At 41.9% G+C, this 71410-nt stretch overlaps 3 protein-coding genes across 4 annotated transcripts; all 3 read left to right on the top strand.

Moving 5' to 3' along the window:
• The first annotated feature begins 24289 nt into the window (after nt 1-24289).
• On the top strand, nt 24290-34855 carry xpc (xeroderma pigmentosum, complementation group C). The gene is made up of 14 exons (XM_080497356.1): nt 24290-24554; nt 26652-26933; nt 27218-27314; nt 27486-27570; nt 27684-27841; nt 27996-28116; nt 28226-28315; nt 29279-30142; nt 30314-30474; nt 31554-31635; nt 32738-32869; nt 32953-33122; nt 33529-33622; nt 33968-34855. The coding sequence occupies exons 1-14, from the start codon at nt 24449-24451 to the stop codon at nt 34298-34300; spliced, it is 2775 nt and encodes a 924-aa protein (XP_080353482.1). The 5' UTR covers nt 24290-24448; the 3' UTR covers nt 34301-34855.
• A 2117-nt stretch (nt 34856-36972) lies between these two features.
• Nucleotides 36973-49739, top strand: arih2 (ariadne homolog 2). The gene is made up of 15 exons (XM_080495991.1): nt 36973-37132; nt 41110-41644; nt 42467-42534; nt 43133-43205; nt 43697-43838; nt 44725-44846; nt 45684-45793; nt 45910-46027; nt 46182-46232; nt 46505-46526; nt 46744-46895; nt 47204-47347; nt 47595-47663; nt 47751-47876; nt 48229-49739. Exons 2-15 carry the CDS (start codon nt 41387-41389, stop codon nt 48298-48300), a joined length of 1527 nt encoding a protein of 508 aa, XP_080352117.1. The 5' UTR covers nt 36973-37132; nt 41110-41386; the 3' UTR covers nt 48301-49739.
• Nucleotides 49740-51553: 1814 nt separating this feature from the next.
• Nucleotides 51554-63733, top strand: impdh2 (IMP (inosine 5'-monophosphate) dehydrogenase 2). Of its 2 annotated transcripts, XM_080495977.1 has the most exons (15): nt 51554-51978; nt 53909-53957; nt 54760-54861; nt 54983-55057; nt 56195-56401; nt 56882-56969; nt 57067-57266; nt 57440-57530; nt 57739-57834; nt 58568-58639; nt 60965-61108; nt 61270-61414; nt 61893-62036; nt 63044-63127; nt 63365-63733. In XM_080495977.1, the coding sequence occupies exons 1-15, from the start codon at nt 51881-51883 to the stop codon at nt 63384-63386; spliced, it is 1617 nt and encodes a 538-aa protein (XP_080352103.1). In that variant the 5' UTR covers nt 51554-51880; the 3' UTR covers nt 63387-63733. The 2 variants fall into 2 exon arrangements, with proteins under 2 accessions (XP_080352103.1, XP_080352104.1); XM_080495978.1 differs by lacking the exon at nt 58568-58639.
• The last annotated feature ends 7677 nt before the right edge of the window (nt 63734-71410 follow it).

The raw sequence follows: 71410 nt of genomic DNA, 5'->3' as shown, positions 1-71410 counted from the left end.
AAATCCACCTATGAAAATGAAATGACGAAATAAAGCTATTTATGTTTACAGGCATCAATTCCTTTCATAGAAACATTTATTAATGTAGTGGATCAAAATGTCGATACTTCATGTAATTTCTCTACAGGGATATTCCCTGTAAATATCTCTGATAGGACTTTTCCACCAAAATGAACCAGGTGTCAGTTCAGGGCCGGTGCCAGGGCCAGTTCTTAAATGAGCACCACCAAAGAACAGGTTGTTTTTCCACCGTTAACGGAGTCAAGTGAGAGCCACATCATTACGTCTCTCCAAAACGTGATACGTCACTGATTTCACAAATTTGGCACTGACAGCGCTCATAGAAGAACAAGGACACAGACTGTATTCATCTGTTTGGACCGGGTCGCTCCATCTAGTTTGTCCTGAATGTCGGATGCAGACCAAAGAGTCAGAAAACATTGAATCTCCACGTAGCTCTATTGTTGTTTTTTCATGTCCGTCTTGTTTCAGTCCGGAGCCGCGGAGTGGCCAGAGAGCTAAAAAAACTGAAAACGTTAATGAACTTGGGACTTATTTTTCAACATTTGGGCATTACATTGTTAATTTCTGCTCCTTTCACTTTATTTCTGGACGTGTCTGAATCCAATGCTTCAGCATCAGGAGGAGTGGAGGTGTAGAATGATAGAACGCAGCTCTATAGCTGTTTATAATGGAAACCTGCGTAATCACACGCTGATTAAAGTTCTCTTTCACATGAAGCCATTAAAAGGCTCATTTTATGGTTCAGAAAAATCTAAGCTTTCATTTACAGTAGTATGTAGTTTGGTTTTTAGTTGCTGATGAACCAAAAGTGTTGCTGCAGCCTGCGGTCATAATGCGAAACAAGACATGGAAGTGAAGTTAGTTAGAATGATGTTACGATGAAAAGCGTGAAAACAATGGAAAACTACTTCTAAACTATATATCTCACGCAGCTGACAGCGCAGTGCAGTGCAGCACAGCGCCGAAGCTCCCTGCGCTCTCGAGAGCCCTGACACCGTTATCATGGAATAAAGTATCTCGTTCCCTCCTATTATTAACTTGAGGGGACGACTTATTATATCGTTCCCTAGCGTTATTTAAAATGTTTTCTCTATGACCACTCCGTGGCTCCATGTTCGCTGGAGTTTTCAGAAAGCCGGTTCCTGTCACTTCCGCCTTGTAAGTAGCGATAACTCCGCCCCCAAATGATGACGCGTCTGGCTCCAATCTGGCCCAACAAAGATGTGGAGGCAGCGTAGCACCGGTTTAGCTCCTGTTAAGCATCGGCTTTGGCAGTGGAAAGACAAAGAACTGGAGCTATCTCTAGCCCTGGCTCCGAACGAGCCCCTGGTTCTTTCCAGTGGAAAAGCCCCCTAAGTGGCCTTGAGCGACACACTGAACCACAAACTGCTCCCAATGGAGGTTGATCATCTTGCATGGAAGCTGCCACTATTGAATTGTGTGTGAATGAGTGAATATGACAGCCTTTAAATCAAGGGTGTTAAACACATTTCAGCTCAGCGGCCAAATACGGCCTAAATTCACATTTAAATGTTTTTCTTTGTTGTGGCGCAGTATACACGTGATAAAAATGCCAACATTTTTGCAAAAGCTATAAAATTACCACTGAAAATGACTTCTGGCACAAATTATGGTGAAGTATCAGAAAAACCTTTCCTAAAGCTTTTCCATTATGCATGTTTGTTTAAACTCACCCCGACAGCATGGTTTGAGGCTAATGCTAGTTTGATGGCAACAAGTTAGTTGTGTTTCATGGCACCGTCACCGATATCTCAGCTCCGGTCTCTGTTGTGTTGTGTCCGCTGTCAATGTTTTCTTTGAAATTGTTACAATTTACTTGGTTTGGCCAGATTGGAACCTCTTGCTGGCCAGTTTTTGACCATGGGCGTTATGTTTGACACCTCCAAGTTTAAATACTGCTCAAGTAAGTAAATGAGAAACAGTGAAGTCTATTTGACATTTACTTTTTGATAAATGTTCTCCTAATGTTAACTGAATGGTAAATATTACATTTAAAAAAAAAAGATATATCACAATGTTCTTCTCCAAAAGCTGAAGCATGATAGCACATCAAGTATAGATCAGCAAACAACGTTTCTTCAGGGAAAATAATTTACTGAACTCTTGTGATTGTTATTGTGTTGGTGACACAATGAATTTTCTGCTTTTGACACAGTTAAATTCTGTACATTCTGTACCTGACAGGATTTTAAAAACATGCTTGGAAGAGACACTCCCTTTCGTCACAGGTAAAAAGATAGTCACACACTATACATAGGTTTAAAGTCACATTTGCAGAGTAACTACTTTCATTCAACTGCAATCATTCTTTATGAAATTGTTTGTGCTTGGCTCCTGATTGGTGTGCAGTTTCGAGAATGACAATTCACTGTGACAAATCTGAAAGTGAGAGACAACCTTGCAAAACTGAAAATGCAATGTGTTAATATAATTTTGTAACGTCACTAATCATCATGTTTAATATTATCAGCTGGTGGGACTTTCTCCTGATGTGACAAAGCAAATCCTTCAATTCTTATGGAGAAGTTTGTACTGAAACAACATTTGTTTAAATGTAAAAGTTAGATCTTAGAGCAAATGAGTCAGACAAGAGTTAAAATGATGAAGGAGGTGTATCAAAGTTGGATCAAACAGAAGACTTTCATAGGTGTCACAGATTGGGAAATCCATCCATCCATCCATCTTAATAAATATTGTATTTAAAAACATTCCAAAACATCTATTTCTACATTAGTGTTGAAAATATTCACATAAGTAACATTATATTTTCATCTTTGATGGTTTGAACACCATACAAATTGATGATTTGGAAACTGTGTCAGGTTAACTCTATGTCTTGTGCAGAAATTTGGAAAACATAATAAATTCCACTTGCTCTGCGATTACACCAATTCTTCCAATAATCATCTATTTTTTTTTTTTTTCTGTGAATGGGGTTACAACCCCAATCACACATGACATGGGACTGCAGGACCTATTGCTGGACTGTTTCATCCCCCCGCCCTCTACTCATCACCGACCACCAATTCATGATACGTCTCTTTCACATCTAAAGGAGAGAGGGCATCCCACCCCCTCTGGAGTCTGCATCCCCTCCTCCAGGCCCTGTGACAGACCACAGAGCAGAGAGACAGGAAATGGAGCAGAGAGACGCGACAGCCCAGCACGAGGCTGGAACCAAACCCACACACATACACACACACACACACACACACACTCACACACACACACACTTCTGCACACACACAACACAACCACCAGGAAGCCCCATTTGTTTTCTAACTTGTCGCCCCCAGAGATGCTTTTCCCTATTACTCACAACATATTATTCCCCAAATGTCTAACATGCTGAGATACAGTTTCAAATAAGCTGAAAAGAATGCTTTGAGCCCCACATCAGAGAAGTTTCTGACCTCTAACTTTACACCCCCCACTTGCTGCAGAACCTCCGCAGCTCATAAATCCCCGGTGCTTTTTTAGCATTTTCCTTCCAGCTTCCTCAAGCTAGTTAGAATTAAAGTGGAAAATTATGGCTTAAAAGTGAATCCAAACAAGGCACTCAAACTGAATTATGTTCATATTTTCAGCCTTAAATTTCCTTCACCCTGCAGTGCATAAATCAAACAACAGTGAGCACTCAGTGCACCGTGAAGCATCCAAAGTTTGACATACAGTGGAACAGCGATTTTTTAAATTTATGCCCAGGATCATCAGCATTAGCAGCTGTATGATTTTGGCTTTCTAACTCCAATAATGGGAGGGTCCATCGATTTCACGCATCAAAGTCGACACATTTCTGATGTACTGCTGCAAAGAAAGTTGATGTAAGCTTGTATCACAAGAGGGACTTGTGCTCCATGTCTACATGTGCTGCATCTACATCCTCCACTGTTGTTATGACTTGAGTCAGCATTACTTGGGTTACGACAAGCATGTGTTGTTTGCGAACATGATGTGCATATGGGTCGTTGAGTTGAATGCTGAAGACTGCAAGGTGGTGTCGTGTTTCCCGCCGCTGTTTTACAGTAGCAGTTTTCCGAGTTCAAGTCCTGACTTTGGGGCATTTCCATGCAGATTTCTATTCACTGTAGGTGTGACTATATATGTGTGTGTGTGTGTGTGCGATTGTTTCTATTTGGCCCCTGAATGGACTTGTTTCAAAAATGATAATATATTAGATTGTCATTTGATTATTTTAAATTGTATTATTCTCGTCTTCACCAAGCTCACTGTCCTCAGCAAAATCATGTACAAACATCCAACACGTGCTGAAGTATCAAAACTCAGCTTCATATAAACAATAGTGCTACTATACAATGGTAATTTGTTGTAGAAACATTGTAGCAGCATGGACCTGAGAGTACCGAGTTGAGATTTTGTATGAAATATGAGAGATTTCCAAATATTTTGTATAAATCACATCCCAATAGAATCTCCAAATGTTTCCCCTATCTCTCTGGTTTTCACATATCCCTTAACCCAGTTAATGGAGTATTCAAAATGTTTGATTTTTATTGGGCTCTTTTCTGCATTATTTTACTACAATATTGAGTGTCTTCAACTGTATGTAATAGAAAGAATGTACATGACCAATCTTTAGTTGTATTATTAGGATAAAACTCTGCTCACTCCTTTTTGGGTAAAATTGCGTTATTTACATAAAGTATTTAGTAATTGTAAGATCATTCATTGATAGGCATTCAAAAATGTTGCATTGAATAAACCTCATATTATTTTCTCTCCACACATTTTCAACATGGCCATTTGCTTTAATTTCATTGATTTAATTTCTTTCGTATGTTTGTGTGAGTGGGTGTGTCCACTTTACAGCAATGTTGTAGAAAATCAGAGATTGTTCACGAGGTCAACAATCTGGGTGAACTCTGGAGGGATATATTAACAGATACACATTTTTACATGATCTCCTTTTGATAAAGAAATGTGTCTATTTTGTTTCCCATCCAGTGAGTCTACTTTGATACTCCATGAGGCATCGCAGTTATCAGTTTGTTTTTAAACTCTACATCAATAGAATTTGGTGCATATCTCAATCTTGAGACGACACCAACCTGCCTGAAAGCGTCCCCTGATATATTTGTTTTGGCCGGGATTTGTGTGACATGCTGTTTTAGAAGCTTCTCCACGATAATCATGTGAGGAGAACCAGTGCTGTGCAGGTAGCGGCAGGATCAACCTGGATTATGAATAAACAAAAATAGCCTGTTCTAAATGCACACAGGCACATTTATGTCTTGTTTGTTGACCAGCAAAAAAAAAAAAAAAATTGTTTCAATGTGGCACTGAAATGCTTGAATCAGCTGCCACAGCCTGGGCACATCACACTGTGCCCAGGTGAAACCCCCTGAAACCTGAATCAGACTGCAGATCTGGATCAGTAACCTCAGTCACTTAGATTATATTATAGCTGGCTGGGGCTGACTGTGCAATGCAACCAGAACAAAGCCGAGAGACAGCGAGAAAAGACAGAGCGGATAAAAGAGCAAGAGAGGAACCCAAAGAGGACGATTTATAAAAAAAAAAAAAAAGCCTGCATCGGCTCTGTGGAGCCGAAATCCCCTCTCTCAGCTCTCTGGCTTGTGAACAAGCAGGGAGCCACAATGGCGAGCAGATTCCCCCGGATTTGGAGCACAAAGGGTGGGCAGGCATCCACCCAGTAACCCTCGGAAGCCCCCCGCCGCCCTGTCGCATGCATCCCTCCTCTCTTCACACTCCATCCACATGACTATCCGATCTGACGGTCAAGAGCCGCTTTAACCTTCTGAATCAGTAGCCAGCCAACTGGCCCTGCATGTCTGTCCGTGTGTGTGTGTGTGTGTGTGTGTGTGTGTGTGTGTGTGTGTGTGTGTGTGTGTGTGTGTGTGTGTGTGTGTGTGTGTGTGTGTGTGTGTGTGTGTGTGTGTGTGTGTGTGTGTGTGTGTGTGTTTTACAGTCACCTAACAAATCCTGCAGATTTCAGCCAGCTGTCAATGTCCACCCAAACAAGAATGTCAAATCTGTTAGTAATTGGAGTTTTGCTTCAGCCACACAGATGCACACACACACACACACACACATGTTTGCCTTGGTGTCAGACTGGGAACAATTACAGCGCCGACATTTTTATGAATCTTAAATAATTGGAAAATCTTTTTTTTTTCTTTAAATACCAACCCTTTAAAATCGGTATGTTTCAGTCATGCACAGCCATAAGTATGTCCACTGACCCTCCACTACGACTCTGAATATGTGTTGTGTATGTGTGCCTCGTCCCAGCCTCATTAAAAGTTAGCCACTCTCCTCACCCACGGACCAGCCAGAGGAGAGCCTGTGACCCATTTCTAGTCCCCACCCTGAGATGAAGAAAACTCCTGGCTTCGGGGTTTTATTGCGGCCAGGTGTTTAGTGCTCTTGAGTTTGGCACAATCATTAGGTTGGTCTCAGACAATTAAACAATGAGACGATTTAGCTCAATTAATGACTAATGTCTAATGTCTTCAGCTCTGTTACGCTCCAGCTTGAAAGGAAGGTACGGAGACGGCAGCAGGTGGCTGAGATGGAGCGTCCACTTAGCCAAGTTACAACTACCAACTGCGTGTATGTGTGTGTGAATGTGTGATAGCGTGCTTATGTGTGCACATGTTCGTGTGTGTGTGTGTGTCAAAACCTAACTCTAATCGCCAGGATGGTGCCTCTTGCGTTTGCCATGACAGTGATAGTAATTGCAGCAGCATTTGGCTTGTCTGCTAATAGAAGTGTGATGAGCAGCCAGGTGGACCCCACAACTGATCACCTCTTCAGAAATGGACTTCAGAGGGTCCTTAATAAGATTTAGTAGTGTGGTTTAGACAGAACGGAGTCGCAAATGGAGCTCTGATGTTTTATTCTTCATCTGTGAAAAAGATGTGAGGGACCACACAGTGTTTCAATGAAAGTGAAGCTATAGTTATGCCTCTCATCCCACAGCGGCTGCATCTGGTCTAAAATTGACGTAATTTAAGGTCAAATCGCAAATTAAGATCTTCATAGGCAAAGGAGAGGACATTTTTATTGTATTGCAGCAACAACAAAAAAAAATATTCAAAGTGCTTCACATCAACTAACATGAAAGTTGGAAAAACACCGAATAAAAAGAATGAAAACCAAGAAAAGATTAAAAAATAAAATAAAACAAAAGCCGAACTAAAAACGATCTGGAAAATAACATGAGCTAAAAATGCAACAAATATTCAGATACAGACAGTCGCAAACACACATTCACAACTACTTGCAATTTAGAGTTATGAATGAACCTAAAACAAACATTTCCATTGAGGAGGGAAGCCAGACTACGTGAAGAAAACATTATCAGTGTGTCATCACCGAAATATGACGGCAGGAGTTAATTCTGCAAACACAAAGCTTGACTCATGTAAATATTTATAGCAACTTCGAGCAAAGCTGACTGATAAATAAAGAAAATAAGCTCCCCAGAACGAAGAGGCCTATGGTCATACAATTGATCCAACATTAGATTTTGATCATTGACACCCACAGAGATCTCAAATTCTAATTTAATTTGTCAAAAAAAAAAAAATCCTGTATAAATATCTTAACCATATTTGCCCCCTCTATGCCAAAACAGTCACTCAAACCACAAAATACTCTTAAGTACTGGACTTTAACATATACTGTACTCATGATATCAATCTACATAGATAAATGGCCTGAAGATATAAAGAATCTACCGTCAGACTGGCAAACAATGACCTGCAATTCTGACACGCAACTCATTCAATATAAACTTCGGCACAGAACACAACTCACACCACACGGGCTTCAGCCAAATCAACAACTTTATTTGCTGCCCCACATTTGTTGGCAATTATTCCCACATTTCTTTTCTTTGCAAAACACACCAATTACTAGGTGATACTTTAACATTACATCTGCTTCATTATTTGAAACCTTTTATTACTACCAGCATTGGGAATGGGCACAATTATTAAAATGGAACGACTGAAGTAAAATACCCACAACTCAATGGTTAAATCTTCTCACCAGTCATTCAAACCTTGAAAAACTAACGGCATCCTCAAATGACATGCTCATCATTTCTACAATCTCTATGCTGAACCCTCTTGACGTCCACATAATCCAAACCATACCGTTTACCTCAGACTTTTAGGTATTGTCTCTTATGTATAACCCCACACTATCCTGTCTTCGGTTCCTTTGTCTGTGTCCCTGTCATCACTGTTACACAAAAAAGGCATGTCAAAAGAAAATTTAGCAACTTGATTCTATTGGGCAAAGAGAAAACTGCACTTAGGATCTCAATCAAGCTGTTATATTTCTGCCTGGACAATATTAGTAAACCACGAGAGAAATATTACTGTCACTGGTTGAGCCATGCAGCTTGCATCCCCCCCCCCCCCCCCCCCCCCCCCCCCCCGAAATAAAAAAGAGACAGCCTTTGTGTTCTGAGTGATGTTTCAAGGACATCTCTCCAAGTTGATGCCATGCAGAGTGTTTAAAGAGGGTTTTCGAGAATTCAGAGTGTGTCTCGTGTCAGTGGGATTAATTCCATGAGCCTCAGGACACCTGATATAACTTTAAATTTTACATATAGGCAGCTTTTTAAAATAGGATTTTGACTTAAGAATGACACAGGTTCAGGATATATTTCCGCCGCTCAGCCTTTCCTCTGAGATTTTATATGCATCATTTTCATGGAGTTTCCTACATTAAATCAGCCCAAACCCTGCAGGTTTAACTCAGAAGTGTCACACATTGTGACATTACTGCTGCATTATCAATGAAGAAGTCAAGAGAGGTGCAAGCTGTTTATAGACATTTTTACAGTCAATCACAACAATTTTTTTTTTTATTATGATTTTTTTTTTATAACTACAGGAAAGAGAGAGAGAGAGAGAGAGATGCACTGGCATCTCATTCTCCGCTGACAAGAGGATCAGCAGCTCAGCCAAACCACAAAAGGTTAAAAAAAAAAAAAAGAGAGATTTTCTGCTCTCTTGTAAATGTAACCAGTGACTCACACCAGACTGCCTTCAAAGCTGGCTCCCACTTCTAAACAGTTTCTGGGCAAATGACCAAGGCTATCAAAGAAAAAAGCTTTGATTCCCATGGCATGTTTATTGATCATAACACTGTCTTTTGATATGTGCTGCGAGAAGGGGAGCTCTCCCCTGAATATCAATGAAGTCCCCCTGACAGGCAGATAGAGTGAGAATATCATCAAGGACCTATTCATATTTCATGTTATTCTATTGCAGCCTATTCTCCTGTGTTGTGTTCAATTCTGCCTCGCTCTATTCATTTTCTGCTTCGTTTTTTTCCCCGCCTCTCCATCATCTATTTCAATCTTTTTATACTTCTTCTCTCCACACTCACCTTCTTCTCCTATAGCAGGTTAATGTTTTGGTTATAATAATAGAGCGCGCCACAGTCGCAGCCGAGGCAGCCAGAGTTTGTAAAGGAACATTTTTTTTCTTTTTTTCGTTTCTTTTAAATCTAATTCTCCCTGATATTTTCACCGGGGATCAAACGCAATGATGAAAAGCCACATCTTTTCTCTTTTTCTCCCTTTGTCTGTTTTTCTTTGCATTATTCTGGTCCTCCACAAACAATCATTTGGTGAGGTCAGATCTGAACATAGTACAAGAATGTGTACAGCCTCACCACCTTATGACTTCTCTTTCCAACTTTATAACCTCATGGATTGAAGGATGACAAAAGAAAATAACAATAATTCTTATAATAAGGCAAACTGACATCCCTGGTTTTTTCCCTCTAAGCTGCATTTTGCAAAATTACTAGAAAAGAAAAGAAAAATACCTTCACTACTCTGTTTTGACACGGAGGAGTTTCGTCCTTGCAGACGCCGACAAATTAAAATTCTCGTCATTTTTCAGATTGACGGCTACGTGTTTGATTACAGCTGTAAAATCTCAGTCATGCTTCATTGCCGCCTGATGCATCATCTTCACATCCATATTCACAGAACCACACAGCCCTCTGAACATTATGGCCTCTTTGCTGCAGTTGCCAGGGCGTATGTTACAAGCTCATAAGTCTTGCTCAGACTCACACGCAGCATGTTCATCAAACTCCAACAGAAACGGTAAAAATTAGAACACCATGCACCTCACCACATATTTAGGACATCTGCTTCCTGAAACACAAATGCCTCTTTTTGTTATTGCATTTGCAACTTTGGAATAAGTTAATATTTATTTAGCTGTCAGCAAAACAGGTGTATTACCATTAGATTTATGTATATTTGGTTTTTATAACGTGTAAAGGATGTACCCACAGCAAGATCTCAACACACACAATCATATAAATATCATTAGTTTAATATGAAATGTTAATAACTTACTTTGGTTAATTTTTGCTTCATATGACAATCGTAGGTTAAGAACAATATCTGAGGTAGTGAAATGCTTTGAGCAAATCGTCAAAGATTAATAGTGTGAAATTCATGATAAGATAAGAAAAGGTTGGATATGCTCTAAGATTAAATAAACAATTTATGAGGGAGGGATTGATCAATTCACAACGAGCAATGTATCATTTGATGAGATGATGTGTCTTGTTGCAGGGTTATCTGCATGTACTTCAAAATCAGGATGATTATTTTAAGGGAAATTTAAGGGTCTGTGAACACATTGGAATGAGAAAAAATGTGTAAGTGGAGAAAAACAAAGAAACAAGCAGGATAACATTGTTTTTCCAAGTTTTCTCTCACAGATTTATGGCCTGAGGAGTGGCACAGTGGTGTTGCACTGCTGTTTCCACTGTTGCCTCACTGTACCGCCATGTCACGTTTAAACCTGCTGGTCGACTCCAACCTTTCTGTGCAGTTTGTTGCGTGTATTTGTTGGGCTTTTTTCAGACACTCTGGCTCTATTTTGCCTTTAAAAGGCAGCACTGTTTCAGTCAAAAGTATTAGATCTAAAAAGTATGCAAACACAAAAGTAAAAAAAATGGGGGGTGATATGCATGTATCAATAAAAGTATATTCATTGTTGCTTTATCTATGTTTGCCACCATGAATGCTTAAGTAGTAGAAGAGGGTAAAAGTATTATTCATTACAATAATGCTGTTTTGGGTAAAACACAAATGTTCTAAGAGCAAGATCAAAGCTATAAAAGGCAAAACTGTGAATGTAACCAATTGTGTGCAAGAAAAAACCCAGAATGACAAATTATTTAAAAGCCTTGATCTTCCATTATAAAATTGCCTTGAATGGCTTGAGATTGTTCAACCCAGTCTTTTTAGTTTTGAAACACATTAAGTTCTTTCATGTTTTTTTTCTTCCATATCCTCATTGTGAGATTTAACCATTTCATTTTGATTTGAGTCATTCATATCAATCTGACATCTCTAAATCACACACCATTAACGCTATCCACTTGAATCCCTCTTTTTTTTCAAGATATTAGCTTTCTGTTGATAATAGTCAAAATGTTTCTCCAACATTAGTATCGCAACTTATATAATAAGATTTCTTTGAAAAGTATAATTTTACACTTTTCAAAACACAACTTTTCTATGTCATCTGAAGCAGACAACAGAACTTACTAATCCCTGTTTTGTTTTTTTTTGTTTTTTTATCCCTTTCCCTTAAAATATATGAACTTTGTCAAAACCTTGGAAGGAAATTCAGATTTGAGTCAATAGACGATGTAGAGGAGGGCGAGACAGTCGAGCAGCAAAGTGAACGGTGAGATGATGTCAACTTTTGAGGAGCTTCAAGAGATAAGACATCACATGTAAGTTAGAACTGCCTGGTCAGCTTTTACTCTGTGTCAAGTTGAATGAAATAATAAAGAATCATCCATTTCTTTGACCTGACACCCAGAAAGTTAGATCCAGTTCAGGTCATGACCAGAAAAGGAGAAACTGCAGTACTGAGACAAGTGACCATGTCAACAAGTATGAAGCAATGCAGTGCAGGACAGATGGACGCAAAGGAAATACAGATCTGTAAATGACATCTAATAAATTTGAATTTTGCAGGTTTAGTACAAAAATGCAGCACAAAGTGCTTCACAGGGTAAAAACAGAATAAAAACAGTGATATCCACCCATAGGCACACCCCCTGCCATTGTAGATACATATAAATAACATTTAAAAAATCCTAAAAGTGAGAAGGGGACATGAGTTGAAAGCCTTATTAAAAAGGAAGGTCTCGAGCCTGCTTTTAAAAACACAAACATTCTCTGCATCCTCAGGTTCTTCGGTAGGCTGATACGGTGCGTCGTGCTGGTAAGCAGCCTCACCATAGGATTTTGTATTAACAGCGGTCATGAGGACCAGAGGGTTCACGATAGTTCATAAAATAAAAGTAAATCTGTGACCATTAAGATCTTTAAAAAACATTTGAAAGAAAAACCTTAAAATTGATCCTAAAAGACAGGGGGAGCCTATGCAATGCCTTTAAAACCAGTGTAATGTGCTCCCGCTTCCTGGTCCTCGTCAGCAGCCGAGTTTTGTAGAAGCTGAAGGTGTAAGACGGTTTTTATGGGAAGATCAGAAAGCAGGGCATTACAGGAATCAATCCAACTTGAGACAAAGGCATGCATCAGCAGCTCTGTGTTGGCCCGAGAGAGACACAGCATGTTTGTGTGTGTTTCAAAGACAAAAAGTGCTTCCTGTTATACAACGACTATTCTGTTTACAAATCCAGCTTCAGCTGAAGCAAACCCAGAATGCTAAATGACTGTATTTATCTAACTATAAAACAAGTTTTGGTTTTTTTCCCGGAAATCTGTCTGTAAAAATGAGCTCATCTTATATTCGAGGGTCAAAAGAAAAAGAGATATCTGCTCTTCTTTGTCTTGTCTTTTGCATGTCACACATAATCTGATACGATTTGTTTTCTTCGAAGAAGTAAAAGTCTCCCAAACATCCAGATAATGGCAGCCTGTGCCTACAAAATTGAGCAATACAGTGATCACCGGGTGGAAAGTAGGTCAAATTGATCATCCACACTCGGGGAGTAATGATGGGAATTTTAATCCGACGGCGATCAATTCAGTTATTAATGCAACTGCCAAGTAAAAACTTGATATCGGGAGTAACCATAAAACGAAAAAGTATTGTTCCTGAAAAGGTATTCATGACCCTCAAGCACAATAATACGTTTTGTTCTTCATTATTTCCCATTACTGGATGCTAGCATAGTTTGTTTCTCAAGATGATTGGTGACTTTTGTAGCCCAGTATCATCAAAAAAGGCCATTTCCAATAAATAAAACTAAACAAATGGTATTGCTATGCAGCCACACACACACACACACACGCACACACACACACACACACACACACACACACACACACACACACACACACACACACACACACACACACACACACACACACACACACACACACACACACACACCACACACACACACACAGTCCTGAATTAGTGACACATCAATCAGCTGATGTCTGTTATCCCTCTATAAACCGTGTGTTTGATAGTACAAATAAATGATAACAAACTGCTGTAGTGACTGAAATCTTCTGTCTGCCAAGTATCTTCTATTTGAACTTGATCTATGAAGGGCACCTGAGCTATTTGTTGTGATGAATCCAGGCAAAGGGCACTCCAACGTGTCCATTACTGCTGTGAAGAGGCATTTGAGATGTGAAAGAAATGGAATCTGTCTGCTGCCTTTCACTCATATAAAATTGCACTCTCGATGCTGAATGTATAAATATTTCTGCTTGCAACCGAGAAACTGCCCAATATTCCAGAAGACAAAAAATAAAACTGTTTGGCATGACAAAATATGTCTGAATAGATTGTGTGTTAAATTTGAGCTTTGTGTTATGTGTGTATTTCATGCCGCTAAGTTTTCATTATCCGCCGGTGACTTCTAGTGTGTAATTTTCCTTCACCCATTGAATCCAACACCGTCGCAATCCTCAATTGGATGAAGCGATATATAAAAGAAAGATATATAATACATGTTCAAACCACTTTCAAACTCTCCTCTTCAGCCAAACATCCTCTTTATCATCTCAGATGAATGTCAATGAGTCCAATCTCGATCCTCGTGATAAAATGTGTGGAAAAGACCGGTTTCAGTATTGACCTTCAGAACAGAGACGAGTTGATCTTTAACCTCAGTTCCTCTCACAGGTAATCCATTCTCATCTCCTCTCTTCACACACACACACACACACACACGGATCAATAAATACCATTTGCAATAATCCTGTTTGCTGGAACCATTCATGGTGTACGAGACAGGCGGTTCACTATTTTCCATGAGAGAGAGGCACGCTGCATTCATACATCTTGAATTTTCTTCTGTCCATTAAAGGTAATGCATCACCCAAACTTAGATGAACTATTATCATTATTCTCATTGATATCAAAGATCTTTGACCCGACCAAGAGACGAACAAGCGCGTCACTCCTTATTAAATAATATGAGCTGAAAAACACTTAATGTGTTACATGCAGACAACCTGGTCTTCTTCCCATTGGTTGGAGACTGTTTCGTCAATATGCTTGTTTCGGTGGAACGTCTTCCATCAACACATGGTTGGTCTGTTACAATCTTCTAATTTGTGTGTTTCACTGCAAGCTGTGTTGATTTCCAAACGCCGACGGGTCGACTTGACTTTTGGCCTCGTTTGATTTGATGAGCGAAGCTGTCATGTTTTCTTGTGGGTTTTTTTTTTTTTTTTTTTCACACTGGCATTCAGCAACATGCATGCAATCCTCGGAGAAGCAGAACACTACACAGACGACGTTATTATTCTCAACGCTCATGCCCAATGACATGCGTTGTGATCTTAGAAGCACGTGTTTCAAAAGGTAAAATCATGTTGCATCAAACTCAAAAGAAGGAGGCGCTCAAATGCCGTGAACAGTCATGAAGTGAGAGACGCACACTTTGCCTCAGGTTCAAACACATTAATGTCTTAGCTTCTTACACGTCCGCATGCGTGCGTGTGTTATTATCTGTGATGTTTTATTCTATATCGAGCAAAAAACTGTATTTCAGAAATTGACAAGAAAAAAAAATTATGTACATAAACATACTGTCCTTCAAAAATGACTCATGCAAAGACTTCTGCAAAGGAAATTGTCCGAAAAGTCTCAACTTGTCTGACATTATGATGTTAGCTAACTCAGGTCAATGCAAAATATTGGTTTTTTATCATGTCTTCCAGATCAGGGGAAACAACAGGGAGCCATTTTATCATGCTAATGATGTACAGAGTGCAATGTCTGAATTGTTTAGCATATCTATTTTTAACATCCTTGAAAAGAAGATTAAAATTGATTCCGCCTTTGGTCGGTATGCTGTTGTTCTCGTAGTGAGGGGCATTTCCTCTGATGACTTTGATTTGCAGACTTTATTATAACATTTGTTCTGTGTTGTTCTCCTTCACTACCTCCATGGTGAACCTCTTCTGACACCCTTCTCCTACTGTTTTCACTTTGCAACACCAATCATCAACCATATTGCTTATTTTGTGCTTGTGGAGGGATTTTCAGTGGGAATGCACAGGAGTTAACAGAGAAACAAGTGGAAATAGATGGGGGGTTTTTTTTGTGTAAACATGGAAAACTCTCATTTGGATACTTCTTCCAGCGTGATGTATCACTCGTGGTTTCGTCACCCACAAGATGCACCCGAACCAAACCAATATCTTTACGCGAGCATTCAGTTGATCACATTTTACACAGGAGCTTATTAAATCAAGTCGTTCATGTTTATGTCATGTCAAAACACGACAGAACCTTGGAGTGGTGGACCCGGTGGATACTCCCACCAGGTCACCTAACCAGGCATCCTATGATTCTGCTATTGGTGACAGTCATGTGCACATCTCGATAACCTATCAAACCTATTGATCGCTGTGAGCTGCTGTCTTTAATTGAACGCTTCACCGCAAATACACTATGTTTAAGTGACAATTACTGCAGCTCAAGTCAGATGAAACTGAATGTCTTTCCGATGACAGAGTCCCTCAGATCAGACAGCTTTATGATCATCTGTTCAGACGAGCCTCGGGAATGTCGGTGTCACTCTTGATTCAGCGACGTCTGCAGAAAGGCTCTTCCGGTAATTGATTACAAATTGCTTCTTTCACCTGGAGAACATTGCAAAACTTGCAGCTGTGGTGTCAAAGTTTCAATCAGTAATAGGCGTGCATGCTGTTATTTCTACTCATTTAGAGTATCCTAACAGCTTTTTTTTTTTTTTTTTTTTTACTTGTCTGAACAAGATGCAGCGACACGACTTTCAACTCGTACCTGTGAAAGACTACTTAGTCCAGTTGTCACACCACTCCCTATCTGTGAAAGATGCCGTATTGATCAAATGTGTTGGCATACATCTTGCGCAATCTGTTTGGAACGTTGGGCTGAAATTCCATGTGAAATTCTTCACGGTTTCTTCTCTGTAATCCCACTGAGGAGTTGAGTCATGACATTTTGGCAAGTCATACATGTGGTGCACAATCTACTGTGACGACCCCTGGTGTGACCAGACAGAAGGCGGTCAACAACTGTTCTAATACTCTTAATACTAATGTGTGTGTGTGTGAGAGAGAACTATTTAATTACATGTCTTTTAATAATAATATTTAAGTGTATTATGTGGCCCAACTCAATCAGTCCGTTCTCCATGAAACCCTCAATGCTTCAGTGAAACTATTTAGACGTGGTGTCAAAGTGACGTGATCACTTCGGAGGCAATGTAGCGCTTTTGAACAGCATTGCATTATACAAAGAAATGTTTCTATTATTTAGTCCAGCCTCAACGATATTGAAGAGTGGATAAAATATTTAAATTCACTGAGCAGCCAGAAACACTCCAAACGAATGATAATGATGCTCCTTACGAGCAAAGAACCGATGAAATGTTGTTTGCTGCCATATTGACTTTAAAACGTGAAATATCAATGTTGTTGACGGTGTTCTTGAAGGTGGTTCCTGGAGTCCAATGATCCCGGGACACGACGGTGCTTAGTCTTTTTCTCCTCCGATGTTATCAAAGCGAGATTTGCAAATGTCTACGAATAACTTAAAAGATTTTATAGACTCTAGATTAGGACAAACCTGCGATACTTCCCCAAGGTTGTGATCTGCTGCTTCAGAAGATGACGTTCTTTTCTTTCTTCTGTTGCATGTTGCCTGTTTGGGTTAAAAATGTATTCAAATATAACAATGCGTGAACATTTATTAATTAGGAGTTTCAATCCATTGGAGGACGAACCTGACAGTGATGCCTCAACTTTTTTTTCGTTTAGATGTCAAAAACAGATTGGTTTTCCCTTCGATCATTGGTTGAAGGTTGTTTTTACTGGCTCGATGCCCACATTTGATAGTGCAAGCCTTTCAAAATAAACTTTCCCCTCCTTTACTTCAGCCGCTGTCACCTCTCAGTCTCCTTTATGCGTCTGTCCTGTCCTCTCGGGTTTTTTTTTTTGTTTGGTTTTTTTTTTTCAGTTCATTAAACCGAGCAGGTCAGAACAAACCCATCTGACATTAACGGCCTCAGGAGAAAGCAAATGATCCTTAACAGAGATTTCCTGCTAATTTCATAATGTGGAAGGAGGACCCAGGGAGAGCGGGGAGGAGAAACCAGACCTACACTTTTTCCCACGTCTCCTCTCCGGTCCACCTCTCCCTGATGATGTTTTCTTCCCACATGAGCCCACTCCTCTTTATTCACCTCTCTCTCTCTCTCTCTCTCTCTCCCTTTCTTCTCTTTTCTTCCATGTCTCAGCCTCATTTCCCATCCTCTTCCTTTCTTCCACCCTTCATGTCTTCTGGCGCCTCCTTCGCCTTCTCGGACTTTGCCCCTCTTCCCCCTGCTACCCTGAAACCCTCTCTTCATTACCTCTCCTTATTTCCTCCGTGTGCTGCTTTCCTCTCACCTCTTCACCGCTCCGTTACATCATTTCTCCCACATTTTTTTCCCTCTCATCTTTCCTCACCTCTGCCACCCCCTGCCACCGTCTTACCCATTTTCTCATCCATCTTGTCTTCCACTCCCCCCGAGGCTTCTACCTTCACCTCCTCCTCCTCCTCCTCCTCCTCCTCCTCCTCCTCCTCTTCTCCCCCCTCCTCCTCCTCCCCTGCCCGGCATGACGTGGGACCAGATCAAGGAACTGTGTTGCCAGGAGTAACGGGGATTGAGAGCGACGCGTTGGAATGCAACTCCAACCGAGCTCCTGAGAACAGAAAGAGGAGGAGGAAAAGGAGGAGGTGGAGGAAGGGGAGGTCGAGAGCAAGTATTTCCACTTTTTCCCTGTTCAGTGGTTCCCTACAGCTTTCTTTCTTGTCCTTTTCGCCCTCTTTTTGTTTACACGTTCATCTTGTCTGGGGTCTCCTTTTCATTTCTCATCCCCGAGTGTATCGGACTGTTATTCTGTCCCTCTCCTCCACTGCTCCTCCTTGCTCACCTGTCTCCCCACCTTATCTTTCACATACTTCTTAGTCAAGACTTCATTAGATGTATTTTCTTCTCTCGTGTTTCCTTTTCTCCGGTGTCTTTTCTGACTTTGGGCATTTTGTTTATCAGGCATCCGTCAGGCTGCACACCCATTTGTGTGCTTGTCTGGGTCTGGGTGTATGCAGTGTAAATGCCACTGAAAGAGCCAGGGAGGGGGGCTTCTGAGGGAGGGGAGAGAGAGAGAGACAGAGGGGGGGAGCACATGGAGATGCAGATGGACACACACACACACACACACACACACACACACACACACACACACACACACACACACACACACACACACACACACACATGCCCTTGCTCCAACGTGCCACCATACACACTCGCTCTCTTTACTTTATCAGCAGAATGAAAGTGCTTTCTGGCGTATTTGAATGAGACAGAAAAGAGCCCTATTCAGCCCCTCTGCCCAGCTTTTATTAACACTGTGTGTCACTGAGGCGACATAAGCCCCCCCCCCCCCTTCTCTGTCGTCCCACACACACACACACACACACACACACACACACACACACAACAGAGGGAGGTCTCCTGTTCAGGTATGGTGATGCCCCCTTTTTGCTCTCTTACACCCCCCCACCCCCCCCCCCCCCCCCCACCCCCACCCGCTCCTCCTTACTCATAGGCTTTTGTACCTCCCCCCCCTCCTCCTTTCCCCCTGTCCTTTTCCACCTCCCGCCCTCCCTCCCCTCACTTTCTCTCCCTCTCCGTCTGCTCGCCTCTGCCGCTGAATGGAAATACGCACAGATGCGTAAAGGGGCGGTCAAACTCCACATATCCACCGGTGGCGGCGGCCGCATCGCGGACCCCCCGAATATTTCTGGGCTCGAGGACCGAGCAGGAGGGAACAAACGATTCTGCTTTTGGGACATTTCCTCTTGCGTGGCGTGGAAGCCCGGGAGCAAGTGTGGAGCCCACCTGTTTGAAGCCGGAGCTTGTTTGCTGGCATCACCCGGTGTGCGCAACAGTCGCGGAGGACGCACGGGGACACGGGCGCGTGTCTGGAGGTTGACCCGGCTCTCTGACTCATGGACGAAAACCTTTTCTTTTTTTTCCTCTCTTTCTTCTTTCTTCTTCTTCTTCTTCTTCTTCTTCTTCTTCTTCTTCTTCCTCTTCTTCTAATTCTTCCATCACCTACTGTTGCTTGTGGCTTCTAGAAATAGCAGCAGCTCGTCTGGAGGCTGTGAAGAAGCGTCTGAGACCACATTTAACCCATTTGCTGGCAGTTCTGTTTCCAGCGACGAAATTGTCCGTTTTGTGTGATTCTTTTTTTTTTGGTCATGTTTCCTGTTCTCTCTCTCTCTCTCCTTTTCTGTCGTTGCCTCTATTCTCCGTTTCCAGGCTTTGATGCCACTCAGTCTGCCGGAGTCGCACTAATTAGCGACCTGATTGACAGCTCAGTAATTGGATTTATTTCATATCCGCTCCTTGAAGTTGTGAAGCCTCTTAAGGCGCGACGGGGAATGCTTTCCCAAGCGTCATTTCTTTAGAAAACAATAATAACGCACCACCTATACACTTGTGAGTATTTATTTGGGGGAGGGAACGGTGGTGGAAGGGGATTCTAATTTTAATATTTAATTCGCAATCCTCTTATAAATCCTTTCTGACGTTTGTGGAGCCCAAGAATCCAAGACTTTTTTTATGGAAAATCCTCACAGAATTCAAATATAACCCGTTTTGCCACGATGTGTTTGTTTTACAGTCTGTAATTAGTCTTAATTACCATGAAATGTCCTTTGTTTGTGGATAATTACCATGTACCTTCATCACTGTGGGAAGAAAACAGAAAATTGTAACTCCTGAAGGCAAATTTGTGCTCCACTGGTTTCAGATCGAGTTTGGGCATATGTTGCAGCCTGGGTTTCCTATCCAAAATGATGACAGGTGCCTTTGGAGGAAAATAATCCTCACTTCTTTATTAAAAAAAAAAAAAACTACTGGAAAGGGTAAAAAAAAAAAAAAAAACCATTCCAATAGTTGGGAGTGTTCCTGACAGAAATTGCCTCATCTAATTGTCTTTTGTGTATTTTCTTTTCATATTCTGCATCTCATTTTGAATTTATACATTTCAACAAGCAGATGAGAATACGTGCAAAAAGTTTAGGTGGGTACTTTACATTTCAAAACCAGTACAAAGCAGACGATCTGTGATGTCTGTTTTAGTGAATCTCAAAGAATACTCCTATCAGATTATTTTTCTTATCCGTGCTATATATCAATAGATTTTTATTTTTTTTATAAGGGTTTGACATGATGGGAGTAAACATGTGACGTAAATGACAATGACTGTGATTGTTCACTAACTTTTAGCTCTGAGAAAAGATGGAAGATACATGATTAAATAGAAAACCATGTATCCATGTCTGTCAACACTTTATCAGAAAGGCACTTCTTTATAACTGTGCCATCTAAGACATGACAGTGTGTAAAAGATTAAAGGTCAAGAGTCTTTACAGAGTGTTTGGCGTACATCGTGTCCAATGGGGTAGAGCAGTCTAATCATTGTGAACAAAGAGCTGCACAGCAGGAGATCCATTTGCCTTTCAGACAACCGCCGTGAGGATCAAAAGCATCTCTTTCTGTGCTTTGTGGTTGTTAAACTTGTTACGACACCTCAACACCAACAAACATCACTTGTCCTTGATGAGGACCTCATCTCACTTGCATATTTTCTGTGTCCTCACCTCTTGATCCAGCATGATGCTGTATCTCCAGTTTATCTACGTGCAGGGTGAAATGTCACCCTGCTCTCCGGGTGTGTGTGTCCTTCACCTTCTGTTTTCCAGTTTTGCTGGCCTCAAGGGGGTTTCTTGCTATTATATGACTTATGTGTGTGTGTTGTATTTTTTTCTGTGTGTATGTTTGTGTGAGAGTGTGTTCGACCTCGCTCTCAGAATCCAGTCTCCTCAATGCCCACTGCACTGTATGGCTTTTTATTCCTATCTGACTGGACTGATGGTTCATATAGGGATGGAAGCCATGCACTGCGTTGGAAGCGCCACACACTGGACCGTGGACTTATGCCCAGTCACCACACACACACGCACACACACACACACACACACACACCCTGTACTATACGTATCAGCACGCTATTAAGAGCCCACATATTCACAGGAGCCAACAAATGCACACACACGTCCGTGAAGCGAAAAGCCTGTCACAAACCCTCCTGGATATATGTATGCGCATGCACTCCACACATAAGAGGCATACATACATTTATGCGTTTGCATGGAGGAGTTATACATATGTATGGTGCTTGCATCAGACCCCCACTCATGATGAAAACGCCCACCCCACCCCACCCCCGGTGCCATCAGGCCCAAAATACTCCAGTGAGTCAGTCTGAAGCTGTCTCACTGTATCGGCTGACAGACGGCTCTCTGAAGGGAAACATGCATCTGCCACAGCATCCCAACAAGATCAATACTGATTGCAACAGCGCTGAATGAGAATTAAATTGAACTAAAAATTAACTGAATTGATTCAGAGTGGAGAAGAGGAGCTCGTTTCATGGGAGTCAGACAGACTCTTGGCAAAATATCAAGATGAAGAAGTCATTCGGTCATCATATTTTACCTATTTAAGTCTCATTCAGAGCAGTGGGGTGACGAAAGGGAACCCATCTTTCTTTTTAAGTGAGTTGATATGCACATTTTTTTTTATAATGGGACATTGTGAAGTGGGAGAGAGAATGTGGACACAAATAGAATTTTATCCAATGTGAGAAATAACAACAATTCTGTGTATTTTGCAAGGCATGGGTTTGAAGTCTTCATCCTCAGGTCACATAAAAAGACAGATTTACATCACCATCATGGCTGCCTGACATGACTTCAAGTCAACATTTTGCTTGTTATTATTTGTCTTCTGTCTCCTGCCCCACAGACCAGATGATTCTCACAGACAATTGATCAGGGTTGTTTAGTCTTCTTGTCCTTGTAGACATTGTTACATCAGTTCAACCATGATCAAAGTAAAACTTACCTGAAATCATGAGTGAAATTCTTCTCTATTTTTTGTTTGTAGTTTCATGTCAAGACTTTGTATTGTATGCAATGACTTTGTATATGAAAATAAATAAATATTCATATCACAAAAGACAGATTTGTTTGGTAAGCCTGTCTGCTTAACTGCTGGGATTCACACACGAAATTCACAATAAACCTTAAATGAAACATCCAATAAACCAAGTCATTATGTATTTCAAAGATGGTATTCTGGTTCCATGTGTTTACCCTGGTTCCATTCACAATAATATAATGAATATTGTTATTATTGTGTATCAATAAACATGAATTCACAGATTGAGTCCAGTCATTTTTAACATCTTCATTCATATTGAACAAGAGTAGGTATTATACTATTTATTAGCACCTAAATCATTTTAAGCAAACTCAAGAAAATTGCTCAGGACTTCACCTTCTAACTGCATGTTTGCCTCTGCTGAACAAACATCCCTGATGTACTTGAATGAAAAGCCTTTCCCTCACGACTAAGAAGGTTTGTACTACATCTGTAAATAGTCAAAGCAGCAAGAGGGATTCCCGCTGGTGGGAGATTACGTTCTTGAATTGGTTGATAGCAGTGGCATATTTAATTACTAGCAAGTCACACAACACATGCTTTAAAAACTGGTGGGGTCTTCATAACCTGCTGTCTTCAAACTGACATGAAACTGAAATTCTACTCTTAATTAGATCTGCCTCAAGCGAAACAATTCAAATGTAAAAAAAAAAAAAAGAAAAAAGAAATGAACAGAGCTGTTGTGACCAGATGGCTGCACACATCTTCTCATGTAGTTCTTCATATGTCAGCTGTCAAGATGATGTTTATTGTCAGTATCCTGAGAAGCTGGAAAGTAAAACTGCACCCCGTATTTGTTGGGCTCTTTATTCCTGCGCTAATTTAGTACTTTAGAAATCCTGACATATAGCATTCGACTGCCATCTTATCTTATTATTGGTCGCATTGTCACAAAAATAGATTATAAAAGGTTCAATGGTGTGAAGGAAGCAAAAGAATCATTCTGATTGGTTGCTGCAGTATGATTCTTCATGACCTCCCAGGACACCTCCTACAGGTCTACTTCCTATTATTATATTTTTTTCTTTTTTTTTTTTATATTAGGACCTCTGGCGCAAAATCTTAGAAAGTTGCAATCATACCATGGTGGCTGTGGCTCAGTTTGTCAAGCAGGTTGTCTTCGTCCTTCATGACTTACTTCCACCTGTCCTGGCATCCCTCCACTGTGAGAATTTGATCGATTCTTTGCAGAGGTAAATCTGCAAGTATTTCTTTTTCATATGTTCCTGTTGATTTGATTTCATTAAATGTAATCTTGTACTCCAGAATAATTTGAGATATTTTTTCCCCTACATTTTTAAAATTATTTTGGTGTGTTTTCATGGTTTTATATATTTCTGTGAATCTTTAAATTTTTTGCACAGGCCTCGCATCTCCTCGCTATGTGAATTATAATACAATACCCCCCTCACGCGTCTTCAAGCAGTATTGCAGCTGTGAAAAACACAATGTCAGCCGAACAAGTTGGCGTCCTTTACTTAAAATAAAAAAATACATTTAAGAGAATAAATGTATTAATTCTAATGATTTTTAAGGGTGTTACGGTCAGGTTTAAACAACGATATTTACACGTCCACATGAATAATAGACCCCGCGAAGACCGGATGTGACGTCAGAGCCCGACCTCCAAAACAAGTGGTGCGGCGATGGTTCCTCTTGTTATGAAAACTCATTCAGGTCGTTGGGTAACTGCAGTCCGGTCCTTACACAACGCCATGTGTACTGCTGAGCGGCGTTAGCGTCCTCCTGCCAGCTCTGTGTGAAAGCAAGAAAGAAAGTAGATTTTGAGTGAGAGGAGACGACGGGAGGCGGAATGGCGAAGCGCAGAGACAGTGCAGAGACGGAGGCCAATACAAAGAAGCTGAAGCACGTCATGAAGGCGACCAGCAGCTCTGCACGGTCCAAGAAGAAATGTGCAGGTGGGGAGAGAGTTTCTGTCTATAACAACTGTCATCCGACTTGGCTCTGTTGGGGTCGCCTCAATAAGTGATGTGTCCACCTGCATTGAGTGCATGCAAATTTTAATTTTCTGTACTCAGTAATATCTATCCATTCATCTGATGTCACAGTTTATGCACCAAAACGGCTGCAAGATTGGGTACAAGCAAGGAAAAGACGTGTCCAATCCATTGGAGGACAAACACTGAAAGAAAGTAGAACACATTTACATCCATCCATCTTCTGGAGCACTTTATTCTATTCAGGGTCTCCGGAGACAATCCCAGCTTACTATGGGCAGGATACACCCTGGACAGTTCACTGGTCCATCACCGGGCAATAACAGAGAGACAGACAAACACACACACTCTCATTCATACCGAGAGGCAGTTTAGGGTCAACCTGAGGGAAGAAACTGGAGAACATGTAAAATCCACACAAAAAGGTCCCAGTCGGTATTTGAACTCTCACCTTCTTGGTGTGAGATGGCTGCTGAGCACTATGCCACTCTATGGTCACGTATAACATACAAACTAAAAACATGACATGTCATTAAGGGTAACATATTTCAATTTATGTGTAATGACTAAAACCGACCTGCAACGATAAATTCCAATATAGTGATCCAAGAAAAAAATGTCTATTTTTACCACATTTGACCTGAATATTCAATTATCTACACTGTATTATAGTTTTAAATGCATTTCAAGGAGTAAAGTAATAAATTCGAATGCATTTCGGTTCACTAATCTCTTATTTTGGAGCCATTCAATTCCCTCTTTACTCTGTTTATTATTCATTTGTATTTATTGGACTTAAAAAAAAAAGATATCTTACATTTTGTATCTCTGGTGAAGAGAATTTTTATGGAACACACGATAATCAAAGTTACCCTTTACCGGGTCAAATTGAATGACTGATATTTCATAATCTATGTTTAAAACTCTTCCAGAAACATGTTTTGCATTGATAATATAACAAATTTTACTCCACAATATCAGTGTTGCACATATAAACTAATAATCATTGGTTTTCTGAACATAAGCCTCCCATTCAGTTAAATTTAGCTGAAAAAAAACACCCAGAAATTGTCACTGTCGTTTCACTCGTATTCACACATCTGTATTTGTTTTTGCTCTGTGTTGCTTTATGAGCGTCCTGGTTGCAGGTGCAGGAATGGATGTTGTGCATGGTTGCTGGAGTGGATCCGCTGGCCCAGATACACATCTGAGCTCCACTTCATCAAAACAAGCGCCGTATCTTTGTGAAATCACTCGAGTTGCTGTGGCTCTTGTTGGATTTGCACCATTGTCAGTTGTCATTTACATGTACAAATATGTGTGCTGGTCACTTATGTCCCTCTTTTTGTACTTTTGCCTTGAGTAACACATTTATTTTGTCATAATGAGACCAGTTTTGCTGAATGTTCACGACCTTATTGAGAAGCTCCCAATAGAACAGCTCCTCCTCTACTGTGAGAGGAGCCAGGAGGCAGTTCAGACCTTCGATTATAATGCCCTCTGGTCAGCTCCGTTATTGAGGTGTACCGGGGTCAGCCCGGACTCCGCTGCAGGGATTATTTCTCCCGGTTGTGGCTCAGGGTCCCCTCAGGTTTCCTGTCCATATTACCACTGCATGTGGACGTAGCGGGAAAAGAGGACTGGATGAATAGTTTAAATGATTGGTAGTCTATTTCTGATGCCTCATGAAAAATTGATTAAAGCAATTTGAACTTCTGATGTGGGATAAACACTCTTTGTCAGTGTTGCAGTTCATAGGAAGGGGAGACGAGCTGCTGTGGAGACTCAAAAGATGAAATTAATCTGTATTCGTGTCAGGATAATAATCTCTCATTCTTTTTTTTTTTTTAACTCAAAAGTCTTAAAGATTGTGGATCACTTTTATTTTAAGTTTTTTTTCTTTTTCTTTTTTCTTTATGAACTTTTTTTCTTTTTTAAATGGGTTATGAATTCAAGACAGTGCTGTGATCAACGTGAGTGGTGTTTCGAAGCTGGGTATCTGGAACTGCCGGCACGTGCCGCGTCTTTAACGGAAGTCGTTCGTGTTTGTCTTTCCAGGTGATGAAGTCGCAGAGGAAGAGGAAAAGCTTGTGCGAAAAGTCACGCCCCGACCACGGCTGTCCGCGAACAAATCGCCCGCCTCCAAGTCCAGCAGCAGCTCTGCGGGCAAAGCCAGTAAATACTTCCAGTCACCCGTCAAAGAAGAGCGTGACAGTGAGGAGGACTTTGACATGGTGACCTCGCCTCCGCCTCCTGTGCTTAAAGTGGAGGTCAAGAAACACGAGGACGAGGAAGAGGAGGACAGTGAGGATGATGAGGACGATTGGGAGGAAGTGGAAGGCAAGTGAGATGGCCAGGTTGCAATGTCACTCCTGTAATGTTTTTTTTTTGTTTTATTTTTTCCGACCTTTTAAAATGTGGCTGTGGCTCAGTTGGTGTAGAATATGGTCCTTTTTCTTTTCCAAAGTTGGTGGTTTGATTCCCCGATGTGTTAAAGTGTCCTTTAGCAAAAACTCTCTCCCTGCAGTGTGATAAGCACCTTGCATGGCAGCAGTTAACTTTAGTGATCGTCCTGAAGCACAGAACGGTGGAAAACAAAAAGGAAATCTTTGTGTGTTGATCAGAGCTGGAGGGGCCGCTGGGTCCAGTTGAACCTCCGGAGCCTGTCCTGCCCACTGAGCCTGTGGAGATCGAGATCGAAACCCCAGAAGTCAGAAAGAAGTAAGTGAAGTTGTGTTTTGGATGTCAATCGAGTGCAGTAGTTTCTGGTTGGAGCTTTTATTTCACAAAGCCCATGCAGAAAATGTCATGTTTTTGATGCAAACCGCTTGAGGGTTGAAACGGCTGTCTTGTGCCTTTGTTTACAACTCCTTGTTCTTTGTGCTCGTCCAGGAAGAAGAGGCAGGCAGAGTTTGAGAACTATTTAAAGCGCATGGTGAACCGATTGAAAAAGGATCTGCTGATAGACACGCACAAGGTGAAAAGACCGTTTTTCTGCGTGTCATTGCTTCTCAATTCCATGGAAATTCATTAAAAAAAAAAAAAAAAAAAACCTGATTTGAGTGTTTCTGACCTCTGATGGTCCCTCAGGTCCACCTCATGTGCCTGATAGCCAGCGGGATGCACCGCAACAGGGTGTGCTGTGAACTAGACCTGCTGGCCATCACGCTTTCTCTGCTGCCCGCTCACTTTGGTAACGTGGCCAAGGAGCGCATCGACCAGAACTTCATTTCTGGACTCCTTAAGTGGTGTGTGCTGGTATAAAATGATATCGCTGTCGTGATGCTTATTTAGTGCGAGAGTGTGCTGGACATTGAACGGACAATTGGAAAATGAATTCGGCCCACAACTGACCTGATCTTTTCTTCTATACTTGTGTCTGTCCTCTGTTCATCCTTTAAGGTTCAGAGCTACGTTCACCCTCAATCCCTGCCTTCCCTGTGAGGAGCGTCAGGAACCCCGGGCTCTCCTGGAGCGGCGGCTGGCCAGTGTTTCAGCCAGGAACCACCAGGAAATGACTCATGTTGGTAGTTCAGTGCAAGACCCAGTCCATGTGTTGCAGCGCAGCCTCCAACTATCTGTTTTAAGGAGTTAAAATGATGACAATAATGTGTGTTTCGTGTTCCTTGCAGCTTTTCCTATTGGTCTTGAGGTCTCTACAGCTCTTCTCTCGATTAGTTCTTTCATTGCAGCCGATTCCCCTTAAAGCGCCTTCAGCCAAGGTAATGGAAGAAACCGATATTTGTTCCTTTTGAAGACGCTGTTGGAATTACAACAACACTGTTTGGTTGATTATGGCTTTTTAATACAGATGGAATCGACACAAGTCATAGTCGGTACTGTTTTAGTCTCAATATAAGTGGCCGCCTCATCTCACCTCACCTCACACACACTGACACACAGAGGGATTTTTCTGAACTTCTCTGATGTTTTCTGCTTGCATACATGTAATTTAGACCCCAGATAGAAGATCGCCCACTTCCCCATACCGTTACCAGTTGTCCTGCCTGCTCAACCAGTAGTCTTAAATATCTGAGCCTTATTTACCCAGTTAACACAGGAGACATCGTTTCTACATGGTGCATAAATATAACAGCTGCACTTTATTCCAATACAGCTTTTACATGTTGCTAAGCATCATGCTTGGTTTTAATTGGGTGCATATATTCAGTTACTGGTCGTCGTACAACGTGTATTGCTGCACTATAATCAACGACAATCTGTACTCAACAACGTTGTTTGAATATTGCTTGTCGTTTAAGAGGAATTACAAGAGTGGATTCTGAGTGAATAAGAAGCTAACTCATTGCGGGGGGGGGGGGGGGGGGTTACTCGATTGGATCAATGATACAGGGAAACATAAACATATAATGTTAACATAAAATGTTTCTTATTGGCTCTTTTTTTGGAACCTGTGGTCTTGTGGTTGCAATTATTGATACAAAGTCGACTTTGGATATATGTAACATCATTTAAAAAAAAATTTCATGGCACCACATAGGTAATAAATTAAATATCAGATCAACAACTTTATCTGCTGGTAAATGCAAGCAGGAAAGAAAAGAGCATTTTTTTTGTACTATTTATTTTGCACTTTCTCAGCAACAATGTAAAGTTTGCAGAGGAAGAAGCTCATTCGTTCCTTGGCGTACTGCTCAAACTTCTATTTTTGTCTTTTTTTCAAGGGCAAAGGGGGCAGAACATCCACCGGTGCCACGAGCCCAGACATCTCCAAGACCAACTCTCCCGAGCCAAAAGTCTCTCCGGGCACCAAAAGACCAGCTGCAGGAGGGAAGATCAAAGGAGAACGAGGAGGAAAGAAAGCGAAGAAGAAAGAAAAAAATGGTGGCGATGAAGCGGAAGAGGAGCCGGCTGCACCGTCGGGAGGGCAGAGACCAAAGAACACAAAACGCCGCAGTGTGGCTTCAAAGGTCAGCTACAAGGAGGAGAGCAACAGCGAGGGGGAAAAGGAAGAGGAGGGGGGGCTGAGTGATGAAGAGTTTCAGGCAGCCAGTGAGGAGGACAGCGAGGATTCAGCGGGCAGGTCGAAAGCTACAAAGGGGAAGAAGGCGAAAGGAAAGGGCAAGTCTAAAGACGGCAGTGTAGCATCAAAGAGGGAGAGCAGCGGAGGGAAAAAACAGAAAAGGGAAGAAGACTGGGAGGAGGAAGAGCAGGAGGAGGAGGAAGAAGAAGAAGTAGAAACAACAGGAAATGGAGGAGTGGGAAAGAGGAAGAGCGGAAAGAGGAAGAAAGGCCCTGGAGCAGATGAGTGGTTGGAGGTGTATCTGGAGAAGACCTCCTGCTGGGTGTGTGTCGACGTAGAGCGCGGCGTCGGGGTGCCTCACCTCTGCTCCCAGAATGCAACGGCGCCGGTGACCTACGTGGTGTCGGTGGACGACGACGGGTTCGTGAAGGACCTGGGAAAGAAGTACGACCCCACCTGGATGACGCTGTCGAGGAAGAGGCGGGTGGATGAAGAGTGGTGGGAGGAGACACTGCAGCCGTTTTTGGGACCCGAAGATGAGAAAGACAAAAAGGAGGACAAGGAGGTGAGCCGGTCGAATAAACTTACTAAACTTACAGGTAGTTTAGTTTGGTTGTGCGAGTATTTACTGGTAGTGCTGAACAGACCACATCGACATGTGGTTGGTATTCCTGTTTTCAGAATTGAATTATTTTCTAATTCTCTGTGTCACCCCCCCCACCCCCCACCCCCCCAGCTTGAGCGTCGGCTTATAAACAAACCTATGCCGATTTCAATAACCGAGTACAAGAACCACCCGCTGTACGCCTTAAAGAGACACCTGCTGAAGTATGAAGGCATCTATCCTGCGTCTGCCACTGTGCTGGGATACTGCAGAGGGGAGCCTGTGTACTCCAGGTACAAATTCTCTGCCACGCTTTGACTGTGTTTTGCAATATTACCTTCCAGTTTTTAGAGTTGATTGTCAAACTGAAGGGAGGATAACATTCAACCAGCTGGAATTGATGAAACCAAAGTTTTCCAATATGAACAAGTTTTTTTTTGTTTTTTTTTACCAAACAAGGCAAGCAAAGCAAGGAACTGATTTTACCATTAAAAGAGAATTTTCAGTGCATCACAAAACTTTTAAAGACAACATTTTCACGCAAATCCCCAAATTCCTGTATAAACCTTTAAATTTCTTGAGTAAATCACTGATAATGACAACAAAATACTTCAAAAAGTCCCAACAACAAGGTGCACAACGCAAGGCCACATATTGTCAAAGTTGTTGTTTGGGTAGAGATGCATGTTACTGGTCTTTTTTTATCTTGTATAATAATAATGCACTAACATCTTGATCAATGAATCCTGATGGTCAGGATTAAGTATTTCCTATGTTCATGGAAAACCATATTATACACTACAGTTTGTTAACAATTAATATATTAGTAGTAATAATAATATATAATTATTTATTAGTAAAAGTTTTGACTTAAGGGGATCAGACTAGATAAGTATGAACTTTATTCTATTTGGGCATGTGGAAACAGAGATTTCAGATTTCATTTTCTGTGTTGTTTTTGGGGGTTTTCCCTTCTCTTTAGTATCTAAAAATAAAAAATGGAGTTTGTTGGGGGTTTTTTTTGCAGAGGTTTAGATGTGAGAGTACACAACATTTAATTTATAGTAAAAACGGCAGCATGTTTACCTTCACAATCTCATCATTGAATATTAAGCCTTGTGCTGCCATTTGTGAAGCTATACATTTTGTTCAGGTGGTGTCATGTATTATTGTTTAGAGGCGTCAATGTTGACAATCCGAATCTGTTGTCGTGAGAGTCGGTCTCCACTTGGCGGAGCTGCCATTCACATTAAGACGTGGCTGTAGAAAGTTGAATCTCATAGTTGGAAAAATAGAAATCATTTTAAGTGTTGTGTACGTCTGCAAATGCATTTATTGCTATAATTGGTCATGTTTTAATTTCCTCCCGTAGGGATTGTGTGCACACACTTCACTCCAAAGACACGTGGCTGAAGGAAGCTCGAACTGTGCGACTGGGAGAGGAACCTTACAAGGTGAGAGCAATACCTTTCTGAAGTTTCTTTAGTTCCTTCCTCTCTCATAAATCTGTGCTATTATCTGGCTTTTGCATGTTTTATTTACTTGAAATAAACCTCACAGCCAGTTTTTGTTGTTGGACTGTTGTTTCCGGAAATAGAGTCACTTCAGGGAAGAGCTCCCCTAAAAGAAAAAAAATGGAAACACGGCCGAGGCCTTCTTGCGCAATCAGTCAATAAAAACCAGCGAGGGAGCACAATGAACCATTATTCTTCCACGAAAAATGGAAAGTTCAAGAAGCTTCAAATTGGAGGTCAGACAAGAGGAACTACTTACTGTGATATTCGCTCTCAGGAAGAAACATGCTTGTTCTTACAGTTTTGCTGCCTCATGGCCAATTGCAGCAATATTTTCCTCTTGTGGAGACTCTAAATCGGCCTCTCAGACATCCGGTACTGAAGCATGTTGCTGCTGTGGTTCGTGCTCTTTCTTCTCACAGCAAGACAATCTCTGGTTCGAATGTGGTCAGAGCCTGTCTGGGCGCAAAATGTTCTCTATTTTCTCCCATGATCTAAAAAAGTATTTGACTTTAACTGGTCCCTCTAAAATGGCAGTCGGTGTGAATTTGAGTGTGCGACTGTCCGTCTCTCTCTGTGTGTGTGTCCTGTGATGGACTGGGATGCTCCCTTCAGCCATCGTCAGCAAGGATCAGCTCCAGCCTCCAGAACAAGGAGAGATCCTCTCTTCTGATTGCATTACTTCTGTATCGTACACTTGTGCCTTAAAAACAGTGTGACGTTGTGCTCAGCAATTCACTAATTAATTTAGTTTGTGTTTTCATGTCAGCTGTAACATAAATTACGTCTGATTAATTGGGAAAACTGTTTCTACGACGGCTACGTTTTGCTGAGAGTCGATGTATTGTGCACTTGAGGGACTTATGATGCTGTTAAAAATTGACTTAATTGGGTCAATGAACTGAAGGCGACGCCCATAGCTGACCTACAGGTAAAGTGGCCCCTACAATCATGAATCTGTGAGGAGAAAAGCAACCACCGGCAGCATTATGGAGTGAATTCTGGGTCTGTGTGAGCACGCCATGGTGTCTGTCCCTGTTAGATGGTGCGAGGCTTCTCCAATCGGTCCCGTAAGGCCCGGATGATGTCGGAGACGAAGGAGGACAACGACCTGCCTTTGTTTGGAGAGTGGCAGACCGAGGAGTACCAGCCTCCGATAGCCGTGGACGGGAAGGTATCCGTCTGAAGTGTGTGGACGACCACGAAGGCGGAAAAGTCAACTGTAACACAAACCCCTTGTTTCCGCCCTCCCTGCAGGTCCCTCGCAACGACTACGGCAACGTCTACCTGTTTAAGCCCTGCATGTTGCCGGTGGGCTGCGTTCACGTCAGGCTGCCCAACCTGCACCGCGTGGCCAGGAAACTGGATGTTGACGCTGCGCCCGCAGTCACGGGCTTTGACTTTCACGGAGGATACTCGCACGCTGTGTAAGTTAACACTGAGGAAGCTCCATCAAGGGCGCGATCTGTTGTACGAGGTCAAGTTGATGAATGTGATCAACTTTAGTCCAAATCTGAAGTTGAGCATCTGCGGGTTGTAGCGAAGATTTACATTTTGGTGTTTTTGACATTAATGTAGACAAAAATACCAAAATATTGGTCCAAACAAACGCGTGTTTTTGGACCCAACGCACGAGTAACGGGAAAGAAAGAGTGCTAATTTCTACACCGCCCTTGTATCGCTCAGCATTTGTTCTGATTTGTAAAGTTTGAATAAGCTGTAAAACCTCACATGACAATAATTCTTCTCCTAAAAATGTTGGAGAATCAACTGAGTTGTTACAGAAGGGATTTAAATGTTAAATAGGAATGTATTTTGTGTGTCTCTTCCAAGGACTGATGGGTACATTGTGTGTGAGGAGCACGAGGAGATTCTCAGAGCGGCCTGGGTGGAGGAGCAGGAGATTCAGAAACAGAAGGAGAATGAGGTGTGTGGTGTTTGTTTCAAAATGGAGGGTTAATCCTGAACTGAATGTGTTGGTTTGAAGCCAACCGCCTTGATCTCGTGGTCAAGCATGTCTGCTTTCCGCCAGGAAGGAGGCTTTTTTTTAATTTGTTTTACATGCTTGCGGAGCACAAACTGAATTGATTTCCAATCTCAAGGTTGACAGTTTAATCCCTTTTCCCCCCAAGTGTGTGACTGAAAATGAACGTTTAAAAGCACGTCGAGCCAGCTGAAGCAATAAAATGTGCTATATGAGTGGCTGATTTATCCATTAAAATCTCCATTGCAGCACTACACATCCGTGATTTTCTTTTCTGTCATTTTATAGAAAAGAGAAAAGAGAGCAGTGTCCAACTGGACCCTGCTGGTAAAGGGACTCCTGATCAGAGAGAGACTCAAACAGCGCTACAGCCAGAAGAGCCAGGCACTGCGGGGTCTCGCTCACGGGGACGATGCCGGCGGATTTTCCTCCGATGAGGAGAAGTTGGAGGGTGGGGAGCCTGAAGCTAAGACGGCTTCTGAAACTCTGGCGATGTCGTGGCCCCAAAACAGGCAGGCAGAGGAGGACGGAGGAAACACCAGCGGACTGAAGAAGACGAGGGCCACGAAGCGAGAGAAAAAGGGCCAACAGCAACATTTGTTCCCGTTCGAGAAGGTGTGACGAGCCGACGGGAAACGAGGAACACGCTTTACCTTTGGAAGGTGCTCACATGCCTCCACAGCTGGATGAGCCGTCCTCGCGTGCAAACGCAACAGAGCGGAAGTCATTTCAGCAAAACCGTTGGAGCTGGAAGCTTTGGCATCAACAGTACAAGGAGGATATTAATATATGACTGTATGAACCATCCCTGTACATGATCCTCGCAGCTCATTTACTTAATTGCGAGCTTTTTTAATCAAAGGAACATGAGAATGTTCTTCATATGAAACTGGAAGTACACATAGATCAAGGAGGACTATGTTGCCTTAGTACCTCAATGTGAACTGAGCCACCGCTGCTCTCAGTTTATCCAGTCAAGTGTTCTGTCACAACTAACTGTTCTGATTCGTCCACTGTGACGTTTGGAGTTGACTTGTGTGGTTTTCGTCTGGCAGCGACAACGCACGCAGATAAACATCACACTTCTCGTGAAGTTTCACTTCTTTTTCTCTCGGGTTATTTGTTAGATTAGATGATTTCATGAGGTTTAGGTGTTCCTGCTGTTTTCTGTATCATTCGTTACGGTCCTCCATCTTTATGTTAATTTTTTTTGTCATCGTTTCTCAGTATGTCCGTATATTTTCTTACACAAATGGTGGGACTGAATTTATTACTGTTTTTGTATGAAAAGTATTTTTTCTAAGAAATTTTCAAATGTAAATTAAAAACAAACAAACTAAAAACAGCCATTGTAGTGGTTTGTGGTTATTTTGCCAAAGCACAAGGGCAGTTCTGTTGTCATCTACAGGCATTAGACGATGTGCAGATCAGGCGTCATACTGCAAAGAGATAACCTGGTTGAACACTCAGAACAATATTCAAAGATGCGCATAAGGCCAACACAATTTTTCGTTCACTGCTTTAATAGTAAACCCCATCTTGAGGTCACAATCAAACTGTTTCCTCCAGCAGTTTTTTTTTTTTTTAACTGAATGTTTACGGAGTGGATATCAGTCTGACTTGACCTGCAAGGATGTAAAATTCTTTCTTTAGTAAACATCACATTAAAACTTCATGCTAGTGAATTGGAATTGATTGTTTTTACAAGGTTTAAAGGTATTCCCAAACATTGCAAAGCAAAGCTTCAAGTGAAAATGTAGAAAAGCAGCTCTCAAGTGAAGGTTTTAGAAGTGTTGGCGTATCATTCTGCAGCAGGACCAGGTCTACATCAGCTCTATTACATGCTGATCCATGTTTCCTCAGCAATTACCAGTGCATCTACCCCAGGGGATCCCCCCCATGCTCCTCCCAGGCACTGCTAAGAAGTACAGTGGATGGTAATGCATTGTTTATTAGGCCATCAGGCTGATACCTTCATAGCTGAAGTGCATCAAGTATAGTGTTTCCATATAGAGCTGCAATACTTGCAGTTACTTTCCACCCTGGGACATTTACAGGCAAGAAAAGCCACAGCGGAAGCACCTCAGACCCGTGGAGTTTATGATAGTAATCTGTCGGATAGTAATGGCAAAGACAAACATTTGCCATTACTATGAACACGACGGTTCTCACATCATTAAGTGGCATCTGTTGACTTTTAATCTTTTACTGTACTCTGAAATGTGTTGGGGCATGATGGTGCTGTAAGTATTTTGAAATGTTAGAAATGAGTTGTACGCTGTTCAGCACCATTCCTAACAAACAAAACATTGTATGTTCAATTTCATGGTCTTTCTGTGTGGCGTTTGCATATTTACCCTGTGCAACTTCCTTTTGGGTTCTCTAGCTTCCTTGCACAAACCACAATAATTGTTCACTGCAACATGATGGCGGCGTAAAATACAAAACTGATTAACAAACCGAGTTCTACTATTATCTAACCTCAAGATGACTAGGTAAATACAACAGTTATTTCAAGGAAATATGTTTGAGTTGAGGTGCCACAGTGGTGAAGTCGTTGGCACTCTTGTGAGACTATCTTCAGTTTGATTCCAGGTGGAGGAGAGTTTCGACACTGAAATTGCTCAATCCACTTGGGAAAATGTGGGCTTTCTCTGGGGTCTTCAGCCTCCTCTTGCAGCCAAATATATGCATACAAAGTCATTAAGGAAAGCTCTATCTGACTATGTAGTTGAGAATCGTAGAAGATGAATGGACGATGGTCTGGATGCACCATTCAGAAAAATATAAATTAGAACAAGTTGTTTGAAGTTCAACTATTTCATAAACCTTTCTGATTAGGTTTACATTAGTCCAGGCCACTAACATATCAAGAAGCCTTAATTTAGCCCATGACTTTAACTCATTTAACTCATAGCTTCAGGCAAGTTGAGTCAGTTACTAACATTTTTTCTTTCTTTGATGGATCAATTACTTCAATCCGTGACAATTAAATCAAATGTCATGTTTCCATGTCCACGGGGTATCTGACACTGATTAAACTTATATTTTATGATACAATTATGTGGCACATGTAACCTCATTTAACAGGGTTAAATCTCTCTGGAATTTGAGGCACCAACACCTGAAATATGTGAAGCAAATATACATGCATCCGAATCCAGTGCAGAGTTCAGTATATGGGAAAGTTCTCCATCAGAATGCGATGGTGTTTCTGGAGTAGTGTTGGGGTTGAGGCTGCAGGAGGTGAGTCTGCGGGCGGTGAGGCTGCAGCCTGTGAGCTGTGAGAGGAGGCAGGCTCTCGGACTCGGACGTGATGTCATTGATAAGTACTGAGCCGACCACCTTCCGCCTACCAAGCCAGGCTAAAGAGTGTAAAACGCTCTTTGAATTTCTCCGCACCGAGCCGTCCTCCGTTTGTCACCGCGGACCAAGTCGACTCTGCTCCGAGAGGTAAACAAGCCGGGCTTTAAACTGCGGCGATCTGAATGTGTCCGTATCCCGGGAGCTCCGGAGCGGCCTTGTTTACATCTCAATCCCCGGACTCGAGTGAGCGAGAGGCGCAGTCACAGCGGGAGGGTGTGGGGGAAGGAAGGGAGGAGGCTGCCGGGGCTCGCTCCCGTGGTGGGATTTTATGTTAGAAGACCCCGATGTAAGCGACTCCTGGAAACATTTGAAAGTGTGTTGTTGGACTACCCAGCGACTAATCCCATGTGAGTCTGACATGCCGTTACTTCACTATTGAACGCAGCAGCCAGCACGCTAGCCAGGGAGCTAATCCGGCTAACTGCGTTAGCCAGCGGCTCTGTGGATTTCCAGAGTATTTAACCCCTAATCTGAACGCCGATGTCCAGCTACCACCGAGTTGGGCAATGTTTTATGTAGGTCGCTTAATCTCGCCCCGAACACCCCACTCCCCTTCTCCCTGTGAGCTGTTATCAAACCCCGTGCTGAGTCGCTGTAATGCATTAGCCGAGCGGGATGTGTGTCACCCAGTTTGCTGCCTATTTTTAACTCGGACCGGGCGGAATGTCTCCGGGCTGGCACCGGGGCCGGCTGACACGCCTTTCGCCGACTAACCTTGTTTCGTGTCCAGGTGAATATTTGCGAAGTCACATCTGATCCCAAAGACTTTGATCCAGTGTTTGTTTGGCAACAGTGGGTCCCAGTCACATGCCAGGACGAGGCTCCCCGGGGCCTCTGTGGTGTCACCGCTCTTATCTTTGTCTCCCATTGTAAAGTCAACAAATTACTTAACCGGGCGGCGTCGTCATGTTTTAGCTTTGGCCGCACTTCCACATTTAGAAGATATTTACTTGCACATGCTCTTTCCAACTGGCACCAAGCTGATGATGCAAAATATTACATTTCTAATATTTAAAGGGATTTCAATGGGGGGTGTACCCGGAGAGATTGGATGTAGCTTTTCTGGAAACCATCTTGTCTTGTTGTAACACACAAGTTTAATGTTGTTTCCCTTTTTTAATCATTATTAATATCCTTGTGGATTTGAGGAGTAGAAATACGACAGCTAAATGGTTTGCGTGTGTAAACAAAAGCCAAATATGCAGATCAGTTCTGTTATGAATCCAGCTGTCTGGTTTTCAGTCATTTTCACCAATGGCTAATATTAAATTGTGCCTATATTGCAAACATAAGAGATACACCTTTAAAACCTACTTGTACTCACTAAGCTTTCAACCCAGTATAAGACGTTAAACAGATTTTTTTTTCAGTCTTTAGATGTATTTTATAGATGCTGTGGTATTTGGGTTGGCATGAGTGAAATATTTTAGTCATACGTAGCATTACGGTAAAGTCAACATGTGACTGGGACAACCATGTTTAACTTCTGAAATGAGAGAGAGAGAAAAAAATCTTTCGACTTAATCCCATCACGATCATGACCCGCTTGTGCCCTAAACTCCAGAGAAAAATAAGTTGGTGGTCATCAAGCTATACTGTGTAAATGAAGCACACTCTGAAGCAAGGGCCCTGCACACAACTTGGTATCAGCATGCGACATGGTTGATAGGATCACAAGCAGACAGCTCCCAAGTACGTCAATTCGCACCTGGTGTTGGAATGCTCCACATTCGTCCTGAGAGGACACTTGATGGTGGAACTTATTGCCGTGATGTTGACGTGAAAGAGCTATTGTAATGTTTCTGTGGGTGTTCTTCCATTTATTCCACACAGATTCGTCAGAAGCGTCTAGTTCTCTAGATTAAACTCTCGATACTTTCTTCCAGTCCTGTATGGGTTCAAAACCATAGTTGGCTCTATAGAGAGGGATCAGGTTTGTGAGGAGGCGTTATGACCCACACTGACCTCCTGTTAAGTACAATAATCAGGATGACTAATCTGGCTTTTTTTTCTCTCTCTCTCTCTCTCTCTCTCTCTCTCTAAAACTCATGGTGCACGCTGGTATTCATCCACATGTCGTGGGAGAAAATGACAAATAAAATTCACCAGCTACTGAACTGAACCGCAGTCAAAGGGTTTTTATTCACTTAATCACGTTTCCAGTGGATTAGATTTGCTATTTTCTTTTATCTAATTACTATAATCAAATTAAAATCTAACTTTTACAAAGGTGGATACTTTATAAATAACGAAATGTTGATGTGAAATTCTCCCCAATCATCGGGGTGAATTTTTCATTTCATTTCATTTTATTTATTCTTTTTTCAAGGTAATGCAACCTAAAATAAAGCAACAATCCAACAAAAAACAAACAAACAATACATTCCATGAAAAGAAGAACAGGAGTTGGATGAAGAAAAAAATCTTATAAACTCCAACCCCATTCTTGAAGAAAAACGTACAAACTAGATGGCCTAACCGATGTAAAAAACAGCAACAACAAAAAAACAACAATTACATATACACATACATACACATACACATATACACACATATACATACATTCACCACCGTCATCATCATCATTATTGTTGTAAATTTTAACGTTTTTCACATTCGTCTCTGTACAAGTTAAGTGTCCTCTGTTTATACTTATATTTAAATTGAAGAATATTTGAACAACATTTTAGATCATTTTCTAGAGAGTTCCACTGTATCACACCAGATACTGAAACACACATTTGTTTAAGGGTTTTTCCTTAAACAAATGCCTGTTTTAAATTCTAAAAAGTTTTTGAATATTTCCATTCAATTAAGTGTCAGTTTACAGGCTCGAGCTGAAGATTAGTTATTTTTTTAGGTCTTTTTGTTGCCTCGACTGACTGCATTCAACCTGTTTGTCTTCAAAAAGTAGTGGAAGATCTCATTAGCAGTGTCAAATGCTGTTTCAAGGCCCCGTGTTTGTGTTTTAAAGATTAGATTTTCCACTCAGAATCACTTTGTGACTCGGTGATTAGTTCAATGCTTTGAGTGTGAGTCCCCCCCTGATATTGCTCCTCTTTAACTCTTGGAGCACATGTTTTGTTTGATGCCTAGTTATAATTTTTTATTTGAATGCTGGACTCACACTTCCTGATGCGTTTCACTTTATTAGACGTATTTGTTAACAGATGCGGAATAAAAATCTCTTTCTGCAAGTTCAATGTGTTTAATTAGTCTTTGTGCGAGTTTGCAAGCTTTGTAACTTAATCATAAGATTTTGCACTTCAAAGTGTGTCTATGAATAAGATAAATTAGAATATTACCCTTTACTAATTTCTTTTCGTCTTATTTTTTTCTTGAAATGAAAAGAGAGAAAAAATATGCCATTAAAAAGACACAAGTCCAGATTATCCCCCCCCCCCCCGACCTATTGAGACTTAACATACAATGGCGACGTTTGATTGCTGTAGACAGTCCACCTTTCCCTATCTTGATTCCATCGCTATTATCTCCAGATCTGCTGTTGTCATTGTGAAGTACTTCTCGTGAAATGGCTTCACTGTCGCAACAATCAGCTGCAGTTCATAGTTCAAATCATATATATCCACATGATTCCCAAAGAATTTTTTTTTTAATATGAAAGTTTGTTGTTCTTTTTTGCTTTCTGTGATAATGAACTCAAAAGCTTTGGTAATAATGAATGTACCAAACAACTCATGTCAATAAGTGAGGAACAATAAAAAAAAAAGTTGGGGTGTTTTGACCAAATGTCAGTTGAAAGCAGTGGCTGCAGTAGTTAATCCTAAAATGAAAACTTAATTGCAGTCTTTCTGTTGCGCTTTGCTGAACCTGAGCCGTGTTTCAAGATACCAAGCTCCCACATAAATTGAGCATTACATTTACGTTTGTGCAACAGAAAATATGTGCAAAACATTTCCCCATGTCAGTCTGATCTGATTGTCATGGAAGTTATTATAAAACAATCTGTATTGATGCCCCCCCCCCCATCTTTCTCATTCTACTTCTTTTATCTCTGTCCCTTTCAATTCTCAATCCCCCCCCCGCTATTCTTCCATCTCCAGTCTTTTTCATTCTCTTTCCCGCAGATTGTTTCTGTAGCCAGCTTTCCAAATGAGTGACGGGGAGTGCGACTTCTTCTGTTTCTTCCGCTGCTGCTGAGAGCGCTCTCCAAGCGCCTCAGACAGGAAGGCAGCGTGTCTCCAAACAGTGACTCCCGCAGGTGGAAAGGTGGAGGGGAGGGCGGAGCTTCAGCCAAACCATCACAGCGAATCGGACCAGTGGGGATCCGACAGGTAGGCGAGCCGTCTACCTGTGCGGGTGATTGAGTCAGTCGACTGGATGTCCGTGGACATGAACAGCCAGGCGTCGGACAGCAACGAGGAGGACTTCGAGGTCAACTCTGAAGAGGAGGAGGATGAGGACGACGGGGGGGAGGAGGTGGACATCGCGGCCTACTACGAGGGAGTGGCCAGCGACGTGGAGCAGCAGGGCGCCGACTCCTTCGACCCGGAGGAGTACCTGTTCACCTGCCTGACCTACAAGGAGAGTCAGCGGGTGCTGACGGAGGAGGTTAACACTGTGGCTGCTGCGTTGAAGGTGAGGGGAATCTGGTGCGACTTTGTTGTGACAAAATGCCGTATACAGTGATTCCCAACCATTTTCTCGAGGGACCCACATTTAGATTACAATAACCGAACTGGTGCGGCCTCCGCTCGCAGTTTCAAACTTTCTCTCACCAGCCTTTCATCACAAATAGTGCATTCAGCTCTAATTCTTTACATTTCCTCTGCAACTCTCTTGGTACACTCTTTTCCTTTATGACTGATTCATCTTGCCGCCATTTTTTTTTTTTTTAATCCTGCTGCTTACACCTTTAATGTAACTTAGTAGTTTTGTCACATAACTGAATTAAATGCTGACTCACCTGCTTTTAACACGTAAAAAGATGTTTGAAAATGCTGCATCTCAATACTTTGGGTAGCAGCCAGTGACGTTTTAAGGAAAGAAGGCAGCCGCACCTGAGTGTGAGAGAGATTATGAGTGGAGCAAAACCAGCGAAGCAGGAGATTCGTACCAGCAACCGATCCAGAACACCGGCTGCATGTTGCCAGGAAACACTTGGCAAAGTTGCACCATCAAGCGTAAAGTTTAAAGATGTTTAAAAACAGAGCAGATATTTATAATTGATTCGTATTTTCATAATCTGTGTTGTCATATATTGGGACCGATATGTCACCCAACCATTGTCCTCTGTTCGAAGAAACTTTGTGTAATATGTGTTTTATTCATCAGCCATTGTGGAAGCTTGTGTTATTACAGAGACGCGTACGCCACACTAGCTTTCAGTCATCCTGGAATATAACTGAAGCTGCATCTCAGTCCTTCATCTCTCCTCTTTCTCTTTCCTTTTTCTCTCAGGTTTCACCATCGGTAGCAAAATTGATCCTGGTGCATTTTCACTGGCACGTTTCACAAATACTGGACAGGTACGTCTCTCCTGCCTCTCTAAACCTTCTTGGTCATACCAGCAGTCGACTTTTTTACTGTCTTTTGTTATTTTGTTAAATTTTTCCCCTCTCCTTCTGCAGTTTATATTCTGCCCTTTTTACCTTTATTGTTTTTCAGTGGTTACTTTTGCACAATTTCCTCTTCAACCACATTGTTGTTTTTCTTGTCGTTTGCACAATAATAGTTATTTTGTAATACCCATAACAATTTAATGAAAACTTGCCGAGTTTTTTTGTTTTGATTTTTGTGGAAAGTATTGGTATTCTCGGAGTCCCTGAGAATCTCTTTTTATAACCCACAGACAAGAAAAGTCTTAATGTTTACTGGCCTTTACTTTGCCAAATAAACAAATCCTTTTTGACCAGCTTCTTTGACTGCTAACTTTCTTATGATTGGCCCACCGTCAGCCACTGTGTAGCATTGTGTGCTTGTAATTTGACACCAGACTATGCTATAATGAGACAACCATGTTAAGACATCAATGACAAACTGATTTGGTGCATCGACAAGTGACTTATTTGTTCATCTGTTGTGTGTTCTTCACTTTGGTCTGTCCCTGTCCATGTCCGCTTGCAGATATAAGTCCAACTCCTCTCTGCTTCTGTCGGACGCCCTGGTCCAGCCCAGCAGCGCCTGCAGATCAGTCACTGTGAGTTTGGGAAGAGTCTTGTATTAGCCACGTGCACCAGTACTCACCTTAACATTTGAACCCTGTAATGGAGCTGCACAATATTATGTGATCATACTATGTAACCTCAGTCTGTCAAATCTCCGTAGGTGACAGGCACACATGTTTCAATTCTGAGGCTCTATGAAAGACTATATAAACAACTTACTGATTCCATATTGTTTTGGTTAAGCTGTATTTATGTCGCCCTATACTCTAACACATGTCATCTAAATGATATTGCATACCGATTGTAGAGTGAGATGCCAATTTAATGTGTTCAAATATGTTTACCAACAGAGAAAAGTCACAAATTTAAGAATCAAAGATTCCAAATATTGTTTAAATGGTTATAGCAAAAATTAATTTGAACACGATCATCTGTTGGCTTTCAGTCTCAGTCCCCTGAATGAGTCACAAGACCACAAAGACGCTTTTCGAGGATTCCTGATTTCAGTGCTTGTGACTTTCAGGCCCCTCAGTCCCTCCAGTGTGGCGTTTGTCTCCAGATTGTACGGAGAGACGCCCTGCAGGCTCTGCCCTGCCAGCACTCCTTCTGCAAAGCATGCTGGGAGCAGCACTGCACCGTACTGGTCAAAGACGGTTTGGGAGTAGGTGAGTGCAACGTGCCGGTGTCCGTGTCTGCGGCCATCAAAGCAAATGCTGGCATGCCAGTCGCTCGGTGTTTGTCTTGCTCTCCCGTAGCTCCGATCAGGCCTTCGTCACAGTCTCGGCCTCTGATCCTCAGTGAAAATGGATCTCATCTTAATGCCAGACGGACGGGGTTTGCTGAGTGATGTTTGATTTAAGCCACTCAGTGAAAGCGATTAACTGGCAGAAGGCTGCAGATCTGCTGTTTGTTCTCAGGTCTCCATTTGTTTGTGTTTCAGCGAGTGTGCGTAAAATCCAAGAATGTGTTGGGCTTGTGACGATGAAGAGGGTGTAATATGAGGTTTTGATGACTCCCATCTGGTGTAAAGTTTACCAGGCTGGCATTGTCCATAATGATCAGTGTGTGTCTGTTGCAGAGTGTGCTTATGTCAGCAGGACAGCAGATGGGCGTGTGGGTGATTACTGTGGAGCGTTTGAGATTTTAGTGGCATTAAAGTGTGCACGGCTTTGCCAGACTGGCTGCATTCTATAGTTGTCGGCGTGTGGGATCCTGAGTGCTTTCCCTATTGAGATGTGTGAAGATGCTCGCCTGCAGCTGGAGGCCCCTGTGCTACATTGAACAGACTTTGCGATAATGCAAGTGTCCTTAACCAAGTCCTTCTGAGTCTGACACTAAAGTCTTTATCAGCTGCGTGAAGGACACGTGATGAAAGACGATCCCCCAGAGCGGTCCCTGGGTCGCTGTGACACGAGAAACCAAGCTGCGCGCGCACACAACCTAACTGCATATCTAACATGGGAATTTCAATTAGGTTGGGTTTTATTTTTGGTGACGTTGCTTCTTTCTTGGTCAACGGTTTGTAATTCTTTCTGATGAATTTGTGTCCAGGTGTCTCGTGCATGGCTCAGGAGTGTTCCCTGCAGATGCCAGAAGACTTCGTCCTGCCTCTGCTGCCAGGAGAGGAGCTTAAGGACAAATACAGACGCTACCTCTTCAGAGACTATGTCGAGGTCCGTCACTTTCTCCATGTTTCCACTAAAACCATTACACTATACAGCCTGCCTGTATAGTTTCCCCCCTGCTGTCTCATACAGTACAAGCTGCGATGTATATTCTGATGGCTTCCACATAAATTCTGCTGCAGTTGAGCCTGAGTAGTGCGTCTATTTGGTTTGGACCAGACAGACGAGTTTTTGCTTCCTGCCTGCATGAATGAACCTTCGCTACCAGTGTTCTTTCCTTGAACCGCTTTTGACAGATCAGGACACCCAGCTATCTAGTCAAACTCACTCAAATCTTTTTGCTGGTCTATATAAGTAGAATAGAATATTATGACATAATAAACAACCGGTCGGAGGTCTCGGGGCAGAACTAGAACTGGAGGAAGTGTCTGGGGCGAGAGAAGTCTGGGCATCCCTGCTTGGACTGCTGCCTCCGTGACCCGGCCCTGGATAAGCAGTACATGATGGATGGATGGATTTATAAAAGCAGTTGGAAAGAGAACTTTACTCTTGTGGGTTGGGAATCTGTGCGTCTTGTACACACAGCATTTCATCCTTCACATTCTCATATTCACCCCTTCCCCATCTGTCTGAAGCATTAAATGATTACCGTACTTACATTTGAATGGAATTACCAGACTTAAAAGTCTTCTATAAGGAGGTAAATGGTCATGCATATCATGAAACTCTGCAAGTAGCACTACGACGGGTTGAACGCCCCTTCAGGCAGTGTTTTGTGGAGTGTGTGTCCTCACACCGGATTAAACAGACTGTCCGGTGAAGGCTTTTCTTTCTTTTTCTTCTTTCATGTGTTGACATCTTTACCATTTTGTGTCTGTTTTCCAGAGTCACTTCCAGTTACAGTTGTGTCCGGGTGCAGACTGTCCCATTGTCATCAAGGTGCAGGAGCCTCGGGCACGCAGGGTTCAGTGTAGCCGCTGCAGTGAAGTCTTCTGGTAGGATGCACTAACGTGGATGTGTGTAGAAAGATGATGTCCATTTCTAACTGGGCGCTCTGTCATGTCTTCTTGAAGAGTCCACATATTAATGTTGTTTGCCGTCTCTTCCTCAGCTTTAAGTGCAGACAGATGTACCACGCTCCCACAGACTGTGCAACAATTCGGAAATGGCTGACCAAATGTGCTGACGACTCGGAGACTGCAAACTACATCAGTGCACACACTAAAGATGTAAGATGCATCCTTTGTATACATATAGATGACCTAACGGCAGTTAAATTGTGAGAAATCTGCGCCGTTTTCAGGAACAACGTGATAACTGATGGTTTGCTTACTGTAAAATGGAGGGGAACCGGATGTGACAAGTTGTTTTTCTCTCTTCTAGTGTCCTAAGTGCAATATCTGCATTGAGAAGAACGGAGGGTGCAATCACATGGTGAGTCAGAGCTGACAAATCACACTTTCTCAGAACACAGAAAATGCTAAAAATACATTCCCGATTTGGAGAGCCGAGATCCTCCTCCAACAGACTGATGGTTTGATGTCGCTCAAGAAGACATGTCTCATTACTGTTAGAATTGTTTATATTTGTCAGCTGCATGTGAATCTCAATTGAGTTATTTTAACCACACTGATGGTTTATGACTGACGCATAAATTCGAGTTTCTCATTCACTCATTCTTTGTCCTTTTTGTTTCTGTGTTACAGCAATGTTCCAAGTGTAAACACGGTAAGTTGTTTGTCTGTGTAATTCTGTATCGTCCATGAGGCTCCACCTCGTAACTTAAACACCAAACAAGTAATAATGATTGCTGGGTAAAGTAATAAACAAATTGGGTGCTGTTACTTGATTGTCAGGATTCTAAATCCAAATCAAACCTAAGACTGTTTTGGAGTGTTTATTAATCGTGCAAGTCCTTTAATGTTGATTGTTTGCCCTCTGACAGATTTCTGCTGGATGTGTCTCGGAGACTGGAAGACTCACGGCAGTGAATACTATGAGTGCAGTCGCTACAAAGAGAACCCTGACATAGTCAACCAGAGCCAGCAGGCTCAGGCCAGAGAGGCCCTCAAGAAATACCTCTTCTACTTTGAGAGGGTGAGTGTTGCTCGTGCTTACAGGTTAAAAACCAAACAAACGGTCGCAGAAACTTTTCTCTTTTTTTTTTTTTCAAATTTTCTTTGAATGGGTGATGGAACCTTGTATCTGTAATGGAAAGCAGAGAATCATTCTAGTGGATATTGAAAATGCATTAGCTGAGTTTTCTTTACCAGGGAGATTTGACTGTTTGTCGAAGTTTGTCTTCAGCACTTCTTTTGTGCAGTATTCTTTAAAGGCCCAGACATGAAAAAGATGATGCTTTCAGCCTTTTGATATTGTATTTCTTGATCCTTTTTTCCGATCAGTGGGAGAATCACAACAAGTCTCTGCAGCTGGAGGCTCAGACGTACCAGAGGATCCAGGAGAAGATCCAGGAGAGAGTAATGAACAATCTGGGGACCTGGATCGACTGGCAGTACCTCCATAACGCTGCAAAGCTACTGGCCAAGGTACTGTGGAAACTGGATGAGTTTTAAACTTTTTAATTCATGCTGACACTTTCATACGTGACAAAAATGTTACACATGAAGAATTTATCAACACTCTATGAAGCTGCAACAGTGAACTAGTCAGCAGAATCGCAGTAGTGTGATCATAAGCAATGACATTTACCCTTAAAGCTGAAGTCGTACAAAACTGCAAAGGTGCATCCATTCTTTGTATTTGTCTGATCTGGATCCTGCTCTTTACCCCCAGTGTCGCTACACACTGCAGTACACTTACCCTTACGCCTATTACATGGAGTCCGGCCCACGCAAGAAACTGGTGAGAAACTGACCCGTGTCCTGGATGAACAACGATCACGATCAGTCCTCTTTACAAGTGAACAATGGAACCATCTTCCCTCTGTAGTTTGAGTACCAGCAGGCCCAGCTGGAAGCGGAGATCGAGAACCTGTCGTGGAAAGTGGAGCGAGCCGACACCTATGAGAGAGGCGTGGTGGGAGGCGAGGGGGAGCTCAGCGCCAGCGACAGAGGGGTGAGAGCATGTGCTAAACAATGGCAGGGAATGGAGGCACATATCTGCAAAGGGCAGACTATTTAGAGACGGCATCATGGGAACAAATGGGAATTTGCTGCATTGGCTAAATTAAAGGTTTAATGACAAAAGCACACTGATCACAAGTAGAATGTAAAACCAGCAAGCTACTTTTTTTTTTTGGTTCCCTCCTTTTGTAATTGTCCTTCAATTTGTCATTGTTCATATTATCTGCACCCAAACAAATAGAAAAGAAGAAATATACTTGCAAGCACACACATACTTGTATACCCATTAACAGTAGCACACTTCAATTGACTGTATGATATTAATGTTTGTTTGGGTTTTGCAGGATTTGGAAAATCAGATGCACATTGCTGAGCAGAGGCGACGCACGCTGCTGAAGGATTTCCACGATACCTGAAGCTCCATCGCGACTGCAAAGCACCAGCATCTCCCTCCACCTTTTCTTCCTTCCTTCCTTCCTTCCTTTCTTCCTACCTACCTACCAGCCTTTGCATCCTTCCCTCAGTGCAGTCATATAAACCCCTTTTTTGCATCTGGACACTCGCTCATTTGCTTCACCCCCTTTCCTTTTCACTCGTCATGCTGCAGGTTCACAGAATGGGATCACCCCTTCTTTTTCAATACACTGAGCTCATTTACACATATTGGCTTTAGAGCAACACTTTCACTTTGATTACACTTGTTTCCACTTATCCGGGCTGATGGATTTGATAGGGACAGAAATTCAAAAAAAAAAAGAAAAAGTTCTATTTTGGTAATTTTACATCAATTCTATTGATTTGTAGGCACATCCTGGAAGCTATAAATCGTAGACTAATCTAGAATTGTTTTTTTGGGTTTTTTTTACCCATTTGTCCACTGTATCAAGACGTATCGTATCAAGAGTGCACAGTGATCTGGCTTTTCAACCAACTTTCACCAGATGTGTTGCACTGTGACATGAACAAAGAAGAACTATCAGTAGCGGATTATGAAGACTTTATGTTACTCTGACACAGAATCTGGTGAATATGAAGATGGTGTGAGAAGGTTCTCCTCTCACGCCCCACACAACCTTAGGAACAGTTGGAAATTTAAAGCATATGCGATATTTTCCTGCATCTGATGCATGTTCATGTATTCTATTGCGTATTATGTTCTTTGTCGTAGTCCTCAGTGCTCCAAATGAAATCCTCCGATCTTTTGAGTGTTTTCCATATCTGGATGGGCTCCAGTCACCACTGCCAGTAAAAGTCATTAAGGTTGGAGTAAAATTACTGAATCGGACTCGTTCCTGTCTCCTCACATTCTGACACTGATGTAAACTCCTTACTTTCATCAGAATTTGGGTATTTGCACCTAAATTTGGTAAATGAGATGATAAAAGTTCGACTGAAGAAACAAGTGTAACCTCAGACATGCACACTACAGCAACCCCTGCTGACATGGACTACACACACACGCACACACGCACGCTGCAGAAGATAAATGCTATCCGTTCGTGTATCCCTTGTTCCCACATTGTGCTTGCTCTCTCTGTCTTCCCCCCTCATCCCACCTGGGCTTTATTTTGATCTTTGTTTTCTCTTTTCTTCCTGCTCACATTGTTCATGTTTCCTCTGGAAAAATGGCTGTTGATAGGTAGATGGATCATTTAAAAAAAATTAAAAAGAAGAAAAAAAAAATACCCCCCAAAAATTGCTGTAATTTTCAACGGTTGTACATTAATACAGAAATAGAGTTACTGAGAGAGTTTTTAAAACCGGACCCTGTCTCTTGTGTGTTGATTACATGCCTATAAACACATACACAAGCACTTCCTGCACTCCACAAAAGAAAATACAAAATCAGAAGTAAGTTCACTCACTGCTATGTGTTTTACCACCCAGTGTCTTTTTTTTTATGCATAAAATTCATTCTTTGAACAGAAAATTGTAGCTGAAATCTTTAAACGCTTTCCATTTATCTGACACAATTAACAGTTACATAAGGCCAGGGGGACAGGTGGGGCTCAGACCTTAGCGTCCCTTCAAACATGACTTCTGAAATTTTGAGGGGGGGGGTTCTCTAAAATATTTGTAAAATGCTGTTTTTTTTCCCCTTATGTGTTTCCTTTTTGCTTTGGTTTGTTTTCAGTTTCATCATAATCATGTGTGAAATTAGGCTATATTTATTTTTATTTGTGTGAATCATCACACTTTCAATTTAATGAAGTCGCCTGCCTGCAGGCAATTCTTGTCCTCGCTATTGAAGTGTGGGGACGCGAGTCTTAAACGTCACTTTACATCATACAACAGCTCAATTTCAATCAGGGAAACCTTGTAAATTTCGTATTTCCTAAGAAAAATAAGCCGGGGAACTTGGGGAGTAAAAACGGAAGCTGATCCAGGTCTGTGGTGGCTTTTGTCCAAATGTAATGTCGATTAACTGTATTATTAGTACAGTGGTGGGCCTGGCTGGTTATCCACCCTGGTGATCGGAGCATGGCCCTCTCCTATAACTGAGCCTCAACCTGCTCTCAAAAAGACAGATATGCCTCATGAGCTTCATTTATCTGCTTCAGATCTCCCAATTCGCCAATGTACCTTCACATTAGTGTAAATCTACAGAATGGATGATTAATCTAATCATTTCCTACAAAGCGTGATGCTGTGAATGTTCAAATATGAAACATGTTCCACATTAGTCACTGTAGTGTCGACACATGTTGGGGAAACTCAGGCCGCCCTGTGACATTCTCAGATCAGCACCCTGCTCCGTGACAGCCCGGGTGGTGAGTCTGCTGTGGCCTTATATAGTGAAGGGTGAAAGTTTGCCAGGAGGGTATTAACTGCCCCACTGCTCCTTTTTGACCTTGTGTGTGATAAGGTTTCATATTCATGGTAAGTGTGATGAGGGGCATAGCGCCCTCATGTGTTTATTCCACAGCAGGACAGGCATGGTCTTCCGGTTACTCTCGCTACAAAACTCCTCAGTGGGTCTGCAGGGTAGTTTAGAGATACTTATTTGAGCTTTTATGATGATGTTTTTTACTTCAAGAAATCAAATACACCAATTTCATGTGTTCTACAATACATCTTTTGGAGATGTGTATTTTTAGCCTCAAATGGAGATAATGTTGAGCTCAGAGTTGCAGTTATAGCCGCCATGAAAAATAACTTAAACGAACAAATGAAATATCAATGACATTTTATTATGTTTTTGGTTAGTCTTTAACGTCTCAGCATAATTTGTATATTGTTAAATGTGATTTATTTGGATTTACATGTAGACCAGTCAAACTTGGTATTTACCAGTAAGCCCATAAAATATTTATAGTTCTGACTTTTATATTAAAATGTAAATTGCCCGAATACAGTAAAATATAAAAAAAAATTATAGATATGAAATACGTCCCCTGCTTTAACATTTATGCCATACAAATACGTATTCATGTGAAAGTGGCAAAATAGAGCAAGTGTAATGTATGAGATGATTAGGGTTGTGTACAGTGCGGCTCATTCTAGTATTCTGAGTATAAATTCATATTCCACGTCAACTGAGCTCCTTCAGATTTAGAAAGAAAAAAAATCTGTGCCTCTGTACCATAATGTAAGTTCCCACCACAGCGGAGTAAAGCGCGGGGGGGCGGGTCCTTCCTGCCGGAAATGACGCTACTGTAGGAAGCGCTGTCAAAGGTAAACGATGCACGTGTCTGCTGCGGTTAGAGTGAGACCCGCAACATCAGCAGTGGGCTCGTGCGGTGTGTGTGAGGCCTGATAAAACACACATTATACCCACACACACGAACCGTACCTCCTCGGTTTGCGCCAGTTAACGGACACCCGGTAAACAGGACGTCGCTCGGGGGGGGGCGCGAGGCGGTAAGACTGTTACCTGACCGGTGGAGCAACTCTAAAGCGCAAGGACAGAAAGTTCTCGGTGTACGGTCCCGGGCCAGTGTGTGCGTGCGAGTGTGTTGCGGTCGACCCGGTGGTTTTCACGGAGGACTGGAAGTCATGGCGGACTACCTGATCAGCGGGCAGACCGGCTACGTCCCTGAAGACGGGCTGACGGGACAGCAGCTGTTCAACGGAGGAGACGGACTCACGTACAAGTAATAACGCGGACACCTTTTCACCCGTAACACCACCAGTCCAACTCTGAGCGGCCTCTGCATGCTAACTCTTACCCTGTTAACTATTAAAACCACAACTTACTACGGGGCAGTGTTGCTAGTAAAGCGTCCATTAGCGACAACAAAATTCCCCAAACGATTAGTTATTCGGATTTGTCTTCAACAAAACTGATACTGTACACTTATTGCACATTTAGTGCCCAGGTCAGGACTATATTACCCACAATGCACTTAGCAGCATTTATCAACAGTATTGTTAATGAAACATAAAGCTACTTTACAGCCATGTGGCATTAACACGCTAAACTGCTTTTTCCCCCTTCTTTACATATTTTGAACACTTTTTAGCTGTTCTAATATACTTCAGAATACCGGAAACCTTAACCTATATGGTTAAATCCCTGTTCTGTCATTGGTTGGATAGATTCTCTCTCTCTCTCTCTCTCTCTCTCTCTCTCTCTCTCTCTCTCTCTCTCTCTCTCTCTCTCTCTCTCTCTCTCTCTCTCTCTCTCTCTCTCTCTCTCTCTCTCTCTCTCTCTCTCTCTCTCTCTCTCTCTCTCTCTCTCTCTCTCTCTCTCTCTCTCTCTCTCTCTCTCTCTCTCTCTCTCTCTCTCTCTCTCTCTCTCTCTCTCTCTCTCTCTCTCTCTCTCTCTCTCTCTCTCTCTCTCTCTCTCTCTCTCTCTCTCTCTCTCTCTCTCTCTCTCTCTCTCTCTCTCTCTCTCTCTCTCTCTCTCTCTCTCTCTTCCACAGTATCAACACAGGATAGGTAAAGGGAATATAATTTAAAAATAGACTCCCTTGTTTACATGGACTGGTTTTGGCAATAATGGTCTTGTCAGGTTTTCAGCATCTATTTTTTTCAGGATCTGTAAACGTTTGTGTGTCAGAGATGGTCATTGATACATATCAAGAGAAAAATAAAATGCTGATCTAATCTCAGTGAAGACTTGGGGACTCCACATGCAGCCCCCCCTCCTAAATTTAGGTCCTGGATTACGCAGTCTACCTTGTTATGTTGGACTGTGTGTGAGGGGGCTAAATTTAGGAGCATCTGCTGGGTTGTTTTCTGTATGCTAAAGTTCAGTTGGTTCATTCTGCTCTTCCCAGATAGAAAATGACCGACTGTAGTTGGACACTAAAGCCAGACGACCCTTCAATCATTTTACAACTTAAGTCATTGATTCTCGTAAGCAAGAGGAAGAAGTCCAGCAAATACGATTTAAAAAGTATAAATGTTAGACTATAAATGAAAAGAAATCCTTCACATTGTGCAGGTGTAGCTGGCTCTTGTTCAGAGCTGATCTGACGGCATTTGGTTGTATCAAATTGTAATTCAAATTGTAATGTACAACTTTTGTGCAGAAGTTTTTACTACTACTAAAATGGTGCCAATAAGTTGTATTCTAATGACATGTTTGGTCCAAATAACCCCGCACAACTATTCTTTTAATACATGTAACAAGGTAGAATGTGACCTGTTACATCACAGATCTATATGAGCCTGGGAGTAGCAGTAATGGCGTACACTCTGCAGTGTCATTTAAAGCACACGTGTAAACATGTCGTCTTCCTCTGCCGCTATTTGATCTCATGAGGTCTCGCTGTTTTCTACAGAGGCTGCGTGTTCTTTTGAAACGTGAAGCCTTCTGAGCAGTACACAGAAAGAATTCAGCGTAGATCCTCTCACTTCACATTTAGTTTCAACACTATTCATCCGGTAAATATTAACACGGATATGCTTACTCTTCAGACTTGAACTGAACAAACTGCAGTCTTGTGTATCATTCGATAAATATTAAATCCAGTGTATACAGTTGGGATCCTTGGGGCCATGGAGGTTGTGACACTACATGCAGACATGGTGTAAAACCTCCTGTTTGTTTAATCGCTTTTCCTTTGTCTCTTTCAGTGACTTCCTAGTTCTCCCCGGCTACATTAACTTCACATCTGAACAAGTGGTGAGTTGAAATGCACTAATATTAACTAATGCATCAAATCGGATTAAAGCTGATGTTGTGGAATTGGAATAATCTGATTGCAGCATGATGATGTCCGGGGTGAGAGCACATGAGGTGAGAGGGATTATCAGCCATTCAAGTATCGTCTGAATTATACTCGCATAGAACCATGGCATCGACTGTATTTGTCATTTTGAATTACAAATGTTTTGCTTTTGCAGAGAGTTGCCACCGTCGGTGCTCGTCTCACATTATATATTATCAAATCTCTCAGATCTATCATGCCGAAAATCAAGTTCATCGGAGGTTTAATAATTAGACATTGAATACATTCTGTGCATTAGGGTTTCCAGAATCACAGTTAAGACAAACTAAACCTGGATTTACACTCGTCTTTTTGCAAAAAAAAAAAAAAAAAAAGCAGTTTATTTCAGAGCTACCTTCCTACAAAACTATCTACACCAGCCGTGTTTTACTAGTCTTACTAGTTTCAGTATACAGGCTGGCACAGGTTACCGGACAGCCTGGTTCATGAGTTATTGTTCCGAGTTCTTTAATACGAAACAAAAGTTTCTTCCTTGCCTTGAAAACACAAAATAAACAACACTGCAAACAGAGAGAGGCACACAACCACACATTGTGCATTCATGTCTGAGGGCAATTTGAAAGCTTGCAAAATAAAGCTTAAAGGCTCCTGAAATGAATGTGTTCTTAAAATGTTGCAGCTTCCTTAACTGAGGTAGCTTGATATCAAAATATGTCGTGTAATAATAAAGTTTTTCAATGCATCTCTCTTTCCAAGGATCTGACATCAGCTCTATCCAAACAAATCACCATGAAAACACCGTTTGTCTCCTCTCCTATGGACACGGTCACCGAGGCCAACATGGCCATTGCCATGGCAGTGAGTATGACACACAAACAGAAGGCGTCTTGGATCATTGGACGTTTTTTTGTTTTTCTTGTCATTGTTCCCTTTTCATGTGACGCTCCTGCACTAACACTGATCTCTTGTGTCCTTCCAGTTAACAGGAGGCATCGGCTTCATCCACCACAATTGTACGCCGGAGTTCCAGGCCAACGAAGTCCGCAAAGTCAAGGTAGCGATGAATGACAGGAATAATGCATGTATATGTATATATATATATATATATAATATAAACACACACGCATACAGAGAAGAACCTCTGAGGAGTGGCCCCGTTAAGAGTGACACCCTTTACTGGGGGAACATGTCACTTTCGATGTAAATATATTTAACTGTTAAAACACTGTAATTGGCAGCAACCTGCCGATTGACGACAATGGACAGGTTTTCCTGGCAACTTTTAAGCTGAGCTGACACTGAAATGGCCAAAATACTTGGGCTGGACCCGATTATTAGAATATTCAGGCCGAGGGTGCTACACGATTGCATCCATACTACACTCCTGGTTCACTTCTATGTGCGTTCCATAACGTAACGATCACAAACATATCTCCACTTCTGGTCCCACCAAGCAAGGAGGTTATAGAGGATTTATACAAGTTTCCTTTTGACGTTTCATTGTATTTTGCACCAAAATGTTTCATTAAAATTGACATTATGTTGAGATTGTAATCATTTCCAGTACTAATCGTTTGTTGTGAAAATATACACAATTTCATTACATACACTGTGACCACAACAAAGAAAAACTTTGAAGTGTAAATTTATAGGTTATTATAACAATATTTTACCAGTCTGGTCCACACAAGATGAAACTGGACTGTATCTGGTCTCGGAAGTAAATTAAATCTTACTTAATAATTATTTTGTATACATCTTGTATAGATGTGCATATATGTACATATATTGTATATATATATATATATATCTTTGTCTTGGTTCAGGTATTTGCTTTTAAATAATCATAACATATTTGATGTTTGGTTCGTTCAATAGCAACTGGTCCTACAATTTGTCCTTGTGACCCGTCCCTCCAAAGAGAGGACACCTGTCTTCAGGGGACACTTGCCCTTGCATTATATGGCATCCCTATATCAGAGGTTTTACTGTATGTGTGTGTGTATAAAGTTCTTTTCTTTTCAGCATGTTTTTATTCCCATTTTTACATTCTGTGTGTTTACAGTCTGATCCAATAGAAACGCACTTTCTCTTCACCCCTTATGCCACTTGAGTAAAGAGTAGTTGTGACGTCTTTTAATTCCCATCACTTGTCGGTCTTCTCCCCCCCCCCCCCCCCCCCCCCCCCCAGCGCTACGAGCAGGGCTTCATCACAGACCCTGTGGTGATGAGCCCCAACGAGCGAGTACGGGACGTCTTCCAGGCCAAAGCGCGTCACGGTTTCTGTGGCATCCCCATCACAGACAACGGAAAAATGGGGGGGAAACTGGTTGGCATCATCTCTTCTCGAGACATTGATTTCCTCAAGGAGGAGGAACATAATCTGCTACTGAGTGAGGTGGGTGAAAATCTTTGATTCTTTGATTCTTTTATTATTGTCTTGCTTCTGCCTTTGAGATAAATGATTGAACTACAGATTTAGAGTTTCCCTGGCATGTTTGTTTTATAATAGAAAATGACTAACAGTTTTATGTGAACTGTTCTACTGAAAAACAATTTGGCTTGCAACATAAGTGACAAAAACTACATTATAAGAGTCCTTGATTTGTTTGACAATGGAGAAGCATCGTCGTAGCAGTAAGTGGACGATGAGTAGCAAAATAATACAAATAATAATCATAAATATTAAAAAACAATAACGGTAACAAGATAATGACGGACAATATTTTATTTTCTTCAGGCATGATAATGTTGGTAGTGATTGGTATTGTACCAGAGATTGTTACTGCACAGAATAAATGAATGATGTTTTTAAGTCTTCCTAATGGAAAACACTGGCGCTGAACATGTGTTTAGAAAAATGATTTCATTGCTAAAGGTGATGACAAAGCGAGAGGATCTGGTGGTCGCTCCTGCTGGAGTCACACTAAAAGAAGCAAATGAAATACTCCAGAGGAGTAAGAAAGGTGAGAGGCATTGCTTACAGTCGATTTCATTTTTAAAACATTTTGTTAGGGTTCTATACAGCAAGTCCGTCCTGATTCTCTCTGGTTCTGCCTGCAGGTAAATTACCAATAGTGAACGAAGAAGGCTCTCTGGTGTCCATCATCGCTCGCACAGATTTGAAGAAGAACAGAGACTTCCCTCTGGCCTCCAAAGATTCCCGCAAACAGCTGCTGTGCGGCGCCGCCATCGGCACGCACAATGACGACAAGTACCGGCTGGACCTGCTGGTGCAGAGCGGGGTGGATGTGGTCGTGCTGGTGAGCAGCTTTTACAACCGTGAACTTGTTATAAACCTATATTCCAAGTTTTGTCCAGGACTGCATAAACACAACTTGCCGCCATTGAGCGTGTTGATGAGTGATGATTCTTTTTTTTTTTTTCCTTGTGGAATGAATTAATCTCTCGACTGGTGGCGTTCTTGTACTTTCAGGACTCTTCTCAGGGCAACTCGATCTACCAGATCAGCATGATTAAATACATTAAAGAGAAGTACCCTTCCCTGCAGGTTATTGGAGGCAATGGTAAGATTTGTCATCTTTTATGCATCTTTGAACTCCGGTTTTCCCGCTTCGTGAAAATATTGAACTCCAGAAGAGACGCACTCTACATCATTACTCTAATCGGAATAAATGTCCTTTGACATCACTGCTGTGACTTGGTGATCCAGTTTCCTGTAACATTGCCTCAACTGGCTCTCATGGCGTATTTGTCTCCTCCTGTCTGTGGCAGTGGTGACTGCAGCTCAGGCCAAGAACTTGATTGACGCAGGAGTGGATGGACTGAGAGTGGGAATGGGCAGCGGCTCCATCTGCATCACACAGGAAGGTGAGCGACTGACGGCACGACTCGACAAACGCCACCCACCTCACTGCCTGCTTCAACCGGAAAGCTGCTCTGAGCCAATCAGGCGAGCGTCTGAGGCGACTGAAGCCGTTTTTACATGGTTTACAAGCTCAGTGCTTGTTTTCTCTCTGTACCTCGTTAGTGAAAGATCCAACTTCTGCAGTCATGACTTCATTTACCGTTTCCATTCTTGTTGGGACTCTTTAGGTTGCTGATGTTATACAGTTGTGATCCAGGATGTCTGCTCTCTTTTGGATGTGGGTTAGTTCAGTGTGTGTTTTGAGGCTCAGTGTTGTTTCTCTCAGGACTGAAGAGCTCTCATCTGACAGTGTGACCATCCTTGAGAACAAACCGTGTTGTCGTTCTCTTGACGTTGTTCAGTCACCGCGTTGTTTGGCTTGTGAAGAGCAGTGTTGGCTGCAGGAAACAGTCCTGTTAGGAGCTGAATTGTTGTGGCGTAGTGAAGATGTCCGTCTGTCTCTGAGTCTCCATCATTACCACAGTTCTCCTTAAACTATCAGCAATTCCTGTCCTTAATTTATTTTGCTTTTTTTTTTCTTCATTTTTGTCTTGTCTTTTTCATCCGTTTGTCTTCCCTTGTCCTCTGCCTCCATCTTTTGTCTCTTATCTTTTTTTTCCCCCTCTGAAACTCTCCTTACTGCCTCTCCCCCCCCTCCCCGGTGTTGTTTGTGTGAGTGTGTCTGTGTATGTCCAGCGCCCCTCAGTGTCCCACCAGCTATAAAGCTCCACAGCCCCAAAACCCCAACCACTGTTACGGGATACTGCAGTAAGTTCCCTCCTCGCTGGCTTGTGCTGGGCTCCCATTGGCTCCGTAGTCACAGTGCCTGTCACCTTCCCCCCCTCACTGAGTGCTGCACTGACTGTATAACAGCTTTGCATCTGTCGGTATAGGAGACGTAGTGACGTTTGAGAGCTGGCCTCTGGGGTTTTGGGGTTTTTGCCTGTTCACGTGCCCACACTAATCTTGTCAATCATCCAGCGTGATCGTTGCCCCCCCCCCCCCTCCACCCGGTTCACTGATGTTGTAATCATGTCTTTGGATGTTGTTTTGAACCACTGATCAGTAATCTATTTGTTCATAGTGCCGCCCCCCCCAAAGTCATTGCTAAGAGAGCAGCAGCCACAAGGTGGCTCTGTTCAGCTAGTTGCAGTTTTGTTTGGCTGTTTGCCAGCCACCTTATCACAGCTGGGAGGTTTTGTCTCTGGACTCAAATGATTACTAATCATTTCTGTCTCTTTTACAACACAGCTGTTTCAATATGACGCCTCTTTTCGTCTTTTACCTTTTGCATTTTGGAACAGACCTTTGCTTTTGTGGCATGGCTGGAAATGAAATGGAAGAATCAACATTGTCATGCTTCATTGTTTCGTTTTCGCAGCTTCTTTCATTATTTGGACCAAAACGGCAAAAACCTTGACTGTTGGCCTAACACATAATGTTTGGCATATTTTATGACCAGCGGGTTTGTTTTTGCTCTGACAATGTGTGGTTTTCATATTTGGTTAATGTTGTGGCATAGATCAGTGCTTCAGCCACTATTTGAGACTGAGAGAAAAGTCAAACGGTTCCTCGTTGTTGCTGCTGCCACCGCTTCTTGCCTCTTTGTTCATATTCGTATAAGGGATTGTTTTGGCTGCAGTGATATGTATGCGGAAAATACTTCCAAAATCAAGCCGCCTTGTTTGAGGTTGAATATTATTTCTAGCGGTTAGTTGAAGCCGGTGCTGCTATTGTCACTACACGTGCACTTGTAGAGAACCCAGAATCTGTACCTTCCAAAAAGTGCTATGTGAGTCTTCAGCAGTGAGAATCAACCGGTGGCCTTCGGTCCACCTCTGGTCTGGTGAAGATGGGTTCGTATAATTCTGACGTGGTAACGTTGGGATTTTCAAGCAGCGTATTTCTCTGAGGGGCCGCTGACTTGTCACACTTTGAGTTTGCCTCTGATTCTGTTCTTCAGCAGCGGTTTTATTGCAGATGATGAACAGCATTTAAGTTGTCCTGGCGGAGTTATTGGCCCGTTCTTCAATTTCACCTTTCTGCAATACCTTTCGGTAATACCAGCCTTAATACTGGTGAAAGCGAAGATAAATATAGACGTATTTAAATACATATATAACTGAGGGTTCAATGTTGTCATTTTGCCTTGTCAGATCATCCATTGATCAGTTTGGCAGAGATCAATTCTGGCACTTCAACAAATACAACTGATGAAACCTGGTCTTCAAATATTTGACATTTCTTACAGGAATAAACAAAATAGTGGGAATTTGATTTGGGAAAATTCAGATTTTTTTTTCAAGAGAGGACTGAAAGTTTAGAGAAAAAAATTGGGGCATTAATGTTATCATTTTATAGCGACTTCTCCTTTCCTAAGTGTTTATGCACAGATTTATTTGAGTTTTGATCCTACAGAAAACAAGTCTATCTGCCCTGCAGTGAGACGGTTTAGAAATGGCAACATGATCCATTGAAACGTCAAAGTTTCTGCTTGTTTGTACGTCTCAGACTAGACAGCCACCCCCCCCCCCCCCCATGTAAAAACGCAAAGGTGTAATTAGGATCATCAGTGTGGTAAGTACCAAGCAGTCTCATGTTGGCAGAAACCAGTGTTTCAGATAAAACCAGGAAGTGGGAGGTTTCTCTGGTTTCTGCGTTGGCACTTCACTCCTGTCTGCTGTTTGATGCTCAAAGTCTCACGATTTGATTGAAATGTGTTGTGTCCAGTCCAGCTGAGGCAGCATGCGCTGTGCGAGGTCGTTTTAGGCTCAGAGCCGTGTGGTATTCCTTGCTGATGTGACAAGTTTTACTTCTTCGTTTTCCTTTTTTAACAATCAGAAAGAGATGCATATCAAGCCTGCGAGCTTGTCCACTGCATAATCCTTAAAATGCCACTACCTGACAATTTAAATCATGTAAAGCTTGAAAGGATGTTGGATTCTGGGGCCTTGAGGACCCTGAGTTTTATTTCTTGACAAAGTTTAGTTACAAACAATAAAACTAAAACATTAGAAGTCGTGACCGGACTACAATTATGTGGCTGTGCTCACGACGTCTAACCGCTCATCTTCCTCTCTTTCACCCCGTCAGTGCTGGCATGTGGCAGACCCCAGGCCACAGCCGTCTATAAAGTATCCGAGTACGCCAGACGGTTCGGGGTTCCGGTTATTGCCGACGGCGGCATCCAGACCGTGGGCCACATCTCCAAAGCCCTGGCGCTGGGAGCATCCACAGGTACACAGAGCTGGCTCGCTTACATAAACCTGCCTTAACGTGGATTTAATCTGAAAGCACCACTACAAACTGACGTGTCTCATTTGCTGGAGTCGCTCGGGATTATATTTTCAGCAGTTGGTTGCTGCCGTTATTCCTTTGACTCTTCTGTGTGTGTCCAGTGATGATGGGCTCTCTGCTGGCTGCTACCAGCGAAGCTCCCGGTGAATATTTCTTCTCCGACGGCATCAGGCTGAAGAAATACCGCGGCATGGGCTCCCTGGACGCCATGGACAAAAACCTGGGCTCCCAGACCAGATACTTCAGGTACAGAGGCAAGAACATGCAAAAGTCTCAGCAGTTCCATCACCATGCCACGAGAATTGTGAGTCTTGTTGGTACACAAAGTGGAAAAAAAATTAAAAGGCCAAGTCATGCATTTCAGTTCAGAAGCCACAGGCAGTCCAATTTCATCTTGACGGGGCCGGACTGGTAAAATAGTGCCATTATCTTTGAATTTAAACTTTCAAGTTATTGATTGTCGTGGTGCAGAGTGTATGTGATGAGAATCTTGAAAAGCAAAAAAAAATCCCCCGGAAATGACTACGACCTCAACACCAAGCTAATTTTATTGAAGACGTCTGCCGCAAAATACAGTGAAATGTCCAAAGAACTTCTAAAACTGGAATCATGGATATTTTTACAAACTCACCCTGGTATCAGAGATTTGAGGCTGGTTGGTTTAGAGTGGATCACTTGTTACTGCCTTGTGCTGTGCTAACCTTGATTCCTCGTCTCCTCGCAGTGAGAGCGATAAGATCAAAGTGGCTCAGGGTGTTTCCGGAGCAGTGCAGGACAAAGGCTCCATCCACAAGTTTATTCCGTACCTGCTGGCTGGGACGCAGCACTCCTGTCAGGACATCGGGGCCAAGAGCCTCACCCTCCTCCGGTAGAGTAACACTCCGTCATCAGTAGCGTGTTTCACCTCCTGAGGATTGTTTTAGAAACATACACAATGAAATAGACTATTGAGCATGCAGTACTCATTTGGTGGAATTCAGCTTGTGAACTAAGTGCAGAAGTGCTCACAAAATAATATATTATGATTATTATGGAAAAAATAAAGGAAATGCATCTAAACTAACCTGTAATTGTCAAAATAACTATAAAAGCACACGGTAATGATTTGTGCCAGAATTCCCATGAAGTATTTTAATCTGGGGCTGACTGTTTTCGATGGATTCGAGCATGACAGCTTTGAGCTCCGTTTCTTAAAAAGTTAAAGCAGAATTGAGTCAAAAAGATCTGTGGCTCATGTCGAGTTGTGCAACTTGTGCTGATGGGCTAATCAATCGATGAATCTTTTTTTTTTACTGAACTAAAATAATTAAACGTGGTATATAAAGGATTTCAAAGTGCTTCGCAGAATATTAATACGAAGTTACATGAATGGAACAAAAAAGGACGCGAAAATGTAAAATATAAGTTAAAAAAAAAGTAAAATAAAATCTGTTAAATCTAAGCAGAATTTAGAAATATCAAACAACTTCAACTAAATATAAAACATTAAATGACATCAAGGTGAAACTGATTGTTTTTAATCGAAAAGTAAAGCATATACAATATTAATGAGGTAAAGGAAAACCGAGACACTAAAAACCAGATGAAATGGAAATTAAGACACAAATAGAAAGTGGATTCATGCAGTTTTGAGGGAAAACACAAACTGCATAATAAAATCTGAGCTACAAGATGCATCGTACCCCCATTTTTTCTGAACTTTCAATAAGTGAGTTTAAAACCCTTCTTGATATAATTGTTTCCCCCACATCAGTCTATCCAAGCAGCCCGACGGGTTTCTTGTGAGCCTTGACAGCGACATGTCTTCATCATGCCTGTCAAGTTAGTAGAGCATTAGAAAAATGTTCTGAAATGACATAATGACTGCCTCCTCAGAGCCATGATGTACGGTGGAGATCTGAAGTTTGAGAAGAGAACAGCATCGGCTCAAATGGAAGGTGGCGTCCACAGCCTGCACAGGTAACCACACAAACTACTGCCTCTTCAGAACAGATCCACTCATCTGAGTCAAGTTAACTTTGGTTTCACATTTCAGTGTCTTAAAAATTCCTAGTTTCACATCCAACCACACACACACAAGCAAGGACGGGAGGCCTCAGTTAGACTTCCTCTAACTGCGTCTGTCTTCACAGGAAACCTCAGCGAGCATCACTGGATGATGGTGTGATCTTTCTCCTTTTCCCCCTCTTCCCACAGTTACGAGAAACGACTCTTTTGAAGAGAAGCCAACGCTCAAGAAAGAGAATCCTTCCGACAGACATATGCAAACACACACCACTCGCCAGACTGCTTGTAACTTCCACATGCACAAATAAATCCTCATACAAATCAGCCTCTGAGGATCGACGTCCGAGGATCCATCAGTCTTCCTGCCGGCGTGTACGCATCGTCTGTGTTTGAGTGTCCATGTGTGTCTGTGAGAGTGAAGGAAGGGCGGCGATTCAGCATTTCTCCATCAGTGCATGAGTGGTCAAGTCAAACAACACATCCAATGCCTTTCATCTTGTGTTCAAATGTCTCCAATGTACTGCTGTTGTTGAGTAATAAATGTGTTTTTCCACAAGCTGCTTGTGTCTGGATTTGGCTTGTTGTTGCTGGATTTTTCCCCCCCCATTTTTGTAGCGTCCAGTTTTCTCTCGTTTTGTGGCGTCACTCAAACGGACATCCGCAATCCAGATAATCGTCTCGTTTCAGGATTCCTGAAAAAATATCCTTGTAAATTGCACCGACCTGGAAAAATCAGGTAGAGCTGCTAATTTAACATGAAGATTTGTAGCTCAACAATATACTCTGATTACAAGCAGTTGATCCAGGTGAAAACACTGCAGCTGTTAAACTTCCCTGGGATAACGTGCAGATTGTGGAAACTTGTGGTATTACAACATTAATTCCCCATCATGACGTCGACCTCAATAGTTACTTGCATTAACAATGGTTTCTGAAACTTATCACACCGAAAAGCATTTTTTGTCTCTTATCCGAATTGGCCCCATGCAGTATAAGAACACGTTTAATAAATCTGATATTAGAAATGTACATGTTACAAAACATTAGCTTAAAACACATTTATAATAAAATAAAGGAAAAACCATTTTATAAGACCTCTCATTGGCCAGGATGAGTGACAGTTACCAACTAATGTACTTTTCTACACTGTAAAAAATCTCTTATGTGCAAATCTAATATCATGGAGGTGTCAAACTCCTCTCAGCTCAGGGGCCACGTACAACCAAATGATCTCCGGTCAGTCCAGTGAAACAAACACCTCTGACCTGTCATTCAGAATTAATGGTATATTTTGTTGGATGAATGGATTAGATGCATGTTGGTAAGAACCTGAGAGGAGAAGTTTATTAATCCAAAACTTCCACAACTGCCATCAACGTAAAGAAGAACGTCTATTTAAGTATATAAATGATGAGGTAATTTTCCAAGACATCTATGATTTCATTGGCTGACGCTTTGAAATGGTTTCTCGATTTAAGAAAAGATCAATGTTCACAGTGATTTAACGCAGTTTGCTGATGTATTAAAGCAAATCAAGCAGCCTGTAAATGAAAACTTACATTCAAGCGATTCACCGTTTCGATCAAACTGTAAAGTGAGGCTTTTAGATTTCAAAGAGAAACTGAGGATGACCCCAAACTATCTTCATTCATTGCGGTTCTACTGGTTTTGCCCTCCAGGAAGTGTGACTCCAGTTCGCCTTGTGCTTATCAGTGAACTGATGGAGATGGTTGAAGGTCAGAAAGTGGGAGTGAGGCCCAGGTGTCCTCCGGCCCGGGATCAGACACTCCTTGTGAATCCTCCGGACTTTCCAGGATGAAACCCGGGCGGGCCCGATGGGAGGATTCCGTCACACTCTGTTTCTCTCACCTGTCTCACATCATCCACCAGCAGGTGGTTCTAATTAACACAGAGCAAAGAGCGTGAGCTCAGCCGATAGGTGAGACAAAAGTTGTAATATGATCAGTCTTTTTGACTGATTTGACCGTTGGAAAGTTTATGATTCCCTGCAACGTGTGTTTGTCCTTCACATGTGTGCAAAATGCAATGAGGGGAAAAAAAATATACAGGTGCATTTAAAAACAATAGAATCCAATGGGGTAGTTATTTTCTTTAGTTGAAATCAAAACATCAAAGTTGTCTGTAGATTTATTTGTGAAAATAAATGTTAAATCTTTAGTTTATTCTTAATAAGTCAAGCCTTTTAAGTCAAAGAAACACATTCACGTTTAATTCTGAACATGATAAACTATTTATTAGTGAAGAAAAAACTAGCGCATATCTACTTTTTTTTTAATGCACATCTTAAAGCTTATTGGACTTTATTTTGATGTGTTGCCTCCAGATCAGATTCCAATCTTTGTCCTGGAAGATAAACCAAGGCAAATGTATTCGTATGGCACATTTGAGCAACAATGCAATTCAAAGTGCTTTGTATTGACCAACGTGTGCAGTTTGCAGTGAGAAGGATAAATAAAAGCATACACACAGTCGAATCTACAGGATTGAAGCAATTAAAGAAAAATATATTAGGCAGCACAGCTTTAGAAATACAAGAATTAAAAATCCAGTACAACATAAAGTAAATAGTTGCCTTAGTTGCTCGAGGCATCGGTAAAAAATAAAGCTTGATTTTAAAAGCTTCAGTAGTTTTTTACGGTCAGTTTGAAACATTTGGAGCCTAACAACTAAAAGCAGCGTCTGCATGTTTGGTTCAGACTCGGTGGACAGACGGCAGGTTGAAAGGTCAGGATGGTTTGTGACATGAAGGTAAACCATTCACAAATTTGCAGATCAGCAGTAATATCAGGAACTGTGTTGTCTGTCATCTGAAAACCGGTCTGATGTGCTCCACTTTCTCAGTGTGTTACAGTAATAAAGTGGAATAAAGACAAACATATGGATTAACTACATTCTTCACGATGATAATAAACGTGCAAATCATGCAGCTTGAGGAGTTACTGGAAAAAGGGTGCAAAACAAAGTGGAGCTTTTTTTAGGGGGCATTTTTGAATGCTAAATATTTCTTGCAATGTTACACACACTTGTTTGTTTGGGGGCCACATACAACCTATACTTCTAAATAATGTCATTTTTAGAGTTGTTGTGATGTGATGATGTGATTTTACTCATCCAGCCCACTCAAGGTCAGTATTTGGTCCCTGAGCTCAGAGGAGTTTAACACTCCTTCATAAAAGCCAAGAGAGCAATTACAAATATTATATCTATCTATAAGATTTAGTAAATAGAAAAGTCTTGAGTCATGCTGGGTGAGTTTGCATGTTACAAAAAAACACGTATTTGAGGTTAATTGGTGACTATACATGAGTTGTGGCTTCAGAGGAGGTTCATTTGTGAAGCTTGAGGATTTAAAAATTAAAAAAACCTCTTTGTTTCTTATCACTTCAGATAACAAGTGTCTGCCATTGAAAAACCTTCAAAATGAAGCGTTTTACTTCTGAAGATAATGTTCACACAGGAAACCACAGCAGCCATTTTTTTTTATTTTTTTTTTTTGGCAAATTGTATAAAGGTTCACGTTTTTTTCAGTGTGGGGAATTCAACAGGTATACCTAATTGATTTTAACACACTGTCCTTGAACAAGAGCGGATTTGAAAGTAGAGAAACCAAAAGAAGAGGCGAGGTTGTCACTGTGTCACGGGGGAGGGAGTGGACAGAGGAATGGAAAGGAGGAGTTTGGTCCTGCTGGGAGAAGTGAAAGTGAAATGAATCTCAGGAGTATTTAAAGAGGAAGTTTGGAGTGTCAGAGTGTCGGTGAACAATGAACAGGGCCGAGAGGAGGATGAGCTGCTCGGAGACGCCGGTGAGACACTTTTCATGCCGTATCTCAAAACTTTACCCTCACCCTTTTACCTTCACGGCTCCTTTCTCTACTTCTCCATTTTGATTGTTTGTGCCTGAACGGTGGCCTGCTTTCACCCCTCTTTACCTTTGTCCTCACTTTGTTTTCATAGAATCCAGTTTGACCTCACATGACTCACTCTGCCTGTGTATTTTCTTATTCAAACAAATCCTCAGTATGCTGATGCTTGCTCTGTTAAATGTATGTATTTCCTCAACCACATTTCTTCCTGTTAAGGTTATTAAAACTTCAAATCTTATTTTGAACTATAATTTCAGCTCAACAGGAAGTATCCTACGATGTGAATCTCTTCCTTAAAAGTGCTTCACCGCCCCCAGACTCCTTCCTTTTATGGCTCTATTAACCCTTCCTCTTCAGGCTCATGACCTCCTGTGCCCCTTCGCCTGCTTTCTTTGTCGTCCGGCCTCACGACAGATAACTCACAACTGGTTTTTCAGGACAGATGACCAATATCAGAAGTGCTTTTTCGATGCCAGGCAGCATGCGAGAGCTCTCCACTCCTTTCTTTAAGATGTGATGACTGAAACATGATGAAGCCTTCAACGTTTATCCTGAGAGGACCAGCCGGGTTGAAACGTCCCCGCCGCTCCTGGTCACGCAAAGCATGGAGATTCAAAGTGTCTTAATCTTTTGTTTTCTCTCAGAATTCAGACAGGCAAGTCCCAGACATGACTCCTGTAGATAAAGCGAGATTAAAAAAAAGGAGATTTTATCATGTTGAATGTCTTGTGTTGAGTTCAAATTTTAAGACCTAACCTGTTTTCACTGATTCCTCCGAACAAAAACCCTCCACACTCTACGAAGCCGTTTCACTTCCAGAAGACGTTCACATCTGTGATTTACAGCTGGATGATCGGAAGGGTTGGCCTTTTATTTTCCACTATAAAACTGTGAACTTTGATATCTTAGGCTTCCAAACAAAAAAAGGTGGGAGTTGGTGAAAACAGATGAGCAGCGATAAACAAATGATTCAAAGACAAAAGGAAGAAAGTCTCTCAAGTGCTGCTTTCATTTGTGAGCAAACTACATTTCCCAGCCTTTTTAATCGGTAGTATGAACAGCTGAGAGTCAGTGAGTCGACATAAAGTTACAATTTCACATAAAAATTCCTTTGAACAATTTAAGATTACAGCCTATACTCCTCATGTGAACCATTTACAGGAGTAAGACATTGCATGTACATTACTGGAATCGCATGACATTTTTACTGTGTGGTCTGTGTGCATCAGTAAGTTTATTCTTTAATGAGAGAAACTCCTGCTGTAATTCTACATTTATTCACTGAACAAAGCTCCAGATAAGTGTTTCTTAAATGACAATGCTTTGGAAAGCAACTAATACTTTAGATACTACTTTAGTCATATTTGTTTAACCAGAAGTAGATTTTCTTATGAAATTAAGCAGCATTTGCACTTGAAAACAAGCTTCCAGGACTCTCTTCACCTCTGTGTGTTTGCTGATTCACATAGAAACAAATTCCCTCTGAAAATGAAACTGCATTAAGATGAGGGCAGTGATTGAACCACAAGAGATTAGATCAGACTTTATCAGTGGAAATAAGGCGGATTTCTCGCTATCAAATCAATGAACTCAGTTCACGTTGAACAAGAATAAACTCTTCTTGCGTCTCTTAATTGTGTTAACCTGTCACCTGTAAACAGCTTTCGGCCTTTTTGTTTCCGTCTTTCCAGCCCAGCGGGCCCGCCCACCTGAGCCCCGCCCTCGATTTTGTGGGTGGGATGGTAACGGAACCCATAATGCAGCTGTGATTCATGAGCCCCAGCTGGTTATGGGGTCCGTTTCCATCCCACAGTGCACAGGACTTCCTGAGGTTGTGGTCAGATGGGGGAACGCTTGTGATGCGAGCGGTTCCAGCCTCCTTCCTGCCACAGATCACTTATCATATTCCTGCACCTCTCAACGGCAGGTTTGTCTGAGCACGGGACAAAAACAACCAACTGTGAACAGAAAGATCCAAATGTTGAGCTCCAGAAACTGCCAGATTCACAACAAACTTTAGTCATTTTGTGGCTTTGATATATCTAAAGTTATATGGAACTTTAAGAAGGCACTTTGTTGAACATCAGGTGGCATTGTTGAGTCTCTGTGAGTTGGTTCTTCTTGACTGAACTAATTTCACTCATATTGTTTAGGTGATACGGATGTACTAATGGCATAGCTAAATCATAAACTATGTTGATATTTGACACGATGTAGTTGTAGGTTTTCTGAGACAGTGTAAAACTTTTTTAAAGCGTGTTCAAGTGTGCCACTTCTGGAGGTTTCTGCTGCTCCCATAAAGCGTTTTCTTACAATTTCTGATAAGTAACAAAGAACAACTTTGGCTGAGTGCATTTTTACATGTCAGAATGACAGATTAAAAAGTAATTTAATATTTAGCTTCTCTGGTTTAAAAAAAACAACAACTTTATTGTTCCATAAAATGAACAAAAGCTCTTAATCATAGGACAGTGCAATAACCCAAAAGAATACACAACTCAGCTGCCTGAGTCACAAACTTGTGTTGCTCCAAACAAATGCAGTTTTGTTTTGTACAAAATCAAAACGGAAAGTGAATCTACGATAAAAGTCGGTTTGATAATATGGTTATGTCTCCGGATTTCTGTACGGTCTGATGCGGAAGGTGTTTTTTTCTTCAATGACACGTTTTCTCCCGGATTGCTAAACACTTCAATTGCAACCGGGAATTTCGTGTCAGACAAGAATCCCACCAGTGGCTGTAGGTCAGACTTGAGCACCATTCGGGTAAATGAGCGTGTTGCTCGAATGCTGTAAATGGATCCTTCTAATAAACCTCACATTTCAAACTTCACCGGTTGCTGCATGTACTTCTTGTTCAAGCCTTCACTGTTGCTTTGGAGAGGTGATACTAATCAGCTTCTCGTCACACACCACTGAAAAGCAGCAGTCAAGTGTGGCTGCAGTGTATTTTTTTTTACCTTCATATCCTCGTGTCTCACGTACCGAAGTTTCATTTTCGGAAAAAACTGTGTCGACATATTCATAAAAAAGTGCCAGTGCGATTTGTTCTGCTTTTTGTGGGAGGGTTTGGTTAACTGTCTGCTGACTCAGCAGCCTTCTAAAATCTACTGAACTCAGACTTCCAGCCTCTCATCAGAGGATCTTATGAAGAAGAGACTGCGTGTTCACTCTTGGTTCCAGCGCCATGAGGTATAGAAAAATGGAGGGATGGATGATGGGAAGAAAACCAGAAAGCAACAAGACCTGAGTGGTCTTCAATGGATTTTGCGTCCCCCCAGACCATAGGACCAAACCTTTAGTGTGAATTAAGGAAAGTTAGCCAAAATCAGCACATAGTGGTGGTCTCATCTCTGACCTAACATGAGCTCCATTACACAGAATAAAAAAGCAACTTCTGAATTAACTGTTTTAGTCATGTATTGTCGTCAAGTTGCAGCACTTTACTTAAGAGAGATACATTTTCTCCCCGTGGATGTTGGTCTAAATTAACATCATTGTTCCTCTCTGAACCTTATTGACATATAGCAATAGATCATCATGCCCTTTCCCTCCTCAGACACACTGACTCCCAGTGTTCATGAAGCACAGATGAGTTATAATGAATTTAAATCATAGATTGCCTCAAGGAGAAGCATTTATAGTGAGGTCTGGGAGTTTGAAATGTCTATTTCTTCTCAGTTCTAACCGACATGGGGTGAATTTGCTTTTTCTCTCCACAAGCTTGACTTTTCTCTCATGGTTTTCCTGGCTGAACCTGTCATACATGGCTGCGTACCGACTCAATAGACGGTTCTGCATCTCCTCGTGGTCTATCAGCCTCTGCCGATGGGCGTCCTCCTGCGCCTGCATAGCGGCTTCCATCTCTCTGGCCGATCACTGACGCTTTCCTTGCCTTCGATGGAATTGTGCACACTTGGAACCAAAGAGTGCACAGACGGTCAGCAGCAACACATCTAAAGGTAAGTGGGCTGCTTCAGTGGCTGAGTGTAAATGGTAAAGATACAAATTTAATGCATTTTGATAAACTATCAAAGCTTTTGTCCACCTAAATGTGTTGTAAGCAGAAATTGATGTACTATTATGCTGGAACTGATTGTGGAGATCCACCTGCACAGGTAAATAGAGTGTTGGTGGAGAAAAATCCCCTGCGAATTTTATAAACACTCTCTAAAGCCTCGTTATGCTTATTCTTGAGGTACTTCTGCACCATGTGCATGTATGTAGTGATGAGTGATGAAGGAGGTGGCGGGGTCTCCAAGTTCTACACCTCAAGAGTCCTGTAGAAGCGCCTTTAGATGGCTGTGTTGTAATTGGTGCTATATAAATAAAATTGAATACAATTATAATG

The sequence above is a fragment of the Blennius ocellaris genome (assembly GCF_963422515.1).
Source record: "Blennius ocellaris genome assembly, chromosome: 5".
Classification (NCBI taxonomy): Eukaryota; Metazoa; Chordata; class Actinopteri; order Blenniiformes; family Blenniidae; genus Blennius; species Blennius ocellaris.
Note: the sequence above shows the minus strand (reverse complement) of the source record. Positions and strands in the feature narration are given on the sequence as shown.

What these genes read in the sequence shown, in the direction of transcription:
- impdh2 (XM_080495977.1), top strand. Translation starts at nt 51,881, where the DNA reads ATGGCGGACTACCTGATCAGCGGGCAGACCGGCTACGTCCCTGAAGAC. An exon ending in ACTTCACATCTGAACAAGTG is followed by an intron (nt 53,958 to 54,759) that starts GTGAGTTGAAAT and finishes TCTCTTTCCAAG; the next exon opens with GATCTGACATCAGCTCTATC. An exon ending in GGCGTCCACAGCCTGCACAG is followed by an intron (nt 63,128 to 63,364) that starts GTAACCACACAA and finishes CTCTTCCCACAG; the next exon opens with TTACGAGAAACGACTCTTTT.
- arih2 (XM_080495991.1), top strand. Translation starts at nt 41,387, where the DNA reads ATGTCCGTGGACATGAACAGCCAGGCGTCGGACAGCAACGAGGAGGAC. An exon ending in GCGCCTGCAGATCAGTCACT is followed by an intron (nt 43,206 to 43,696) that starts GTGAGTTTGGGA and finishes TGTGACTTTCAG; the next exon opens with GCCCCTCAGTCCCTCCAGTG. An exon ending in TCAGTGCACACACTAAAGAT is followed by an intron (nt 46,028 to 46,181) that starts GTAAGATGCATC and finishes TCTCTCTTCTAG; the next exon opens with TGTCCTAAGTGCAATATCTG.
- xpc (XM_080497356.1), top strand. Translation starts at nt 24,449, where the DNA reads ATGGCGAAGCGCAGAGACAGTGCAGAGACGGAGGCCAATACAAAGAAG. An exon ending in CGATTGGGAGGAAGTGGAAG is followed by an intron (nt 26,934 to 27,217) that starts GCAAGTGAGATG and finishes TGTGTTGATCAG; the next exon opens with AGCTGGAGGGGCCGCTGGGT. An exon ending in CGATAGCCGTGGACGGGAAG is followed by an intron (nt 32,870 to 32,952) that starts GTATCCGTCTGA and finishes CCCTCCCTGCAG; the next exon opens with GTCCCTCGCAACGACTACGG.